General features: G+C 37.8%; 3 protein-coding genes and 1 pseudogene across 4 annotated transcripts; 1 reads left to right on the top strand and 3 right to left on the bottom strand.

Annotated features, from left to right (window-relative positions):
- Positions 1-26,246: 26,246 nt before the first annotated feature.
- Positions 26,247-39,427, bottom strand: LOC140950212 (cystathionine beta-synthase-like protein). Of its 2 annotated transcripts, XM_073399414.1 has the most exons (17): positions 39,183-39,423; positions 38,997-39,103; positions 38,701-38,835; positions 38,156-38,235; positions 37,794-37,863; positions 35,218-35,282; positions 35,042-35,111; positions 31,096-31,187; positions 30,832-30,909; positions 30,440-30,572; positions 30,234-30,339; positions 30,006-30,086; positions 28,778-28,873; positions 28,037-28,075; positions 27,838-27,946; positions 27,603-27,687; positions 26,248-26,719 (listed from the first exon to the last, which is right to left on the bottom strand). In XM_073399414.1, the coding sequence occupies exons 1-17, from the start codon at positions 39,323-39,325 to the stop codon at positions 26,598-26,600; spliced, it is 1,611 nt and encodes a 536-aa protein (XP_073255515.1). In that variant the 5' UTR covers positions 39,326-39,423; the 3' UTR covers positions 26,248-26,597. The 2 variants fall into 2 exon arrangements, with proteins under 2 accessions (XP_073255516.1, XP_073255515.1); XM_073399415.1 differs by lacking the exon at positions 27,603-27,687 and having other exon boundaries at positions 26,247-26,719; positions 39,183-39,427.
- Positions 39,428-42,117: 2,690 nt separating this feature from the next.
- On the top strand, positions 42,118-46,055 carry LOC140950004 (U6 snRNA-associated Sm-like protein LSm3). Its single transcript, XM_073399160.1, has 3 exons — positions 42,118-42,276; positions 44,415-44,510; positions 45,646-46,055. Exons 1-3 carry the CDS (start codon positions 42,154-42,156, stop codon positions 45,727-45,729), a joined length of 303 nt encoding a protein of 100 aa, XP_073255261.1. The 5' UTR covers positions 42,118-42,153; the 3' UTR covers positions 45,730-46,055.
- Positions 46,056-46,297: 242 nt separating this feature from the next.
- On the bottom strand, positions 46,298-58,890 carry LOC140950003 (vacuolar protein sorting-associated protein 26C-like). Its single transcript, XM_073399159.1, has 11 exons — positions 58,813-58,890; positions 58,252-58,445; positions 53,992-54,091; positions 53,605-53,685; positions 52,556-52,630; positions 50,944-51,024; positions 50,426-50,495; positions 49,989-50,015; positions 49,464-49,486; positions 47,239-47,341; positions 46,298-47,005 (listed from the first exon to the last, which is right to left on the bottom strand). Exons 1-11 carry the CDS (start codon positions 58,864-58,866, stop codon positions 46,923-46,925), a joined length of 891 nt encoding a protein of 296 aa, XP_073255260.1. The 5' UTR covers positions 58,867-58,890; the 3' UTR covers positions 46,298-46,922.
- Positions 58,891-68,090: 9,200 nt separating this feature from the next.
- Positions 68,091-69,243, bottom strand: part of LOC140949665 (uncharacterized) — a 6,441-nt pseudogene continuing 5,288 nt past the window's right edge.

Here is a 69,243-nt window from a genome sequence, read left to right as displayed (position 1 = left end):
TCTCTGATATAATTCATCTTGAAACTCTTTCTTTTGTTTATCAGTGGTACCATAAACTAAGCCCTTCTTGTTTTGTTAATTATTTTAAACCAGTATCTTCAATTCATTCATATAATACACGTCAATCACAGATTGATAATCTGTTTGTTAAATCTGTTCATACCACTCAATACGGCATTCGTTCTCTCAGTTACACTGGTCCAAAACTTTGGAATTCCTTATCTATTGATGTTAAGAAAATCAAGCCGTTTTCCAGTTTTCGTCAACATATCAAAAATTCTTTGATTGATGGTTATAATACTATTATTGATTCCTAATCAGTTTTACGATTATATTATCTTAACTACTATTTAATTAATGAAGTAATACTTTTTATCTAAAACAACTATTTTGCATCTATATTCCTTCTACTCATATTCTTGTTTGGGTCACCTACTTGGTTAGTTCCACGAACTATTTAGGTGTCCCAAACTCTGCACAATGAACCTACAATTGAAATTTTCTTTGCCTTCACAATCTCTCGATTTTATATTTTAAAGCACTAATTTGTATTAATTATAATTAGTATATACACACTCAGTGATCTTGGTGATTTAAGCAATCTGATTGGTTCGCTATCTCGGACTATTCAACAATATTCACCTCCTAGCGAGTGGATAATGTGTGAGCTCAGTGTTTTTCCCATTTTTTAGAGAACGATCTTTTAAAAGTCGACAGAATCCTAGGGCTGACATTTTTTAAGGCAAGAAAAGACTTGGAAGGATTCAATACGGCGTTTTTCAATTTACTGTAGCAGGAGTTTTGTGCTCGATGGATTGTTTACAACTGCCGTGTATTCGCGTAGAAGAAGCCGTTGCGTGAACTCAGCGTTTTCTAAGAAGAAAATTTTGGCTCAAAAATCGAAGCTTATTTATGACAAAAAAATTTTAGAAGGAAATGTTTTCAGAAATTCTACGTTTCAAGTAAACAGGAAAAAGAATGATACAGAAAGACGACGTCTTACCTCGAGCAACTGAGCCGCCATTTTTGTCAGCACTTCATGCGAAGAACGACACAACAAACCCTTTTGGCTAAAAACTTGGCGAGTAAACAGAAAACAACACAGCTCTACTTTTCTTCTCAGGTAAGGAAACAGTTCAAACTTTTAGCGGTTCCATTTAAGCCATTACGCTGTTGTTTGCGAAATGATAAACTTGTGAATTGCCATGTTTGACATTTCTGCAAAGATCTATTTTTAAACTTACGCGTGATTTGATCTGTCAATCAAATCGTACTTTTGAATGGTTTCCTCTCTGATTTTGTTGAGATCACTTCGTGTGTATATACTAAAACAATTATTCTTTTCAATCTCGGTGAATAGTGGCTTTGGGAATATTTACCTCGCCGCTTTCGCGTCTCGGTAAATATTTTGCCACTATTCACCTCGATTTCAAAGAATAATTGTTAATTATTCTGTGTGAGTTAAATAAAAATTGACTTGACTTGACTTGGTTAGTAGAACCTCGTTTATGATCCTCCTTCACTATTCATTGAATTATTCTGTGTAAATCAATCTATATTTTGGTTTATTTGTTATTACAAGGCAAAAGAAGTCGAACTTGCTTTGATGCGTGTACTTTTTATCCGCATATAACGTTTTCCTAAAAAACATATTTCGACGAGAATTGACCTTATTCTCATTCAAATGTAGCAATGTTTTAGGCTAAACTGTGAAAGATCAATTTCCTAAACTCCTTTTTTATTAATGGCAAAGACTTTTCGTTGCGCGCGGTACGTACAGACACCTTATTGACCCTCTTTTACCATTCATCAAATTATTAAGTTTTTACCATTCATTGTATTATTCTTTAGAACTTTACTTTTCAGCTTATTTGCTGCTATAACGGAAGAGATGTGTTGTGCATGCGTGACGTTGACATCAGCTGAAAACCGTGGTAAAAGGGTCCACACTCTATCCAACATCAATAGTACAGCATAGAGGGAAATCAAAGTGTCTCCGTTAAGTTGAGGACAAGCAATATTGTACGCCGCTTCGACTAAAACGGGATCCAACCTAGAGAGTACTAGTGAGGAATTAAAGCATGTCGCTGTTTGAAAGTATAAAAAGATGATGCCTTTAAAAATGCTGCCGGTTTTCTGGAAAGAATTTCTTTTTTCAACATGACCGAGTATTTTAAAGTCAATGATTAAGAAAATTAACATTTTGGAAATTAACCTATTTACCACCAGTTTTTAGCTTTCTGTAATTTAGCTTTCTTTAATCTTTAACAGAAAGACTGTTGATTGCATGGATGAGAATAAACATTAAGAATTCTTAATACACAAAGGCGGTTTCCTTCGGAGAAGAATACGAACGGTTAAAGATCATGACTACTGGTAAAATAGAACAGTCAATTGAATGTTGTTTTTCTATTCTACTCAAACTGTTTCAACAAGTCAAACGACTGAGCTCCTCCATTTTCTCAAAAACCGTGTTACGAGAAGCATTTCTCCTTTGTTTACGTTTGGTGAATTCTTAGCGAAATCTTTGAAAATAACCCATTTACATTTGTTAATGATAACGGAAAAGGCTTTTTAATGGACGTGGTTAGTAGAACTTCGTTTATGATCGTCCTTCACCATTCATTGAATTATTCTGTGTAAATCAATCCATATTTTAGTCTATTTGTTATTACAAGGTAAAAGAAGTTTGAACTTGCTTTGATGCGAGTACTTTTTATCTGCATATATTAGTTGTAGAAAAGAATAGTCTCTTGAAGCTTCTTGACCGCTGTGCTTACTCTGACAATAACGAGTCAAACGTTAGAGCTCCTCAGTTACAAATCTTTCTTTTCGATTTTCCTAAAAACCATGTTTCCACTACCAGATATGAATTTATATACATCTACTGTAAATATAGCAACATCTTTAGTTAAACCTTGTAAAATCATTTTCTTTAAACTACTTAACAATTATTCGCCAAAGGCGAAGTTAATATTGTTGAATAATCCCCGAGACGAAGTCGAGGGGATTATTCAACAATATTAACTGAGCCTGAGGTGAATAATTGTTTTAGTATATTCACACGAAGTGATCTCAACAGAATCAGAAAGGAAACCATTAAAAAACGATTAGTTGAATGACGGGTGAATTCATGCGTGAACACGAAGACGTAAACAGTGGATGCGCAAAAGTTAGATCTTTACAGTATCTTCAAACATGGCAAATGATAGTTTTCATCCTTTTGTATCGAGTTTTGTAAGCTTTAGCATCAACGGTTTAAAAGAAAACGCCGAAAATTTAAATTACTACCCAATTCTGAGAAGAAAAGTATCTAGAGCTTTATTTGTTTCTGTCAACTCACCGTGAATGAGAAAGTTTTCTTCGTCGCTTCGAAAATATTTGTCTTCCTCTCTTCTCCATAAATTAACTTCTATTTATAGGCAAAATTGGTCTTGCGAGAAAATCCCGAAATCATAAAACAGTGACAAAGCGACCTCGTTTTCCTCTGTAGTGGTAAACATAGCTTCGAGCGTACAAAAAGTCAGCTAAAGTAAACCACTTCACAATAAATCACGCTGGTTAAACACCATGAAGTCTTTTCTTGCCTTCAAAGTCATCAGCACTTGGATATTCGAGTATTTTCAAAAAGGTTTTACTTTGAAACTTTGGCAAAACACCCAGTTCACGACAGCGATTTTGTTCGGCTTTATAGTCACCGCCTAGCGCGGTGAATATTTAAGCAATAGACCACACTTTCTATGGGTTTACCGGCGTGATAACCCACGCGGGATGTTGGGAGAACACGAGAAAAGCTTGTAAATCACGAGCCGAAGGCGAGTGATTTACAAGCTTTTCGAGTGTTCTCCCAACATCCCAAGTGGGTTATCACGCCGGTAAACCCATAGAAAGTGTGGTCTATTGCTTTTATAAAATAACTTTTAATAAAATGGAGTCTTTTAGGTAAAAAATATGATTTTAGTACCGTGATCAAGTCATGTCTTCTCTCTAAAGTCATCATAAGCCAATCACGACTCACGATTTAATAGCGCTAAACTTTCTCAAAACTCAGTTCAGTCAAACAACAAACAGCAGCACTTCAAAACACGAGTTTTTGCACTCATTACATGATAACTTATGAAAGCTGTTTTACAGGAAAAGTCAACACATATTCATGCGAACGTACAATGAAAGAATACGTTCATGGTTTGTTTACTACAGAAGTAGACATTGATTGAACATCAGACTGTACGCAGCTGTATTTTGTTGAGTCGATCCGTAAGAATTTCGTGCTTACAGAGGAAACTGGCAGCTATTGTAATGGAGGACTTCATTCACTTTTTACAAGCCGCAGTGGTTTAAGATCTGTTTCCTGGACTTTATTATGATCAAGAAATGCTGCGGTAACGACGTGGCTGCATTTGCGAAGTTGTCGCATGTAACTTTATATGCACGTACAGCGACCGATGGAAATATGTCAGTGGTGGAGAAAGGTTTCTTTGCCGTAGCCACATATTGGCATTAATATTTGTCGATTTGTGAAGTCAGGTGGTGTGAGGTAGGTCATGGCATCGATATCATCGAATAATTTGTGCAAATGTTGGAAAAAACTAGCCCGAAACTCTGACATCTTTCATCATCGTTGGCAGCTTGTTTACAACCTCCAGCGGCCGATTTTGTACCATATCTTGATCAGAGATCTCTTTTTGAAACAATTTCTTTGATTAAGGAATTTAATTTTGAAATAAAATAAATCAAGAATGCTAAAACTATCCGTTTTGTTGCTGGTTGGCACATTGTTAAGTTTTCCTAGAGACTTTGTACACCAGAAATTCACACAGTTGTTGTCTTTCTCTGCGATTTGGCATCGTCGTGAAATGTAAACTGTTTTCCAGCTTTGTACTTTATAACTTCTAAAGCTATGGTAGTAGCGAATTGTGACGCTCAGTAATAAAATGTGAAAACCAATGCTTTTAATATTAAGAAGGGATGGGTAAGTAACTTGTTCTGTTTTTTAGCCTTTCTAAAATCGTTGTTTACAGATCAATAGCCGGTTTTGTTTATGGCTCGTGGTCCGGATGCCTTTTTCTATGGGTTTACCGGTATAATAAACCATAGGTTTTTGACCAATCAGATCACGCGTACTATCTCAGTTATTTTATAAAACGTCATAGTCCGAGATAGCTAACCAATCAGATTGCTTGAATTACCAAGATCACTGAGTGTGTATATACTAATTCCTAATAATGGGAGAGGCTTTTCATTTCGCGTGGTTAGTAGAATCTCGTTATTGACTCTCTTTTACCATTTATTCTTTATATTTTTCTTTAAAAGTTCATAGTTCGAATAATTTGTTGCTTTGGGGTATTTTATTCTTATCCCCATATAACGACGAAGTATCAAAAAAATAAGATCGGTGCCGAAGATGATAACTAGTTCTAAAAAAGAACAGTCACTTGAATGTTGTTCGAGTTCCTTACTAGACAACAACAAGTCAAACGTCTCACCTCCATTTTCTTAAATTCGTGTTTCGACTAGTTCTTCTTTGTTTATAAACCTTTGGTGAATTCTTGACGAAAACTAAACGAAAATAATCCTTTTAAGTTTGTTCCTAACAACAGAAAAGGCGTTTTTACAGGTGTGGTTAGTGGAATATCGTTTTTGACTTTCACTCACCTTTTATTGAATCATTTGTTATTGCAAGGTAAAATAATCTTAAACTTGTTTTGTGCATGTACTTCTTATCCGCACATAACGGTGACGTGGGTGTGTCGACATTCTTTCCAGGATAAAAAACTGTAAAAAGAAGTCTACTGATAAAAAGAAAACCTAACGATTTCGACACCCAATCACCACCGATGTTTACCTTTCTGTAAGCTTGAAGTAGATTTAAATTGAAACTTCATACACCAAGAAGGGTTGCTTCGGGAAAGAATAAGGCCCTAAGATGATACTCGGTGGTAGAAAAGAATAGTGACTGTCTGTTGAACGTTGTGGTTCCTTTGAAAACAACGAGTTAAACGTTAGAGCTGCTTACAAGGCTATCTTCTCGATTTTCCTAAAAAACATATTTCGACGAGAATTAACCTTATTCAAATTCAAATGTAGCAATTTTTTAGGCTAAACTGTGAAAGATCAATTTGCTAAACTCTTTTTTTATTAATGGGAAAGGCTTTTCATTGCACGCGGTACGTAGAGGCACCTTTTTGACCCTCTTTTACCATTCATTGTATTATTCTTTAGAACTTTACTTTTCAGCTTATTTGTTGCTATAACACTAGAGATGTCTTGTGCATGCGTGACCTTGGCATAAGCTGAAAACCGTTGAAAAAGGGTCCACACTCTATCCAACATCAATAGCACAGCATAAAGGGAAATCAAAGTGTCTCTGTTAAGTTGAGGACAAGCAATATTGTACGCCGCTGTGACTAAACCGGGATCCAACCAAGAGAGTACTAGCGATGAATTATAGCATGTCGCAGTTTGAAAGTATAAAAAAAATGATGCCTTTAAAAATAATGTTCTCTGGAAAGAATTTCTGTTTTCGACACGACCCACCATTTTGAAGTCAATGATTAAGAAATAAAACATTACCACCAGTTTTTAGCGTTTTGTAATCTTTGACGGGAAAGACTGTTGATTGCATGGATAAGAATAAACATTAAAAATTCTTAATACACAAAGACGGTTTCCTTCGGAGAAGAATACGAACGGTCAAAGATGATAACTAGTGGTAAAATAGAACAGTCAGTTGAATGCTGTTTTTCTATATTCTACTCAAACTGTTTCAACGAGTCAAACGTTTGGACTCCTCCATTTTCTGAAAAACCGTGTTACGAGAAGCATTTCTCTTTTGTTTACGTTTGGTGAATTCTTAGCGAAATCTTTGAAAATAACCCATTTACATTTGTTACTAATAACGGAAAAGACTTTTCAATGGACGTGGTTAGTAGAACTTCGTTTATGATCCTCCTTCACCATTATTGAATTATTCTGTGTAAATCAATCCATATTTTAGTTTATTTGTTATTACAAGGCAAAAGAAGTTGAACTTGCTTTGATGCGTGTTCTTTTTATTCCCATATAACGGTGACGTGGGTGTGTCGACATTCTTTTCACAATAAAAAATTGTGAAAAGAAATCTGCTGATAAAAAGAAAAACTAACGATTTCGACACCTAATCATCACCGATGTTTACCTTTCTGTAAGCTTGAAGTAAATTTAAATAAAAACTTCATACACCAAGAAGGGTGGCTTCGGGAAAGAATATGGCCCGAAGATGATACTCGGTGGTAGAAAAGAATAGTGACTGTCTGTTGAACGTTGTGCTTCCTTTGACAACAACGAGTCAAACGTTAGAGCTGCTTACAAGGCTATCTTCCCGATTTTCCTAAAAAACATATTTCGACGAGAATTAACCTTATGTAGCAATGTTTTAGGTTTAACTGTGAAAGATCAATTTGCTAAACCTCTTTTTTAATAATGGGAAAGGCTTTCCGTTGCGTGCGGTACGTAGAGGCACTTTTTTGACCGTCTTTTACCATTCATTCAATTATTCTCAAGTTTTTACCATTTATTGTATCATTCTTTAGAACTTTACTTTTCAGCTTATTTGTTGCTACAACAGAAGAGATGTCTTGTGCATGCGTGACCTTGGCATAAGCTGAAAACCGTTGAAAAAGGGTCCACACTCTATCCAACATCAATAGCACAGCATAAAGGGAAATCAAAGTGTCTCAGTTAAGTTGAGGACAAGCAATATTGTACGCCGCTATGACTAAAGCGGGATCCAACCTAGAGAGTACTAGCGACGAATTATAGCATGTCGCAGTTTGAAAGTATCAAAATGATGCCTTTAAAAATGGTCTTCTCTGGAAAGAATTTGTTTTTTCGACATGACCCACTATTTTGAAGTCAATGATTAAGAAAATTAACATTACCACCAATTTTAAGCGTTTTGTAATCTTTAACGAAAAGACTGTTGATTGCATGGATGAGAATAAACATTAAAAATTCTTAATACACAAAGACGGTTTCCTTCGGAGAAGAATACGAACGCTCAAAGATGATAACTAGTGGTAAAAAAGAACAGTCAATTGAATGCTGTTTTTTTTTTTATATTCTACACAAACTGTTTCAACGAGTGAAACGTCTGAACTCCTTTATTTTCTTTAAAATTGTGTTACGAGAAGCGTTTCTCTTTTGTATACGTTTGGTGAACTTTTAGCGAAATCTTTGAAAACAACCCATTTTATATTTGTTACTAATAACGGAAAAGACCTTTCAATGGACGTGGTTAGTAGAACCTCGTTTATGATCGTCCTTCACCATTCATTGAACTATTCTGTGTAAATCAATCCATATTTTAGTTTATTTGTTTTTTCAAGGTAAAAGAAGTTGAATTTGCTTTGATGCGTGTACTTTTTATCCGGATATAACGTTGAGGTAGGAGTGTGAACATTCTTTCCAGGATTGGAAAAAAAAATGGTGTTTTCTTTTTTGAACATGACCGAGTATTTTAAAGACATTGATTAAGAAAATTAACATTTTGGAAAGTAACCTATTTACCACGAGTTTTTAGCTTTCTGTAATCTTTAACAGAAAGGTTATTGCGGATTGCATGGATGAGAATAAACATTAAAAATTCTTAATAGACAAAGGCGGTTTCCTTCGGAGAAGAATACGAACGGTTAAAGATCATGACTACTGGTAAGATAGAACAGTCAGTTCTATTCTACTCAAATTGTTTCAACAAGTCAAACGTCTGAGCTCCTCCATTTTCTCAAAAACCGTGTTACGAGAAGCATTTCTCTTTTGTTTACGTTTGGTGTATTCTTAACGAAATCTTTGAAAATAACACATTACATTTGTTAATGATAACGGAAAAGGCTTTTTAATGGACGTGGTTAGTCGAACCTCGTTTATGATCGTCCTTCACCATTCATTGAATTATTCTGTGTAAATCAATCCATGTTTTAGTCTATTTGTTATTACAAGGTAAAAGAAGTTTGAACTTGCTTTAATGAGAGTACTTTTTATCCGCATATATTGGTGGTAGAAAAGAATAGTCTCTTGACCGCTGTGCTCACTCTGACAATAACGAGTCAAACGTTAGAGCTCCTCAGTTACAAATCTTTCTTTTCGATTTTCCTAAAAATCATGTTTCCACTGCCAGATATGAATTTATATACATCTACTGTATATATAGCAACATCTTTAGTTAAACCTTGTAAAATCATTTTCTTTAAACTACTTCCTAATAATGGGAGAGGCTTTTCATTTCGCGTGGTTAGTAGAATCTCGTTATTGACTCTCTTTTACCATTTATTCTTTATATTTTTCTTTAAAAGTTCATAGTTCGAACAATTTGTTGCTTTGGGGTATTTTATTCTTATCCCCATATAACGACGAAGTATCAAAAAAATAAGATCGGTGCCGAAGATGATAACTAGTTCTAAAAAAGAACAGTCACTTGAATGTTGTTCGAGTTCCTTACTAGACAACAACAAGTCAAACGTCTCACCTCCATTTTCTTAAATTCGTGTTTCGACTAGTTCTTCTTTGTTTATAAACCTTTGGTGAATTCTTGACGAAAACTAAACGAAAATAATCCTTTTAAGTTTGTTCCTAATAACGGAAAAGGCGTTTTTACAGATGTGGTTAGTGGAATATCGTTTTTGACTTTCACTCACCTTTTATTGAATCATTTGTTATTGCAAGGTAAAATAATCTTAAACTTGTTTTGTGCATGTACTTTTTATCCGCATATAACGTTGACGTGAGTGTGTCGACATTCTTTCCAGGATAAGAAACTGTGAAAAGAAATCTACTGATAAAAAGAAAAACTAACGATTTCGACACCTAATCACCACCGATGTTTACCTTTCTGTAAGCTTGAAGTAGATTAAAATTAAAACTTCATACACCAAGAAGGGCGGCTTCGGGAAAGAATAAGGCCCGAAGATGATACTCGGTGGTAGAAAAGAATAGTGACTGTCTGTTGAACGTTGTGCTTCCTTTGACAACGAGTCAAACGTTAGAGCTGCTTACAAAGCTATTTTCTCGATTTTCCTAAAAAACATATTTGGACGAGAATTGACCTTATTTACATTCAAATGTAGTAATTTTTTTTATTTGGCACTTAAACCTCTCGTAGATAACATCACCAATCAAAGATTTACATAACATGTCCACGGCATGTTGAGAACCTTTAACAGTGCCTTAGGGAACTCCACGAGTTCAAGAATTATGCCGTATAATTTTTGAACTCGTTCCCTACAAGGCACTGTAGGGCCTTGCCTTACTGAAACGAGCTACCATCTAGAATGATCGAAAACTAACTCCAATGAATTGACAACAGCTATGAACTTCTTAGCCGCTTACAAGTAAGTCTCCTAAGTGTACCAAACCTGTTTAAAGGACAAGAATCTTTGATGGAGTCAGAAGATCACATAAAAAGCATGTATAGTGAAATATGTTTCGAAAGTGTCCATTCTTTACCACTGGGCGTATTTTACGTGTACCCATTCATTTTTTCGACCCTTTTAACAAATGTTTTAAGATGATTGTGTGAAGAGAATTTACCCTAGGTAAATGTGTGACATTATTGTTACCAAACCTTATTACACTTGTTACATTATTACATTTGCTGACCAAACTTTATTAAACTTGTCTCTTCATTACATTTGTACCCTATACTGCTACTGCAATGAACTCATCAGTTACCTTGAAGGCCAGCTTTTACTTACCATAAGCCATTGCATACCTTCACGGACAACCCGGAAAAAGCTTTTAATTTGGTTAAGCAATCATTGCATGTTCGTGTTAGTAATGAAAAGCCGATAAACGGTGACCCGTGACTTTTTACCAGCTGGCGTGGACGGAAAAAGGTACATAGACAGCTCATAACGGACCAGCTCGACTGCGATGCCTCAACTTCTTCATGAAGTTATTCAACATGGAAAAGTCTTTCAGGTAAACAGTAGAACCAGGTAATCAATGAAACCTGGAAGAGTAATTCTAAAGAATACTTGTTGTGGTGAAATATGTAATAAAAAAGATCACTTTTGTTATGGCAGCAGAGCACTTCAGGCAGAGGTGTAAACTTGAAAATTGTCCGCTATAAGGTGTCTAAGACCCTTTGAATAATTCAATAGATCTCGCTGGGACTTGGCTTCCCAAAACCAAGTTTGTTTAGTTGCCATTAAGTAGCATCAGCAATTAAGGAATTAAACAGCAACCCACAACTTTCATGTCCACAAAATGGAACTTAAAACCTTTTAAGGAATAGTAGCTTACAACAATGACATTATCGCAGGAAAAGGTTCTTACTCGGGGCCACTGGCCAACTCATGGTTACCGCTTACTGAACTGAGCAGCCGTTTTAATAGGTTGAGGGAAATCGCCAATAAAGGGCCGTCGCTGTGACCATTCGAATGTGTATGGTGAAATGTGTCGATTGAAAACTGTCCAGTTGCCAGTGACGGTGTCCACATATAAGTTTCTTGGTTTCCATACAGGTTTACGGTAAGGAGTCTTACCCTGTAAGCGGCTTACTTTGTCATCAACATATACAGCTATTTATTGTTAAAAAAACGTGGAATAAATCGTGAACTCATGGGTATAACTCTCAGGTACAAGCCGAACAGAAAAGTGGCAAAGCTTACGTTTCTAATGACAGACAGAAACAGAAAATCATCGTTTAATCATTTTCGCTTTGCTGCGCAACGCCAATAAGAATTTATTGTCCTCTTCGGTTAGGCCATCACTAATACAGTCCTAGTTTAACTTTCCGCAAATCGCCGGGTTTTTAATCCTGAACCGAATGGTTTGCTCATAACATAGTTATTTATATTTATTACGTGTTTTAGATACAGGATGTTGAAGAAAAACTTCGGCAAAAAAGTAACAATCAGTGTACATCTCCTTTCATTTCTTTATTTATGGTGAAATAAGCAAATTAACCTTGAACAGTTCCATGGTGAAAATAAATCGATTTTACGCTAAAAATAACCATTTACTTAAAACATTATTTTCAAGCTTCGCTTAAATGCATAATTGCGTTCAAACGTCGGCGATAAACGACTAAGACATTTAAGTATTTTCAAGACTGTTTATAGTGTAAAGAAATATGGGAATCTTGACATGGTTATATCGTACGCATTTGTGACACCCTATAGCCATGGTTATATCGTACGCATTTGTGACACCCTATAGCCAAAACTCACCGTGGTAGCCTACCCTATTTTTGACCCGTTTCTTTTCTGCATTTTTAGACTACAACAAAAATCCTTACCATTTATCTATTGCGTTGAAGTTTTTCTTTATGGAAAAAATAACTTTTAAGGCATTTATAATACCTAGGAGCACTTTGTGGTATCCCACAAAGCTCCGCGTTAGGGCCTCCTCTTTTTTTATTGTATATCAAATCATTAAAATAACTCTTCAAATAAACTACATTTTTACCTTTTTGCGATGATACAAGCTTAATCTAAGGAAAAGTGACCTTGAAAGAATCTCAATAAATCGACTTAAAAGGTTGAAAAATCTATTTACATAATTTTTTTCCGCTTCAAACATTCTTTCAGTCATTTTATCCTAATGCAGCCTAACGTGAAACTAAGACGTACCCCAAACTTTTCATGAGACGAATCAAACGTAGTGAGTTAAGTTCATGAAAAGTTCTGAACGAGTTTGAATCGTTCAACACCTTCAGAAGGATAGAACGTCTGAAGATCGTCTCCGGGACAAACGACGATCTTACGACGAACTAAACTAATAAGGTAAATATTTGTATGATAATGTATAATTATCATAATTATGCCTCGTTCGGGAGAAAATTTTTTACTGGCCGGCTGAAGTTGCCTTTTGGTCTAATTCAGTTGATTGGTTCAATGCGTCCTAAATATGACGTCTGACCCAACAGATGATCTTAACTTAATTTACTATTAAAATCGATCCTACAAAACAGTTTTGACATCAGGGGCACCCAACGGGAATATAGTTCAAAACCACTTAAACATAGCATTATTAAACGTATTTTAGTATTTAAACAGTAGATATAGGCATATTTTTATCCCCTAAAAATTTTTCATCTGTTCGGATTTCCTAGCTGAAAGTCTAGTGATCCGAAAATTATAGGGATCCGAACTTACCTTTTCGAAAATTTCAGCCAGAAAAAGGCTTCCGAAAATTCTAGGTGACCTTTTAAGGGTAAAAATCCGTTAAAAATGGGCAATTATAGTGGTTTTTAGCTGTTTGAACATCGTAGGAGAGGCAGGCAAGCAAGAAATTTTACAACAAATGTTCCGAAAATTCTAGATCTCAAATCGTCTTCAGAACAGATATTTTCCGAAAGTTGTCGTTGGGTGCCCCTGTGACATTCTCACTCTATCTGAAACATGAGCAGACGTAACTGTCAGCGACACGATTCTCGAAAATCCTGGTTACCAGCTGTTTAGGCTTTTTAGCCTGAACGCCCTCGAAGCTCATGACCTTGCCGTTAAAAACACAAGTTTGATATTGATCCTTCTTGTTCACTGGTAGAGTCCACGATTGATCTATTTTCAGGGGGTTTTCAGTTTCGACCAGTGACGAATAAGGATGTTGAGCGTGTTATGAAAGTGCTCCCGTCAAATAAAGCGCCAGGATATGACAAAGTCTGTGCTTGCCAGTTTTTCTTCCGCTTATCACAGTATTATGAATACTTCTTTCTATCATAGAGCCTTTGCAAGGGCATGGAAAATCGCTGAGGTGACTCCGGTTCTTAAGTCGGGCGATTGGGAAAATCCGTCAAATAACCGTCCTTTTTCCCTATACTGTCAAAGGTTTATGAGCGTCTCGTGCATGGACAGTTTACTAAGTAAGAAGTTGGCTGCCACTCCAAGAGGTAATCGGAAGCTCCATTATACCAGAAACTCATAAGGGGTTGTTCAACCCCTTTGAGTTTCTGATTATACCGATACGGCCCTTCTCCACGTCACGGATGATATTTTGCAAGGCAGTCGATATGTCAAAGGCTCAAAGGCCTTTGGTAGTCTGAGACATGACATTCTATTAGGGACGGACCATTAGAAAACTTATGGGGGGGGGGGGGGGGGGGCGGGCGAAAAACAAAAAAAATATTCGCGCAAGGCAAAATTAAATGAAAAAAAATTCGTGCACGCCAATTAACCCTAAAAAAATATTCATGCTACGGGCTAAAAAAAATTCATACAAGGAATATGATAACGAAAAAAAATTCCTGCGGCTCAAAAATTCCCCTCCCCCCCCATAACTTTTCTAATGGTCCGTCCCTTAAACAAATAACAAGCCTTGGGTGTGTCCTCCAAAAGTCTCGAATGGTTCCATAGCTACCTGGTGGGCGTCAATATTGGGTCTAGTCCAGAGTCAGGAGCTGGTCTAGTCTTATTTACTATCTATTTGAATGACCTGTTATCTGTCCCAAAATACTGTAAATCGATCTGTTATCTAGATCATTCTAAACTGTATCTTTCGCTTCCCTCATCTATTGTATCTAAAGTAATCAACAATCTAAATATGGACCTGGAAAACGTCACGTTTTGTAAGTTAAGTAATGTATGTATGCACTTGTCAGTCACCACAGTCGTCATAACACTGCAACAGTCGTCACGTCCTCGGGGACCCGGGGACAGATAGTGTTCTTCGCGCCATTTTTTACCGCCCGTTTAGACTTTCCCTTGTCCCCACTATCTACCCCTGGGGCTCCGAGGATGCCGTCGTCATAGTCTCAAACTCCTCAGAATCATACCACTCGTCAGGCTCAAAACACTCGTCACAGTCAGAGAATACTCCTCAGAACCACAACACTCGTCCGATTTACAGCAATCAGCACAGTCACAAAACTCGTCAGCGTCACAACACTCCTCACAGTGACAACACTCGTCAAAGTCACAACACTCATCAGAGTCACAACACTCGTTAGGGTTACAACACTCGTCAGAGCTAGTACACTCGTCGGAATCACAACACACGTCAGAGTCAACGCATTCCTCGGAGTCGCAAGGTCAAGGTCACCACACTCATCAGTCACAACACTCGTTAGAGTAAGAACACTCGTCAGGGTCAGAACGCTCATAAGAGTCACCACACTTGTCAGTCGTAACTCTCCTCATACTCACAACACTTGTCAGAGTCAGAAAACTCGTCAAAGTCGTAACACTTGTCACAGCCACAACACTCGTCAGAGTCACAACACATCTCAGAGTCCCAATACTCGTCATAGTCACAATACTGGTCGAAGTCACCAAACTCGTCAGAGTCTCAACACTCGTCAGCACTCCTCAGAGTCACAACACTTGTCAGGGGCAAAACACTCATTAGGTTCTCAACACTTAGCCTGCGTGGCAGGCGCAAAAAGGGAAGGCGAGGGGGAGGAAGAAAAGCGCGAAAGAGGGGAAAAGGGAAGGGAGCGCCTGCTTTGAGAGCCGGTGTTTTTGTATTCCGCCCAACTTTTTTTCTCAGCCACTCCGATAACGTCAATCGTCAATACGTGACAAATCACAAGTAGGGGGCGCTTCCAGGGAGTCTATCTTTTTGTCGAGGGTCGAGGGTTCCATGACGAGGGCGAGGGTACCATGTCGAGGGTCGAGGGTAACATTTTTTTTTCCAATTTTTTTTTTTTTTTGGAAAAGGTAATATTCGATGCAATCAATGTCATTAAAACAAATAAGAAGAATTTGAAAAACAAATGGCGCGTGAACATCTTCTAGTTGTTGGGTGGGGGGCTGGAATAGAGGAAAGCTCCAGGACATCCCAATTTGTTTTCGAAGAATTACATTTATAACACCCCGGAAACCCATACCACGAACAGAACACGTTACTTGAGTGCGTTGAATTATGAATTTCTAGTTCTGAAGGTGTTCAAGTTCCTGTTTTAGTTGGCCCTGAGAAAAGCTGGTACAAGTCTACGAGGTGCAACAGTGGTGCTATATTTTCATCAATCTCTGAATGAACACCGTCCCAATTATCGTTGGAGTACCTCAGGGTAATGCTTAAGAACCTCGTCAGTTGTGTCGAGACCCTTCACCGCTGACATGTTTGGTGGGGTGGTTGGGCAATCTTGAAATTCTCTTTTTTTACGGCTAATAGGCTTGTTTGCTGAGATGGTTCGTGTTGGTTCGTTGTTGTGGTTAGGTGTTCTTTTACAACTGTAGGGGTTTACGAGCAAATCGCTCTCTGAGAGTAGAGATACCAGGTATCTGAGTTTACATCTTGGTGTTCTTTAATCTTTACAGCAGCTCATATGTCTTGTTTACAGCATCACTTAACGAATTCTCCTAGACATTTAACTGTAACTAATTTCAACCACTCTCTCCCTTGTGCTAAACACTGGCAACTTATATAAGTAAAACGTAGGTACGTTTAGGCTTACTGACCATGAGAGTTGCAAACGCTTTTCCGAGTGACTTAAACGAATAACCCAAGTGGAATAAACAAAACCGTAAGAAAACCAATAAAAGAGTGACAGCTAAACCCACGAGGCTCTACCTTAAACCAAAACAGGAACTCTGATGTAGGTATCAATCAAGGTCAGCGACGGTTCCAAAACGTGCCCACTTCAAGGACTGACAATCAAATTTAATGAATGACATTCATGTTGGAAAACTACTTTAAGAGGTAATAGAATTTGAAAATCTGTCGACACAAATACGGATTAACCTTGACCTATAAACTGATCATAACAAGACTCTAGTCACGAGTGAGACGTCAAGCACAAACACGAAATAAACTTAAAATAACCTTCAAAATACTTCACCACACAACCATAAATGGCACTGAGATCTTGTTCTTTGGGTTTTGAAGAATTGTGCGGCTAAAAATTAAGTATTTGGTCAAAGGGGAGCAGTAGTTACAGAGAGACAGAAGAACTGAATCCTGCCTACTAACACCTAAATTGCCCGAATCGAATCTGAGAAAAACATGTCAGTCAGGACCTTGCCCAGCAAGGGTGCTTGTCCGAAGGACTGCCTTAAGACTCGCGAACAACTATTGGCAGAGCGCATCCAAAAAGCATCCAACCTGCCCCAACAGGAAAGACGCGAATAGTAATCGACAACCTTGATAAGCAGAACCAGTTCTGGGCCTACTGTTATAGTACAAGTGGGATTAGTATTTTCCTGCGTTTGGCTTGGTAATTAGCAGGAAAATATGCTCTCATCGGTATCTTATGTTTGTTTAGGCGTGTGCGCTAGTATGTGGGTAATTAGTAGGGGTATATATTTGAGCATGCTGGTTTTGTCTTTCATCCCGGTCTCATGTTCCAGCGTTTGGGTCATTTTTGTTTGTTTGTGACTTTTTAGTGTGTGTGTGTTCTTTTTGCTTTTATTTTGTAGATGTTTTCAGTTCTACTATGTGGTCGGATCTTCGGGCTGCGGTTCCCCAGGGATCCAGTGTTTTACAGTCCCTTGCAAGTTCTCTTCCGGATGTTGCGTTGGCTAGCAGAGCACCCAGTACTTCCTCCAAGTATTTTTCCTCTTACAACAGATGAAGGTCTTGGGCACGAGAACATGGCTTGACAGTTTTTCCCGCTTCTCCGTTTCACTTTGCTATATATTTGCGTCATTTAATGACTGAGGCGAAGACAGCATCTTCCCAGGAGTCAGCAGTTCACAGCATTGCCTGGTTTCACCAGCTGGGTGGCGAGGCGTCTCCTTCTGATCATCCGTTGGTGAAGAGTACTCTTGCCGGGCAGTTAGTTGCCTCCAAGGCGATCTCAATCGCCTCTCTGTATAATATTCGTTCGGTTGTTATTTGCTTACTAGCTTTTGCTGCCTTTCTCAGATTTGATGAGCTTGCTAAGCTTGTTCGATCCGATGTTAAGATCGAAAATGACATGTTAAAGTTATTTATTCAATCTAGTAAAACTGATCAGTATAGGGATGGAGCTTGGATTGTTGTAGCTTCTTCTAGGAAAGCAACTTGTCCGGTTGCTATGATGAACCGTTATTTAGATAGAGCTGGGCTTTCCTGTGATAGCCCTTTGTTTTGCCAGCTTTCCAAAACTAAATGTAGTTATAGGCTTAGATCTAAAGGTTTAAGCTATTCACGGTTAAGAGAGTTGATTCTTGAGGCCTTTAGAGATATTGTACCTAATATTTCTGCCATTGGTACGCATAGCCTTAGGAGTGGCGGGCTACTGCTGCCGCAAATGCTCGCGTACCAGACAGTCTTTTTAAGCGTCATGGCCGCTGGGCTAGTGAATCGGCTAAGGACGGGTATGTCCAAGATTCTTAATCTTCTCTTTTGTCGGTTTCTAAGGCTTTAGGTATTTAGTTTTCCCGTTCGTACCGCTTTTAATTGATTCTAGTTTCTATTTAGTTGGTCTTGCCCGGGGGACCGTTTTTTTTATGGGGTACAGCTGGCCTGGGGTTTTCCTCCTAGGTGCAAGCGGACGTACGGGGAGGTTTTTCACCCAGCTGTTGTTCCAGACCCCATTTCAATTAGCTTGTGATCTAGTTCTTTGGAGCTGTATGTTACTTGGATTGTATATTACGTTTCTATATGTCATGTACCTTTTAGTCTTTTCGTGAATAAACCGAGCGCTTGGTTTGAAGCGAGCCGCACCCAAGGTTTGTGAGTTTTCTTGTTGTGACAAACTGAGATTTAAAGGAGAGTTGTACTGGTGTTCATGATCATTGACGCCGCAGTTGTCAACATCCCAATTCCCAATTCTGTCCTTCATAGAAGAGTTTTATCTAACGCAAAAAAGGGCCTGCTAAAACTTTGGCTTCAACATTAGCCTGAAGAAGACTTAGATCACGCATCAAGATGTCAGTGAAATCTCCAACACAATTGGTGGCTGTATAGCTGAGACCAATCGTCCTTTATAACTGTCACTCGACAAGGAGCTGCTTTTGTTATATCCAAGAGTTCCAAAACATGGAAAAACAGCCACAACCACGACCGGAACGTTGTTTAGGATATGTATTCTAAGCACTCTCCTTTATTGGAGCGAACTAAGATAGACAACATACATGGACACGCAATTAACCTGAACTTGTTTGTTGTTTGTAAGTGCCAGGAGCTACCCCTGTGTGGGGGACTGGAACTAGTGGAATTAAAAGTTTTGTGAGCGCTTGGAAATGACTGCAGTGTTTTTGATGTTGAACGGGGCTTTTAATAGAATTTCTCGCGCCTACGAATATCTAACATACCGTACATGGCACCTGCTTTGGTCAGAATCTGGGCTGCCAGCATCTTCACCCTCCTAACCCAGCGTTGGTTACACTGCGTTTGACACCTGGAACCAGATCTACACGATGGTTCTTTATAGAGTCAGTGACTTGAGTCTTCGGTACAGTCCACGCTACACAACAACACACCTCTCACACAACAAGCTTCCGGAGTTTATAAATGCAACCATCCACGCTGTCTCACCCGTCCTTTTCTCCAGGAAGGTTAAAAAAATTACATTTTTACCGCAACTAATGAACAAAGAAAAATCATTGACCACTTATCCTGCAAATCTAAAAATCTTCTCTACTTAATTCAATGCAACAAATGTAAATGCCAGTACATTTTAGAGACCAAACGCCAACTAAATGAACGATTTGGAGAACACTGTCGATCCACCTTGAACCACCAACAACTCAGCGATCCCACTCCTGTCTCCTTACATTTTAATCAAGCTGGACATTCAATAAACGACGTCACCCTAATCCCACTTGAACTCATACGCAGCAACCGTGACGCAGTGAGAAAGGCTCGGGAGGCTCATCTAATACACAAAGGGAACACATCATCTCCTCTAGGAATAAGTAGACGTGACGAAGCTCACTGATATAAGATACCTAGTCTCTTATACCAATAACAATCCATTGTTTTTGTTGTCACATTCTCAAATTCTTATTTGTAACGAACTTATAGTTTTACTAAATGAAATGGGTTTTTTTATAGAATGATTTCAAATGCAGAAAGAATTTACAAGCCTTTTTGAAGAAATGTCCCTGCAACAGCTAGAGAAATGCTTTTATGTTTATCGGCAAGAGAACGTGACGGCGACAAAATTGTAATCGTTGGCAACAATTAATGAGTAGAAAATGATCAATTTTGGCTCAATTATCTCACCGTTTGGTCTCACTTGCGTAAGCAGCGAGACTCATAATCTAAAATGCGTTTTTCTTCGTATTTAGGACACAAAAGGGGGCATTGTGCCAGGCGTTCCTTGCGGAGACCGTGGAAACTGGGAATAGGAATCGTTGCGTAATCGAAGCCACGCATGTTTTGCGAAGAAAGCTTAGGAAAGATTAAATTTAGAGCTTTTCCGAAACGTGTTGGTCCACGAATTCCATTGCTTCAAAGCATTGATTACTTTGGAACTTGTGAACACTACTGAGTGGTCGAAAAAACAAAAGAATCTTAATTAGCAAATCTGCGATGGTCGGGTGTTGTAAACTTTCAATGTATGCAAATGGGTCTTGTGATGAGGATGCGGTTTATTTTCGGCGATGATTGAAATGACTTGCCACGTAAATCACTTCTTTGATCTCTGGCAATGATGTTATTTCTCTCGCCAACACGCCTACTAAATCAATTCAGAAACAAGTAAAAAGTATCGACGACGATAAAGTAGGAAGTAAAAAAACTTTAAGCGAGTAAATCCTGTTTCGTGTAGAATTAATACCTCCTCATTTCTCGATCCAATCTCCAAGCAAGCGAGACTGGACGCCGCTCTAAGAGCGTTCTTGTTTAGTTTATTCTAAAAAATTACAGTTGACTCCCGATAATTCGAACCTTCAAGGGAAATAGAAAAAAGTTCGAGTTATCGGGAGGTTCGAGTTATAGAGGGTTCGAGTTACTGGGATTCGACTGTATTCATTTAAGTGTCGGTGGTTAGTGGTGAATATTTGTTATATATCCCAAACTAGACATTTTTGGTATATTTAATGCTGGTAGCTCAAATCAAAATTGAGTTATCCATATTTAGAAACTTCCCTCCCCGGAACAAAGAGTTTAAACTAAGTGACAAAGACTGTACAATGAAGTAGCAATGTTGGAGAAGGGCGCGACAAACGCTTTATTAGTTTTTAAAACAAGAACAGTAGTTTATTCCAAGGAGAGTGATAGATGGGGAACATCATTCAAGCCGACCCGACAGATATTTGTTAGGACGCCAACACTACCCTCAGATTTTGGAACTTACAAATGGACTAAAACCTAAAATTTACAAACCAGAAATGTAAATTGAAGTTCTCAGATTTCAAAAAAAAGTACGTCTTGCATTTTAGGAACTCCGTAACGATATTTAATCATTATTAACAAAGAAACAAAGAAAGAGGGAATAGACATGGATTCCCGGGGGAGGGGGGACTTCGCATATGAGAGGGGTGGGGATGCTCGTCGTCTCGCTTAGGGGTGTAAATTTCGGATTTGGGTCTCACTTAGGGTGTTCTGGGCAAATTTTTAGCCATGAAGGTCTCGTTTAGGGTTGCACGCGAAAAAATATAAAATATATATCTGATATGTATATTTTTAATTCGTTTTATTTACTCATTCATATAATCCAATTTTTCCCATTTGTCTGTGTTTTAACATGGTCTCTTTTAGGGGTCAAAAAAAGCTTGGGCCACGCCCAGATCGGTCTCCTTTAGGGGTTTAATTCAAAATTTCCGACGAACATTCCCACCCCTTTGATATGCGGAGTCCCCCCCCCGGGCATGATTATAACGCCCATGAAAAACTTAGGCTAATTATCTCAAGATGCGGACAGTGGCGTGACGTGGCTCCTTTAAGAGCTAAGAGCCTTTGCAGAACTTGATTCGTTCGGTGCCTCAGAGGATTCTCATAGCTAACAATTCCTAATTTTGAAATCTTAAATGCCAAGAATCATACAAAATATCCGCGGAAAAAATATAGATTGGACCTGCCGTCAACTAAGATACTATATTTATCTAAACCTAAATTCTTTGCGCGTTTTCTAACGAGGTGTCAAGAACAAATTTATAATGCTTCGTACACCTCTTGACCATACAATAATTATTAAGCGATCTTTTTTTCAGTCGAGACAGTGACATATTGGTTGGTTCACACTGTGCAACAGAAAAGGGCTTAATCCTTATTTAAAGAAAAAAATAAGCCTTGCACACTCAGCCGCCTTGACCTCATGTCTGTGTTCAGTTATCCATATGACTAATAAACATTCAAGAGTATTCTAAATGCTCTACGCATACACTGACTCTGTTCCGTTTCAAAAAGAAATAAATTAATGTGCTTTCACACACGAGTGCCAATAAATTATAAGACATAAATAGCGCAAACGCAGTAAGATGCCTATTTCCATTGAGGCAAGGCAAAAAAATTTTGGCTGAGCTGTAGTCACATCAGTCTCAATATTTCAATTATCAGAACAACAAGTGCTTGAGTCATTTGCTCTTCACTGCTGTAAAAGTCTATTTTCTTGGGAATTCATATTTTTACAAAGTTTTTAAAAAACTTTACTAGTACTAGTAAAAAAAAAAATTTTCAAAATTCTTTAACAGTGAAAAATATTTTTCATTGATTTTCTTAATATTACTGTATACTAATAAATGGAAAAATGGGCACAAAAGATATGACTTTTCGCGAAATTCATTTCATGGTATATAAGTAAATTATACTAGTAAATTGTGGAATGGGCGAAAACGGCTTGACTTGTTGGCGAGATTTTCATTTACTAGTATCTTGACACTATTTACTAGTAAATTGTTGAACTGGCCAAAAAGTCGTGACTTTTTAGCGAGATTCTCGTTTACTAGTATCTTGACACAAATTAATAGTAAATTGTGGAATGGGCGAAAAAGAATTGACCTTTCAGCGAGATTTTCATTTTACTAGTAAATGGTGGAACGAGCGAAAAAGGCTTGACTTGTTAGCGAGATTTTCATTTACTAGTATCTTGATACTATTTACTAGTAAATTGTGGAATGGGCGAAAAAGTCGTGACTTTTTAGCGAGATTCTCGTTTACTAGTATCTTGACACTATTTACTAGTAAATGGTGGAACGGGCCAAAAAGGCTTGACCTTTTAGCGAGATTTTCATTTACTAGTATCTTGACACTATTTACTAGTAAATTGTGGAACGGGCCAAAAAGGCTTGACTTGTTAGCGAGATTTTCATTTACTAGTATCTTGACACTATTTACTAGTAAATTGTGGAACGGTCCAAAAAGGCTTGACCTTTTAGCGAGATTTTCATTTACTAGTATCTTGACACTATTTACTAGTAAATTGTGGAACGGGCCAAAAAGGCTTGACCTTTTAGCGAGATTTTCATTTACTAGTATCTTGACACTATTTACTAGTAAATTGTGGAACGGTCCAAAAAGGCTTGACCTTTTAGCGAGATTCTCGTTTACTAGTATCTTGACACTATTTACTAGTAAATTGTGGAACGGTCCAAAAAGGCTTGACCTTTTAGCGAGATTCTCGTTTACTAGTATCTTGACACTATTTACTAGTAAATTGTGGAACGGTCCAAAAAGGCTTGACCTTTTAGCGAGATTTTCATTTACTAGTATCTTGACACTATTTACTAGTAAATTGTGGAACGGGCCAAAAAGGCTTGACCTTTTAGCGAGATTTTCATTTACTAGTATCTTGACACTATTTACTAGTAAATTGTGGAACGGTCCAAAAAGGCTTGACCTTTTAGTGAGATTCTCGTTTACTAGTATCTTGACGCTATTTACTAGTAAATGGTGAAACGGGCCAAAATGGTTTGACCTTTTAGCGAGATTTTCATTTACTAGTATCTTGACACTATTTACTAGTAAATGGTGGAACGGGCCAAAAAGGCTTGACCTTTTAGCGAGATTTTCATTTACTAGTATCTTAACACTATTTTATAGTAAATGGTGGAACGGGCGAAAAGTGCATGAGTCCCCCTTCCCCCCCTCCTAACCCGGTCGCAGGAAACAAGAAATGCCCAGTCTGAACAGGGTTAATATTGTTTTGAGTATATATTCTTTTTAAGTTTTTGGTTTTTCATTTATTTACTTAATATTTATTCAGTAGAGAGCCATACTTTGCTTATATAACAACAAACTTTTATAAGGAACCAAGGTAGAATTTGAAACAAAACTCATCTACCAAAGCAGAATCAAGCCAATAGAATGGAAACGTTGCATCGATGACGTTTTCTTCCTATGGAATAAAAGCAAGCAAGACATCAATTTGTTCATTGAACAAGTTAACCAGTTCCACCCTTCAATCAAATTTACAGCTGAAATTTCAAAGAACGAAATTACTTTCCTTGACGCAATAATATACAAAGGGGATAGATTTCAAACTGACTCTATCCTCGACATCAAGACCCACTACAAGCCGACAGAAACCTTCCAATACACGTATTTCACCTCCTGCCACCCTCCGGGTGTAAAACGAGGTTTTATCGAAGGCGAAGCGACGAGACTCCTAAGAACAAACTCTTCACAAACTACTTTTGAAGAGTGCCTCGCAAACTTCAAACTGCGCCTCAAAGCGCGCGAATATCCTAATAACTTCATCGAGAGGTCCCTAACAGGAGTCCGCTTCGAGGACAGAAGGTTGGCTCTCCAACAAAGAAAAAAGACTCAAACGAAAATTTAGCCATTTGTCACGACATATCACCCGGCAGTAGGTGGCCTAAAAGAAATTTTAATGAATAACTGGGTTGTAATACAAAACCAGCCGTTGCTGAAAAGCATCTGTACTAAACCTCCGATTATATCATATAAGAGAGGCAAATCTCTAAAAGACACGCTCGTTGAAAATATAATTGAAGGCTAAAATGCATCGCTATCGCAACTCACGAGGGGAGTCCGTGTAGGCCTGTCACAGTCTTTTGTTTTCACCGGCAAAAACCTGTGTGACTTCTGAACGCTAGCGAGATTTATGAACTCTAAATGGAACAAGGCGACTACGTTTATTCCCTCGCCCAGAAAAGACAATGGAATTGCGAAACGTTCTACAATTTATCAGATATAGACTCTAATAAAAAAGCGTTACTCGATGTCTCTAGCAGACCCCGGGAGACAATTGATTACATTTATGGACCAGCAAAGTAAGCTTCACGTTTACCCAAACAACAGTAACAGCTTTGTTCCTGGTCGCAATCGTTGTCTCGTTATATTTAAAAGTTCTTAATGATTACATGGGTGCAGGGTATTTGCCTTATAATTGTTCTGATCTCTTGTTGTTCATATCTAGTCAGTGTTGTTGGTTGTGGATTTCGCAACGGAAGATTGGGGATGAGCGCATTTTGTAAAGCCTATATTTAACCTCATTCATAGCCATTCAAAGTTGTCTGGTGTTTCCAAAAGGTGGGTGTTGTTACAGGGTAACGTTTATGGGAAATAACGCAATTTTAAAAGAGGTCAATTAACGTCTCTTTACATTTCTTTCAACCCCGTTGTCTAATGCACCAGAAAAAAAGCCTCCTTTTTTATTTCCTAACTGCACAGAAATGGGCTGGGCCGGGAAGGTGAAAATGTGGAAGCGAACAGCGTGACTGAGAAAAAACACAGCTTTTCTTCTGGGTAGACTAGAGATCCCGCCCACCGAAATAGCAACAACAACAACAACAACCAACCAACCAACCTTTCTATTTTGCCAACTTAAAACTTACAAGAACAGCTTAAATTAAAAGAGATCAGGCAAAAAACTACTCAGAATAGCAAAAAGAGCTAAACGAGCTGAGTAGTTACAATAACTAAATTACCTTGTATAGGGTTGCAACAGATGACAGATAGAGAGGGAAAAAATTATAAATTTAGGAGGAAGTAAAGGGTACGTGGAGCCAAAACCGGGGTTTCACAATCACAGAGGGAAAACAAATTACCAATTGAAACTTCCACTAAGTATCTACTGTTAAGTGAGACAAAAGAACAGTAGAAAGTAGCTTTCTTTCTCTCCTGCTTTCGAACTGTTTTGTCCGTTCCTTTTCTGTCTAAAATGCCTTTTTTCTTTCATTATTATACATTATTTAAATACTAATAAATACATTTTCTCGCTAAAAAGTCATTTTTTTTCCTGTTTTTCCATTTATTAGTATATGTTATTTAAATACTAATAAACGATTTTCTCGCTAAAAAGTCATTTCTTTTTTGCCCGTTTTTCCATTTATTAGTATATATTTTTTAAAATACTAATAAATGCATTTTCTAGCTAAAAAGTCATTTCTTTTTTGCCCGTTTTTCCATTTATTAGTATACATTATGTAATTTAATAAATTTGCTTGTTTAACTTTCACTGTTAAAGTTTTTTGCTAAAAATATTTTTACTAGTACTAGTAAAGTTTTTTAAATACTTTGCAAACATCTGATGACCCTATTTTCTTAGTTCTTCAAAGCTACAATAAAGGAATGCTCCATTTCCAGGGTGATTTAAAGTAATTCACGTAAACATGAGGATGAAACGTGAAATTGGACTGTCTTTCCATCAACAGACTGCTGAAAGTCGTAGAATGTCAATCATGCAAGTTAAAGGAACAAACGGGCTACGACCATGTAACAGAGTGGAAACTTTGGAAACTAGGGAGAAGCAGTGGGTTCGTTCATTCCTATCTCGCTCAACAAAGTGAAAAGCAATAGCCAGCATTCTTGTCTTGTTCCTCTTAGAAACAGCAGGTTGGAAATTCAGATTACACTTCTCCATTTGAAGTCGCCTCTCCTTGTTGACCCAAAGTGATGAAGTTTAACAGATCAATGCGGGTGACAATTCCAAATATCATTTCTTTCTGGTCCAGTTTTCCTTTATCGTTATCTAACAAGCCAAAACGATCACAGTAAGTATGTATCTGAGAACAATCGTACTCCACAGTAACTACCTATGGCTGTCGGACTTCAGTGAAATAAGTTGTTAATTAAGTCTTGGCATTTCATACCTTTACTACATTCAATGTGAAATTATGAATCATATCCTTGCATTTGATGGGCTCTCTGCGGAGTAACTTATACAGAGTCATGAGGTGACTCGCTCGTCGCATCTGTTCAAAACCGCTCCTTTTTTGCATACAAAATGAGACAAAAAAGAGTTTCCGGTTCCGCTTATTTATAAACCGGCTGGTGCTAGATCAATAGAATATTGTTATTGTCTAACATCCAATGTTGGCGTGATTTTACAATGGAAGTAATCACTTAAGTCATAATTGAACTTCGTGTAGTTCAATTTTGGTGTGAAATCACACTTCTGCTTTCAAATGGTACTCACGCTGCGCGCTTCTTTGATTTTGAAATAGACTGTTCACAGTCCCCTATTTTTTCGTAAGATCGTTTAGATATACTGCGTCTTACCGTCACGGGTATCTTGATTTTAAAATGTACCGAGGGGCCGGGCGTCGGAGATTATAGCTCCGATTATGACTCGAGTATTCCCCCGTTCCCTAAGTAGTTTTGACACTCATGCAAGATGGCAGCCCGTAACGCAAAGCGCTCGATCTGGATGATCTTACGGAAAAACTGAGGACTGAACAGTCTAATTATGAAATCACCAGCATAATTTCAGACCAAACAGTTCAGTTCAGTTATTGTTGTCAATTATTGTTGTTTTTACTCTTGACTTACAGGCTTAGAAAGTTGATCAGTTGAAGCTGACTGTTTCTAAAACAAGTTTACTTAGTTTATGAATGCATGCATGTCATACTTACAGAGCCGCTGACTATGGACTACAACAGCATAATGATCAAGATCAAGAATACATGACAATTTACCAAGACTGGAGTCTAGTGTAACCTGAAAAATAAACACGACTTTGCCTTATAAGCCATCCAAAACGGATATTATTAGACTAGCACGCTGGTTGTTAGTTATATGGAATATGGCTTCCACAGCAGGTGCTCGAATAGAAAATAAACAATAATCTCAGGAATGTCTCTATTTCACCTTTTTAAAGTTCTTGTAGATGCATTTAACTATTGGGCTCTCAGGAGTGACTCTTCCACTTAAAATCTGCGACATGATGTTACCAAGAGTAACCATTCCCATTACAGCTCTGATTCAAAGGAAAGAACAGCAGTGAATTAAACCAGCCAAACAAAGCACAGCTCAAAATAAAAATCCGTATTTCTTTATCCACCCTTACCCAGCATCGTTGACTACTGGAACTTGATCAAAACATTCCCTGCAAAATAAAGAAATTGACAAATAAATGAATAAACGAATTCAAGAATTTCGCTGACGAAATTAGTCTTAGGTAGAGGATGAAAACAATTGCTTTAGCGAATATATATATATTTGTCGTAGGGTAAGACGTTCTTGACAAGTAGTTTCAGCAATTTATCTGGGAAATTCTTGAGAGGATAGCAGTAATTCAGACAAGGAAAGAATACATCTATTAAAAGTTACTCTTTTTCTTAAAACTACGGGCTCTGTAACCAGTGTCGAAACATTCAATGGAGATAGCGCCAAAATAAAATACCACCCTGGTTCTGTCTTGCCCGCTGTCTTTACAATCTATGAAGTGCGTGACAGACTATCCAAATATCATTTAAACAAATATTAATGCAGCCAGCGTTTGGTACAGCTAAATAATCTTCCTAAGGAATCTACCTTTAAATAGTGAAAGAAATACTAAATGTCGCCGTAAAATTATTCAAATGGCAGATCTCCTGTAAATACTTTTTTTACACAGATTTAAAAGTTCTGATTAAGTTGTGTTCTTTATAGTAATGACACTAAGAAATTCTTATTTTGTTAACAAATTAAGACACTAGCTGTGGAATAAATAAGCCAAAGAAATAAATGCGTGCATGCTTGGTGCAATTCAGTTGCTGTAAAGATAGACACCCCACTAGGACTTTAATTATACTGCTAAGAAACATACTTGTCCATTATGTCAATAGACTGCTGACAGGTAACAGTTGGCAGTACTGTTAGTGGAGTGTGTAAGTTAAGGGACGAAACTTTCTTTGTCCACCACCTGGAAAATAATAATAAAATCAAGTAGAAGTTTTAAAGTACTGAAATTATTGTTGGATGGAAGTAGAAATTCGACTAATACATCACCACATCAGTCGGGTAAGGATATGCATGGTTGCCACAGCCAGAGGTTTCTGAAATTCCCTGACTTTTTTCCTGACAAATGTAAAATTTCCCTGACCAACTGAATAAACAATTGCACAAATTAGTCCTGATAACGGACTCAGCCCTCTTCTTAGAGCCATCCTCTTCACTCATTTATTCATGCTTTCAGCAAGTCACGTGCAGTGTACATGAATTGATACTTCCTTAACATAACGTGCAAAAGGGATTGACATTCTTGAAAACCCAGCATATCAGCATTTTGTTCAATTTCATGAACAATATTTTACCAATACCACCAGTAATAACCAAAGGTTATGCTGTCCTTTGCATAGGTTTCACGTAACAGATGGTCAAAATACGCGTGATCAAATTATGAGGGGGTAGAGGGTCGAAAGGCGCGTGTTCAAATTGCTTTCTGTGTATTTCCATTCATTCTTAGTGGAAGTCCAAACGAATGCTGGCTACATATGATGCATGCCCAATAACAACTTGGACATTAGGATTGCGGGTTCCTCTTGTCGCCCGCAACAAGATTCATGTCGGTAAAAAGCACAAAAGAATTTTAAATGTTAGAAAACAATTAAAGAAGAGGGAAGAGAATAAATATGTACTCGTTAAATTTCACTTTTCACTGACTTCTTTCAAAGACTTAAATTTTCCCTTATTAGAAGTGAGATTTCCTATGTACTTTCCCCTGCCCTGATAATTTCCTGACCTGTGTCAACCATGATATGATTACTCCTATCTTGGAAACATAATTACTATCTCAAAAAAAGAAAAGTATAAGTCACTGACAACATCTCTGCTTTAAAATAAACCATGCCATGGTTCATTCCAAAGCAGAGATATTGTCAATAAATATATGTAAACAAAATATTTTTCCATTTAGAAATAACATTCAATTTTATCCTTGGTAAACGTTTTATTTTTTTGTCAATTTAATAGTTAAGTATGGTAATGAGTTTAAGTGAAAGAGGGACAATACACATTAAACCTTGAATAAAATTGAACAACAATATATTCCATACCAAAACTTGTTGTTATCTTCTTTTCTCTCTTTTTCAAGGAATCCTTTGTCTTCCATCCAATCATCACTCAAGTATTTGGACCTAAAAATTAAAAAAAAATTAAAATACATTAACATTAAACTCATGATTCTTAAGGAATCACATGCTTTAAAAGTACATGAAATTGTACCCAGAGACATTCCTAAGCAATATTATTTTTATTACAAGGTGGAGAATACTTTGCCTTACATGTAGTTGCGGACAGAGTCCGGCAGCAGGACAACACACCTCTGTCCCTCCCCCAGAGTCTGTGCTGCTTGCACAGCAGCAGCCATAGCACTTCCACATGAGCCACCTAATATAACAACAAAACACAAATTAGTTGATAATAATATCCACCAAAAAGCCTGACAGCAAAAACATTCCCCTAATTGAGTCTGACTTAACATATTTACCACAAAGCAGTCCTTCCTCTCTAATAAGTCGTCTGGCAAAAGTGAATGCTTCCTTGTCACCAACTTTATACCATTTGTCAACAACGCTGCGGTCCAAAACAGTAGGTACAAAGTCATAGCCAATACCTTCTACCTACGAGAAAACAGATAAAATGTAGTATTTTACCATCTCTTTCTTTTCACTGTTTTTTTTTTTGTGCAATAGAAAATGCTTAATAGGCACACCTAGGGTTTAGGAAGCATACATGTACCACACTAACTTAAGTACTGTTCGGTTATATTAAGTGGGATCTGATCTTATAAATGTTATGGACACTTAGCAAAAAATAAAGAAATCTTAACTTGGTCTGTAGTTCTTAAAGTTCAATTAAAGTTTTTAGCTTGGAACTTACATGATAGATTGGGTTGTCACAATCATTGAGTTCCTCCGGTTGAGCCAGGATTGACCCATGAGGATCAACACCAATCACCTGAAAAGTACCATATCACATTAATATTCTTAAATATCCCCTGCAAGCTATATACTGTGTGTACTGGACTTTCAAACATGGCAAATCATACAGTGTAGTTTCAATCCTCTACAAACTACAGCATTAGCAGCATTAGCATCAACTACGGGCATATTATTTACAAAACTATTTCAAAATATTGATCACCTTCACATTTGGACATTTTTCCTTGAGTTTTCTTGCCACACCAGTTATAGTGCCACCAGTACCAGCACCAAGAACAACCATGTCAACTTTACCTAAAATGACAGGCGTATTACCTATGTTATTTTTTTAGGTCTGAAGTAGAAGGAAGTTCCTGTAAAGTAGATCACATCCAAAATAATGATCCTTCATTCTAGGACAGTCTGAGGATATGCTTCTCCAGTGAACTTTTGAACATTGAATACTCGGAAATGCTTTAAATTCACAGGCACTTAGGGTCTGAAAACTTTGATATTAGATAAAGATGACTTAAACCAGAATTAAATCGCCAAAATACACTGTAATATTCCTTTGAAATTAAGACATTATCATTTTCTGAATGGCAGATAGGCTCACAAACAACCCTTATATTTTAGCTAATCTAGCTAATGCGATAAAGTCACATCTCTCTTTAGCTACCACACCCTTATAGTAAAGGAAAAAGAGGTTGCTCTATGGGTGATGGTGTCTAAAAAATGAAGAGAGCCTAAGCCCTGAAGTAACTTACAATGGACATGCAAAAGAACACACTAAATTCCTTTGAAAGAAACATTCAGTATATACTATAGAGAAAACACCCACACAAAAGAATGGTGATTTTCTGTTTTGCCCTGATGCATTTCGTACATGTATAGGACACATAGTGGGAAATACTGAATCTACTGAAAATTATAATAAGTGAATGATTGAGACCGACAGGTCTAATTATGACATTAATTAACAAGCAGCAGCTAAGGTATTAGTATGTGTAAATAAATGTTGACGAGTGAAATTAGGGAATAATTTCACGCGCGTTTTGTTTAAAGGCTCGGGAAATTATTAGGATTTGGACAAAACGCAAGTGAAATTATTTCCTTATTTCACGAGTATACCATTTGATTACCTATTAATATCATGGGTGACGAATTACATTAGCAATCTTGGATTTTTGACGTGTTTATCCTGGATCATATTGATCGAGAGCTCCTTTCTCTCAAATGTTTAGACCTTAAATTTGGCTTAAAAAGTTCAGAATTTTTCAGAATATTTCGGCAAAATACCTGTTAGAATCCTTCTTGATGTTCTCTTGTGTGTTCAGGTTTTCTAAAGCGTCTTTTTGTGCCCTGACATCTTCATTCACGGCATTTTAAAACTTCGTCGCCATCTTGACACTGAGGCCCCATTCACACTTAGGGGCTAGATTGATCTCAGATTGATCTGGCCTTTATACGAGCTGAATGTGAACGTTCGCACTTTTTTGAGATCGATCTGGGATCAATCCAATCTGGATCGCTTCAGGAGGTGGTCTGAGATTGGTCCGAGATCGATCCACGCTATTCCGTGCTGAGTGAGAACGCAAACGTGTCCTGAAAGCGATCTAGCTTTGTAGCCTTTTCTCATTGAGCAAGCCAATTGCGCTGAGGACTTTTATTTTTCAAGCTGCAAAAAATGCCTGTGAAAACATAAAAAAAGAGAGAGAGAACGGTGGAGACAGGCCAGAGCTCTTATCGTTGCTTACGGTAACTGTCGGATTCAAGATAAAATAGACAAAAGTCACCGAAACGCAGACGTTTATACGGACATCGCAAAAGCTGTAAAGAAACAGGGGTTTTCTTGAACGTGACTGGAAGCAGTGCTGAAAAAAGTCCGGCCGAAACATCTAAAAGCTGTGTCTATGAAACTCGGATTTACATCTCTTTTTCTCAATCAAGTGTCCAAAAATCGACGGTAGTGCTGAAGAATTTCCTCGATTTTTTGGAATTGAGCTTCTAGCCACTCAAACCAACAGCAAAAGCAGTGAAAATGTTTCGAAAATAATAGAGTCTGAGTCGCTGAAAAGTCTGAAGAGTTTGCTGTTATCCAATTTCTATAAAGTGCCCTCCGTTTTTAACATTTTTTTTTTATTTTGAAAACAAGTTAATTATAAAGTAATAGCGAAAAATCATGCACTTTTTTTATAACCGAACAACCCGGCTGAGGTAGGAAAATTTCTCTTGCAATAACAAGACAAATTACACAAGAAGACATAAGCTTAAATTTATTAGTAACAAAAACACTGAACAGCTGCATGGTTCCCTCAAGAAGCCTTAGACCAGGCAGTACATGTAAGACTTCTTCCATTGTTCGTAATAAAATTAATATAAGCTTAATGAAGGATGACAGTCGTCTTCCCTATTAAAAGAGACTAATTTTCTGGATTTCGCCTAAACATCTTTTTAACGAATCCAAACCATACTCCACGTCTTCTTACGAATAAACGTTAACGAATAAATAAGCACATTTTCACTGTCAGTTTTTAAAAAAAAATTTCTTTCAAACTAGACTATTGTGGCTTGTTTGTAACCAGCCAATAGAGGCGTTTGTTTGTCTGTGCTGCGCGTTACGAGAATTTTGCAGTTAATCAATAAGAAAGCGATTTTCTCGGCTATGTGGTGCACTTGGGAAGTCTTGAGAGCAGTCAATAAGCTATAGTTGCTTCTTTCGAGTTCTCCAAACTGCCCGCCTGCATTCCATAATGCGATATACGCTCCCTAAGCATAAATCAACTCTTATTATTGAAAAAAAAAAAAAAAGATTCCCGTGAGAAGTCAGGAAACGCCCGAAAAGGAAAGCCGGGCAGTTTCACGTAACTTATCTCATGTGAAGCCAGAGGGTAAACAAACTGCTTAGACCTCCCAAGTTAGGAATTATTTGTCTAATTAGAAGGCGTCAGTGTGAACAGGTCCTCATGTGATTTCGAACCGATCTCAGTACCAATCTTAAATCTCAGTTCGATCTCATTTAAGCGATCTCAGTATGAACGGGGCCTGAGACGTACGGAAGGTTGCCATGGCAATTTTGTAATTTCACATGTAAAATGACAAATTAACACTGAAATTTCGCGTCAAAATTAAGGAGTAATTCGTCACCTATGATATTAGTGAATTAACACTAGTGGCATGTAACACTGAAAAGGAGGTTATCTCTTATTGACTCTAATAGCCAATAACAACCATGCAATAATGAATAACCACTCTTAGTGATAATTAAAATGAAAGAGTGCCAATAATTTTTGAAATAGTGTTATTATTAATCTAATAATTATAATAACAAATGTGAAAAAATCTATTGAATCTGACTGGCTGAGAGCACTGCAGTTTTTAGTAAACACAGTGCAAAAACAAGGAAACATAATGCAAAAATAAGGAAATAAAATGCGTATTTCTTAAAGAAAGAAAACTGTGATTGACTAATAAACAACAGAAGTATATAAGAACCAATCAAGTGCCACAATCTGCTTGCAGGAAGCTGGGCAGTGCCTTAAAGTTTGCAAGCGGACAAACTGCCAGTGTGCAAAGCTGCATGATATTAAAGTTCATATTGCATGAGCCTGTACATGTACTTTTTGAAAAACACACTTGTGTATATAAATTCCAAACTGAACTCAAAGTCGTAATTGATGACCTGAATTCAAGTGAAAAATGAATGAATTAAATCTAATGGCTGTATTACTGCCCCAGTGTTGTTTACATTAAATCAGGTTTGTTCATGAGCCTCCTTTATTTGAGAAGCTGAATTGGTGCTGCCATTCGATCCATTCCATGTTATCCATCCTAGACTGTCCACCTCATACTATTCACCATCCCATCATTTCCACCCATTCTGTTCATACCTTTTTTATTACATAATATTTTGTGTAGTGACTGCCATCCATTTCAATAATTCCCAAAAATCCAGTTCATTTATCCATTTACCCAAACAGGATAGTTTCTAAAGAAATTGTGGGGTGTTGCATCAGTGAGGGAGAGAAATGAAAAACTTTGGTTTTATCAACTAAGTTGATAAGATCAACTTTCCACATTAAAAAGACTTAAAAAATTATATGACAAGTGTAGATTGACTAGGTTGATAAAACCCCTTTTTGCGTAGAAATTTTTATAATCACACATACCATCACATTGGTCAAGTATTTCCTGTCCAGTAGTATCATAATGTGCTAGTGGATTGCCTGCGTTGCGATACTAAAGAAAGGAATATAATGTTTTATGAAACAACACATTGAGTGTAATTGGAGAATTGATCTAAAATAATCTACTCTGTTATAGATATAGAATTTGAAAAACGTACCTGATCAAGGATGACAGAATTTGGTATTTCACCATTCAGTCTCTGTGCAACACCAATGTGCGATTCTACGAAATAAAATAACAAGCAACATAAAAATATCAGTAAACACGATACATTTTATGTGCAAATGCAATATGTGGTTCCAGAAAGTATCCATACCCCCACCACAGAGGGGATTGGAAATTCCGAGGGGGTGTGGGTGGGGGGGGGGGAATACAGAGGCCTAGGAAATTCAAGAGTGGAGCAGGGTTGGACGATAAAAATCGCTTTCCACGGGGTTAAATTCGAACTCAGTACGAAAATTGCTACTTACTGATCTGGTAGATCATTTTGGAAGACATATAAAAGTTTAACTATATCATTTATGATTGTTTTTTCATCTAAACCAGGTTTTCTTTCTTCCAAAAGCGTTATGCATGCGAATCCAAAGGAATTAGCCTCCTCTGTTAGGCCAACAAAAACTCAACTTGTCATGTGCATAATATTGACCGCCATTACTTGTTACCTTAGAGACCTAAACATGTGACATGTGTAGTTACATAGTTCGGGTACGATAAGCTACATTTCTTGGGTTGGATCGTGGTGTCACGTCAGTCGATCGAAAAACAGTACAACACTGAAAGTTTCGCTTCAAGAAGCAGAAGGTATATGATGTAATGATCTCAGTAGGTTATGAGTAGTCCCCATTTTTCTTAGGGATAGTAGAGCGAGCAAAATGCGAGCGCGCATGAAATCACCCCACACAAGAAAAGCAAGATGAGGCCTGTGCGTCCCCACCGCGTCTCGCTTTTCTCACGCTGGGTGATTTTCATGCTCGCTCATGTTTCGCTTGCTCTACTATTCCTGAGGAAAAATGGGGACTACTTGTAGTCTATGATTTCAGAATCTAGAGTTTTTATTCTCGTTTTTGTTTTCCCTTAATTTTGTTTTTGAAAGTTTGATGTGCTCGCGATCGTACATTCATGTTGAAATGGCATTAATTCCATCAACATTAGGGAGTTTACAGAACGACGGCAACAAGAATAGCAAAAAAGTAATTGGTTTAGACAACCAATTAAAACAACAACTTTGTACGTGCATCAGGCTTTTTTGTACATTGCTCTGCAGTTGTTGCATGACTGCAACATAAAACTGCCTAATTTCATGTTTTGTCGAGGACGGGAACAAAAGACAACAACTTTCTTTTTCTTTTCCTGGACTTTGATGCAGTCCTTTAGAATTCAACTCCAGAAAAGTTTGAATAAGGGCTATTAAGTTTAAGGCAGTGCAAATTCACTTTTTAAGTGACGTTTCCGTAGCCGTCGCCGTCGTTGTTGCATAAACTCCCTATTACAGCCGTGGAGACGGCTACCTGCCATTTTGGAAAAAACTCGTAAGCTTGCTTATCAAGGTAAACTGACAGATACAACTTTAGGGGATAAAGGGATAAGCAATATTTTGTAGTTTAGGTTGCTTTGTAGGTAGTTTACTGTGTTCTAATTTGAGACCTCTCAATAAAATTAAATGAAAACCATTGCATAGCAGCAAACGGCGCTGTTCTTAATACTTTGATAACCTTTTTTCGTGAAAATAAACTTTTCCAGAGGGGTGGGGGGGGGGGGTCTTTGTCTTACTTTGTGAAAAAAAAAGGGGGGGTCATCAGTCCCTTACAAATATGGAAAATCCAGGGAGGTGGGAGGGGGGGGGGGGTCCTAAGTGAAATTCCCTCCATGGTGGGATATGGATATTTTCTGCAACCACACAATTATTAATCCAGGCCTCTAACTGACATACCACATGTGAGACTGATAAACACATTATTTTGAAGACTACATGTGTATGTTGTGGTTCAGTTTTATCCTTAGTTGAATATTGCTATTTTTCCTTTGTTTTTGGGGATGGTAATGTATGATAATGAGTTTAGAAGCCAAGGACAAAATGGAACCAGAACATATACATAGTTGTCAAAAAAAGGCCTATTAAACAACTTTTCTTTAAAAATAGCAGGCCTGAAGGAACTGCAAATTCAAATAAGCACCAGGTCCAAAAGACCAAGTTTGAATTAAATGCCGGGAGCATTTAACTGAGAAAAATGTTATTAGCAGCTGTTGTTAGCTGCTTGCTCCAACAGCCTGGGGCTAGTGGATTTTGATATATCGGACTAGTAAATTCCGTTCTTAAAGTTTTTTTGGAAAATTCAAATTACAGAAGAAAAGTAATCAATCCTCCTCATCAAAAAACTATTTGGGGCTAGTTGTGATTATTTTAGGCTGGTATATGCTATACATATAGCTACAGCTTGCCTGAATGATAGGCTGTAAATTAAACTGGCTCTCATTGCACCCTGTTTCGTTTCAGTTGTAGGTAGTATATACTGTTCTATATAGAGTATATCCCAACTGGAGGACTGGACAAAACCAGTTATTGAAAGAAACCACTTATTAATTTTTTTAACCCTCAAAATGCAAACCATCTAGACACAGAGCCTTAAAATAAACTATTATTTACTCTACAGATGGGAATGGTAAAATAATTCAAACAAATTTTAAATCTGCATTTTACATTCACAAGCCCAGCATCACAGTTTTATCACTTACCTGGGGAATCAAATTTGGCTTCTGTTGGGGTACGGACAATTTCTGCTCCAAGAGCCCGCAAAACATCCACCTGAAAGAAGATTAAATTTACAAACTTTAAGTTACCATGCTCTTACATTATCCCACAATAAAAGGAAGGGGACTGTGGAAAAAAAAGCCTAAACTGCCCTTCACTGATTATTTATAAATTTCCTTGTTTTTTCTTGCAAGAGTCACATAATTTATCCCAAATTATTCACAGCCCTCATTTCATGTACAGAAAAATTTATTGCCGGACCATGCAAATAAGACTCTGACTTATAACTGTTCATAAACTTAGTGACTTTAACCGTGTGGGACTGGAAACAGTAATGACAAGTCACCTTCTCTTTGCTCATCTTCTCTGGCATAACAATAATGCAACGGTAGCCCTTGACAGCTGCTGCTAAAGCCAAGCCAATGCCTGTTAACAGTAAATCACACATTTAGCATAGCACCTCTCAGGGATTTTTGGCATCATGGTACAGTGTATATGCACTGACCATCAAAGACACATAAAATGAGTTTCCAATTAATAAATGCTCAACATATTAACATACAGATGGGTGAATTTTATCTTCACGGAAGTGCCCTCAGACACACCTCCGCACACACCTACAAAGAGTATACATTTTCCCACTTCATTTTACTTTTACACTTACTTTTCAAATTATTAAAAAACGGTATATCTTAGCGTTGATAATTATTATATAAAGTAAGACAGCTGAATAAAAGCAAGTCTTTACTATACAGATCTTGCAGATGAATATAAAATTCAGAAACTTCCGCTGACAACAGGTTTGATTCACTCAAGTCTTGCGGTCGTTGTTTGGGAACAAAAACAATTGAGTCTCACTTCAGCAAAAGAAAGCAGTTCGTAAAAACTAACCAGTATTCCCTGACGTTGGTTCAATCAGTGTATCCCCTGGTTTAATTCTGCCTTCTCGCTCAGCGTCCTCGATCATCCTTAGGCCAATTCTGTCCTTTACTGAGCCTCCGGCGTTGAAAAACTCGCACTTCGCCACTTAAAGAAAGAAACATATGATCTTTTTTTCATTCACTTGTCGGCCAGCAAACGAAAAGAGTAAATAAGTAAGCACCCTGGTATACAGGGAACGAAGATTTCAACAACAGGTTGTAAATTTCAAAAATATTGCCCGGTAGACCATGAATTAAAGTACTCACACAACTCGCATTTCAAGCCACAACTCTTTCCTATGTTGTTTATCCTGACTAATGGCGTCTTTCCAATACGATAAAGAATGTTCGGGAGGATCTTCTCTTGCGAATCCCTAGTCAAGAAAACAAGTTGTGAAATTTAACAAATAATTGACCTGAGACATGACGACAACGTTGCTTGAGTTCACTCACTTTGTCGACGTCTTGTTGTGTTGATGAGGCGACTCGGAAATATCTATACCCAAGTGCCACGTACATTTTGACGGTAAATCAGGGCGAATCCATTGCCTTTTATCTCCAACAGAAGTTGATCGTTTTAATGGTTCGTGAGACATTTCAATCGCGCAGTAACCGAGTCGTAGAGTGTTAACAGCGATCACAGCGATCCCGGTCGCGAAATGGCGCACCTGAATTTTTCAGTGACGTAACGATGTTTGATTGGTTGCGACATCCTCGGAAAGAAGATGAAGTGATGAACGAGGAATTAACAAAACGGACACAAAAGAGACGTGCAATTTTGAATTTATAAGTAAAATATTGTGAAATCTATTGGAAAATAAAACAATGTACTAAAAGGCCTTACACAGGACCAAAATATAAACAATCTCGCTCTCCAGGACAATTTCAACCCTTTAACGACCCATACAACAGAAAAATATTAGAGGCACTAGATCCATCCATTAGGGAAGAATATAAAATCACTGAGCTGATTGTTCGGTAGAGGCCAATATAAACGACGTTACAGTAACAACCAAAAATTTATGTGAATGTCAAAAAGTACTTGCTAGTCTGCAGGTAGCCATTACCACGCTAATAGAGGCGGGCTCAGGACAGGAAGACTAAGAAAATTATTTGAAAAGAAAATAACCTATAACTCCTGAAAGTATTTAAAATATATTGAAAATCCCAAACAATCTTTTAAAATCTTTGATGAGGATAAAAGCTAAAACAAAACCAAACAAAAAACCCAGGCCCGTTAGGAAAACTATTTATGATGAGTGGTTGTAGTCAAGGTAGCCATATTTTTGAGGTTGTCTTTATCCGTGACCGAAGACAGCCTACATTCACCATCGTCGCTGACGTAAACGGCTCTTTCTTTTTGTTTTCTCAGTGCCCCTGTCACTGCTATTCCTTTGCATGCGATGAACTGTCCCAAGTTGGCGACGCCTTCAGTAGGAGGCGTTCTTGGCCAATAGCATTCTACGAACCGCCAGAGAACGTAGAAAAAGGAAAAATGCAGCCTTCGCTGCAGGCGCCTCCTCTCCCCTTCGCCTGCTCCCCTCGGCCCTCGCGCTAGTCTGCTGTGTGGCAGACTACCCGCGCAGCCTTAAAAAAAATGCGGCGCCTGCTACACAGGCTACCTTGATAGCAAATGGCGCGTCTTTCTATTATCCATGGTCTCACATGACCCAAAAGCGCGGGAAAATTCGTCACGCAATGCTTCGCGTGACTGAGGAAACTCAGAAAAAAAATTAAGACAGTTATCTGGTCATCCTGCTCTCGATTGGGTTATCTTCGCACTCGTTCCTTATGTATCAAAAAGGGGAAATAAGATGTGTTCTTAAAACCGCAAAGCGGTAATAATAAATAACAATCTATTTATGAATAACTGCTATTTAGCACGTCTTTCCGTGGTCTCTACTGTTATATCCCCCACTCAGTTTTTTTTTAAAAAGCCAAAACCACGTCTTTCGTTTTGTTTAGTGTTTGCTCATTTTTTATTGTTGATCTTCTTGAAATCACGCGGAGTTTTACTACCGAGTTTAACTTTTATTCACTGAAGCACTATTAAAAAGAATAATGGGCAAAGCGTTTCTATGTTTAAAAAGACGGTGCTACTGTTCAATTTTTTTTTTTCAAGAAAATTGTAGGGCCTTCCTAACTATCCCCTCCACACCACCAAAACTAGCTCTGTCGATATATATTATTTTGCTTTATATTTTTGATTTTATTCCAACACAAAGAATACTTAGGGGAAAAGATTTAAATTTCAAAAGATTGAGGCATTCCATCACGTAATCCTAGATCAACAAAGGAAGCGTGCGTTCGACCGTTAACCCGAACCCAGTATAGCTTATTATTAGAAAATTAACGATGCACTTTAAAATTGCGTTAATTTAGTTCCTCTATCAAAGCCTCAGAGTCAGTATCTGACAGTTCTTCTTTAAGAATTGAGTTCAAAATAGCTCAAAATGTCTTCCAGGACTGGTCTTCGTGTTGATCCGTTTCCCCGAGGGGATAGCTAACTTCTTCAGTCTTTTTTCTTAAAATTTCCTGGCCCGTTCATCCTCCCTGCTGCCTTTTTTGCTTATTTGAGATATGTATGTTGAGAAGCTTGTATTGAAGCGAATTCGCGTAAAATGAAGTTAGGCGCACATTGTTTTCGAAAATTACGCGTTCAGTTGATGTATGTAAACCTAGCCTGCGTGCAGACGATAACTAAACTCTGATTAGTACCGTCTGCGAAGCAGGGCAGAGATCCTTGTTCTGGACCCCCAACCGACTCAACGAATTACCGGAAGTGCGTTTCGAATTTCCCTTCATCCTGTTTGGCTATTATCAGTCTTGCGAGAAACAAAACAAAGGTCTTTTTTAACTGGCCAATCGTGGTGCGTACTCAAATCTGGGTACACAGCTGGAAGTCCAGAACAAGGATTTCGGCGCTGTTTCGCAGACGGAGTTAACCAGAGTTTAATTTCGTCTGCGCGCAGGCTAATGTAAACCTTACTTTTGGAAAATTCGCGTTAATTTTGGTTAACGTAAATTTTCTTCGCGTTGTGAACATGCATCGTTCATTTGCTATAAAATAGTTCAAAAAAGCGACGAAAAGGCAAAGTCGGCACGCCAGTAATAAATTTCGAGGTATGCGTTCTGTGAACAGGCCTTTGGTCGAGCGGGGTACTAGGGAGAGGGAAAAGCGAAAAGGCCTGTTCCCCCCTAAGTTCCCCCCCCCCCTCCCCGTTCCCTTCCCTTTCCTTACTATTTTTTTCCCAGAGAGCCTGTTCACACAGGCTAGCGTTTTTTGAGGTCTGCGGTTTGTGTTTTCTAGAAACCCGCCAATCTCGAGTCTTTCTATTATCCATGAAGGGAGTCCTTTGTTTGCCGCCATTCCCATGAATCACTGAACGTCGGTTCCCCTTTCGGCCGAGTTCCCCTCGTGAAAATGGCGGAAGAAGAGGTAGTGGCGAATACAGTGGAAGAACCACTAGATCTTATTCGTCTCAGCTTGGATGAAAGGATTTATGTCAAGTTAAGAAATGACAGAGAACTTAGGGGGAAACTACATGTACGTAATTCTTTACTTCTTTTCTTCTCTACCGTCTTAAACTTAGTACAGCGCGCTGCAGTCTGCAATTAGCTTAAATGTAAGTTTATTAAGCAAGAGCTTAACTGAAAAAGTACAAATCAGAGCTGAATTGTACATTTATTAAACGGAAAAATTAAGAACGAGGTAAGTGATATTCTTTGTAAAGTAAATCTCGATGAAAGCCCATATCTTGAAAGCGGTTAAAACCGTTATTGCCATTGATCCTGGTGCCTTAGTGGAGTAAAGGTACTTATTCTTCGGTTAGACAGTCACAGTATTTCCACAGCACTTGTTGTGACTCAATGTTTTAACTGTCTGACACCTCAAAACATATTGTAAGAGGTTGTGAAGACTTCAAATTAGCTTAAATTTTTGTCACAACATTGTCATTGGACATTAGGCTGTGAAAACAGCTGCCATTTCATGACACCACCACTGGTTTCCTCATGAAATATCGTCTATAAGGCAAGAGCGCAGAAATTCCATACTGATGATGTATCACTACCCAGATCTGGGTAGTGCTTCTGATTGGTCATTGCATACTGAAGCATCAGATGTCATTTTGCCGGAAACGAGTGTTGATGTCACAAAATGTCAACTGTTTTCTCAGGCTTTTTTGTCATTATCATATATGTTTGTTTATGTTCAAACTGTTTTCGCTGTTTGACCCAGATCATAACCAACATTATAAAAAATAAGTGCACATTGGCATAACAGACTCCCGGGTTTGGAGTCACAGGAGATGAATATTAACAAGAATCCACTCAATTAAGATAACAGCATTCATTGGCCACATGATAGACCCTGGTGGTAAAATTCGAGACCGAAACTCGAGCACTTTTATACCCCAAGACTTCACCTGGAAAAAAATTTTAGCCATAGACTTAAAGTGCTGAAAATTTCAAGTTTATATTACCCATTAAAAAACCTAGAAATTTGTGTCTCGCAAAATTAAACCTCCTGAATCTCTGAGTTAAGCCCTGATGGGCAGAGGTTTCAGTCTTGCAAATTAAAAAATTGATTGATTACCAATATTATTACCCATAGTGGATATATATAGCCTGTGTCGCAGCCCGCCCATGTTTGATCTAGACCATTTGTCCAGCAGAGTCACAAGGATATATGTGAGAGTTTCTGATAGGCAAGTTCTTATGGGTTTCTTATGTGCCTCACAATTGGCCCAATTCTTACTTGTGCTGGACATGTCAGAATTCACAGAAGCAGTGTTTACAGTAAATTATAAAAGAGCAGTTTGCACTTGAAAGCCTTCTTCTGAACAAAAAAGAATACTTTGAGGGAATTCCTTCTAATGCCAAAATTGGTTTGTAAATATGCTGACTGGTTTTCCAGCATCTCCCAATTGCTGCAGATGCAATGCCGCATATTTTGAAATCTAGCTGACAGTTCTAGGGTCAAAACAAATCAGGAAATCATGATGTTAAAAAAAAAATCATGTAGCTGTTCAGGTCCACGCATTTGGGAGAAAACCAAAGAACCTTAAGGTTATTTAGTGGTAATAAAAAGCTTAAGGCTTTAACCGAGGTAAAAGAAAACCATTTAATGTTATTAACTGTATCTGTGATAAAATCCTGTCCGAAAACATCTGCAGAAAAAAAAACCACAGGAACTAATTACTCAATATGAAAGGGAAAAGACCAGCTCAAAGCGGCAAAAATAAGGTTTTCTCTGTTAGAGGTTAGAATACTCCACACACTGCATAATCTACACTATCAGAGAGGAAGCAAGAAAAACCTCTGTTGTTTAAGCTGACTCTCAGGTCATGTTTCACACCATCATGAGCTCATTCTCTCTTATCACAAGCTATGAGTCTTGTTTAGCCTGTGAACACTTTATTTCAAATCAGACTAATTACAAACTGCCAAACTAGCCAATCAGAAATGCCGACATTTGTCTTTGCAACTCTGAGGGATTCAACCTTGATATTGTGCACTAATTTGCTGTCGCTTTATACCATAGGTTTAGAGTGCCTGCGATACAGGCTAGGAATTTAAGGCTTTTACCGTTTTTCATAAGTTGCAAGTGCTTATTAGTTATTTTGTTAATGAAATTTTTTTTTTCACTTGTAATATTATTATTAAATGTGATTTTTTATACAGGCTTATGATCAGCACCTTAACATGATCCTGAGTGATGTAGAGGAAACTATAACAACTGTTGAAATCGATGAAGAAACATATGAAGAACTTTTCAAGGTAAATTTATCTACAATAGAATCAAATAATTATAAAAGAAATTATATAATCTAATTCTGTTCCAATTACCTAGTCCAATTGAATTTAAAGTTTTTTGCTTTCCAACTTGTTGGTTCTTCTGCCTCATCCAGTGTTGAGGTTAATCTCCAAATAACCCAGTGTTGGACACTATAGGGGGACACTATAGTTGTTTTGTCTTAGGCAACAGTAAAAAAAGAATGACTACACGAGTGTCATTTGTGTAAAAAAATGCAGGTGTTTGGGTATCAAAATCATGGTGATGCGTTTGTCTGTGTTACAGGAAAGTGAACTGCTTGTAAACTTCAAACCTAATGCCTTGTCCTAGCTCCCTACAACACCAAGAATATATATGGTGTTCAATACATCAGCTTTCACAGCAGAGTCTCCATTGTAGCCAATCTGTGTTTATTTTGCTAGAATTTCCCTGAGACTGAATAAAAAGCAGGATGTGTAAAAATAATAACCATGAATCCACAACAAATAACTCAGGCTGCAGAGGAATTATTTGTGTCTTAATTCCAGTTAAATTTTACATACTTTGATAGTGTAAATCACCTTTGTTCAAAATTAACTATCATGCGATTGTGTCACAAATCTGGCAAAATATTATCCAATTCTCTGAAAAACTATTGAAGGCAATGAGTGCGGACAAATTACAGTGACTTACAAATAGTAAAGAGACTCCTTTTCTTCTTGGCACTTTGTGCCTTGCCTCCGCATCTATGGGCCTTACTTGTTTGGTCAGGAAAGCTTTGCTTTCTTATGCATTGCCCAAAGGGCTACACATTCATTCATTTCCACTGAGCATAGAGTAATCTTTTGGTTAATAATGTAATATTTGATTCTACAGTAAAAGGTCAAGGCTTTTTGCGCTATCAACTGTAAAATTTAACTGAAATCAAGGTCAAATTACTCCTCTGCACCCTGTGCAAATAATAAGAAACCTAGGCCTATACAGTAGTTTATGTTTCAAACAATGGAAACAACCCTCCCACCATTAATTTGTAATTATCACCATTCATCAATAGTAAAGTTGAATGAAAACTTTGATGCCCCATTTGTAATGGAAGAAGAGATTTACCTGTCAGATAACTGTGGACTTTGTTTTCAACAGACAACAAAAAGGAATATACCGATGCTATTTGTGAGAGGTGATGGTGTCATTTTAGTTTCTCCACCATTACGTGTGGGATTATAAAGACTGAAAGAAGTTGGCAGTCTAGGAAACCTACCAAGCAGTCAAGGAGCAGTTCCTTCCAAAAATATTTATTTTATTGTTTTTTGATGCTCTTCAGTGTTTTCTCTACAGACATACAATGTAATTTAGTGAAAGATGAAGTTTGGAAAAAAGTGCTGATTAAAATAATGTTATCTAGGGAAATTGAGTATCATTCAGCGTACTTAGTCCTTGTTATTAAAACTTCCTAGTACTTCTTCCATGTACTTGTAGACAAACTACAGCTTTATTTCTTGCACTCTGTTGTCTCAGGAATTTAATCATATAAATAAAGCTCTGTTAAAATTAAGTTAAGTGCTGTAGAGTTTTCAATTAAAACTGCTATTAGCACTGGGCCCAGTTGTTCCAAAGGTGGCTAACCCTATCCAGTAAATAAATCTCTATGCAGTGGATAATGCATTTTTGGTTTCCCTAATACTTATCCACTGGATATTGATTTATTCAATGGATAATGCTGTCTGATGTTTGAACAACCGGGGCCTGATATATGTACCTTGTAAAGGTGTGCTGAGAGTACTGCATGATGAGGCAAGGTAATGATGAAAATTTTATTTGAATGACTTATACAAAAGGTGGTTTCAATGTATATAGAACCATTCCAAAAAAGTCTAGCCATCTCAGATAATATGATCTATAATCATTTTAGTCATAGATAGATTGTATTATCCAAAATTTAATTCATGATGCTTTTTTTCTATGGTTGTTACAATTAATGGTCAATTATATTGTTTGAGTATATGTTGTGGTAAAATTTTATCCCTAATTTTCCTTATTTCAACTGTTGTTATAAACTTAAACTGAGGATAATAATAATAAAACACAACATGCATGCAAAAAATAACTCAAGATTAAGTTGATATCTTTTAACCACCTCAAGAAAATACATGCATAAATTTTGTGTGCCTACTAAAATTCACATGATGCTATGTCATTATTACTAAGAATCCGAGTTTCATTTTTTTTGTTGTATTCTTGATAACCACTGATCATACTACAAACCACCATAAGGGCCAACACTTAAAACAGTATGGTCAGCATAGCTTTGTTTCAGTCACTAACTGGTATCACTTCTTCACACAATACAAATAGATTTCAATTATAATATAATTATCCAATAATTATTGATTGGCAAATAATTTGCTCCTTTTACTGTGCTAGCACCTAATAACTTTGATGGGAAAGTTTTCTGTGATAAGATGATCATCTTGAAGAACAATCACCACATTCACCTCAAACTCTGAAATACAAAAATAGTAAGACAACATAGCTTCGCCTCCCAGCAACCATAGTGCCTTGCCTAGTCCCTAGGCCTCATTATTCCTTGCAGTCAATGTGCATTCGCCTTGGATACGTCACCAAAATGCATTGACCAAGAAAGTCAGGGAAAATGTCATACAGGGATTAGGCAACATTGTGCCCACATATTGACACTTGACATACAATGACTCTGTTCATGAAAGTTATACTCACCAATTTTAAAGTTTGCAGTGGCTAAGGTAGGACAAGTGAATAAGCGGGGAAATATCATGTAGATTGGTATCTTTATACCACGACAAACATCTCCTTCTGCTATCTAAAAAAGAAATACAGAAAGACTGCACATGTTGTAAACCTAGGGACTAAAATGATTGTTACAGCATTGTTAAAGACCTTTAAGGTGGTCCGAACCTATTTATTTACGCGTTGGTTATGTTTTTGAATTGGGTTTTTCAGCAGGAATGATTTAACCGATTTCTATGATTTTTAGCGTCCTTAAAAAAGAATGGTCGAACTTTAAGAAAATGCTATTTATTTTCTGATAGGTGTAAAAACGTTTGAGATATCGGCATATGTTTAAAACCGCATTTTTGCAAAAAATGTCAATAATTTCAAAACCCTAAGACAGATTTTTCTCTAACTTCGGCAAATAAGCCTCAGAGCTCTCTAGTTTTATATTTGCAAGTTTGAAGTCAATTGTGACCGTAGAACTAGCTGCACAAATAGCTTGTCAAATTTAACCTTAAAATGCAACGCTAACACATTTGTGAAAGTTAACACACAAAGAGGACAGCTGCCGACGGACCATCTCCTGTCTGCAAGGGTATTCTTGCCAAAGCTTAAGTTGCAAAAAAATGAGTAATCAGAAATCTACGGTGAATACAGTTCACAATACATAAGAAGAACAACTTAATCCTGAAAATTATGCAGGGAAAGGTTAAATAACTTCTATTTTCCAAGTTACTGTGTATTTTCCCTTCTCTTTTCGCAAAAAAATCTCTACAAAGCACGATATAACAGCTACGGAAATCTCCTACCAGTTTTTAGCACTGAAGGTTCCCGTCTTGAGGAAAAATAAAGCCACCAACTCCAGTAATTCAACCGATCCATTTTCAGCTGCCACAAAAACCCTTGTATTAGGTAATTTATTCAAGTTTGAAAGATTTGCTGTCACATTCGCACAGGCATTTTGCCATTGGGGATAATGAAAAGAATAAGACGATTGTCATATTTTCTTCATCTTTATCCCTAAGTGGCAAACTTCCCTCGTGAATCAAGTCTTAAAACCTTGAATAAATTACCAAGTACAAGGGCTTTTAGTGCGACTGAAAACTGGACGGTTAGAAGTACTGGAGTTGGTGGCTTTATTTCTCCTGAAAACAGAAACCTACAAAACTAAAAACTCTTGAGAGTTTTTCATAGATAATACAATTTGCTCTGTTAAGATAGGTTTCGAAAAGAGAGGGACAAATACAAAGTAAGTTTCATAAATAGAAATTCTTTTGTCTTGCCCCTCACTCAGCATAAAGTTGTCCTTCTTGTATTGTGAACTGTATTCACCGTATGTTTCTGATTACTCAGTTTCTTGCAACTGAAGCTTTGGGCAAGAGTACCCTTTCAGATAGGAGATAGTCGGCCGGTAGTTTCCCTCCATTCATCCGTCAGCTTTCACAAATATGAACAGTTCGTTAGCGTTGCATTTTAAGTTTAAATTTGACCAGCTATTTGTGCGGCAAGTTCTACGGTCACGATTGATTTCAATCTTGCAGTTATAAAACATGAGGGTTCTGAAGCTTATTTGCCGAAGTTAGAAAAAAATCTGTCTTAGGGTTTCGAAATTATTGACATTTTTTGTAAAAATGCGGTTTTAAATATATGCCGATATCTCAGACGTTTTTACACCTACAAGAGAATAACATACATTTTCTTAAAATTCGACCATTCTTTATTAAGGCTGCCAAAAATTATGGAAATCGGTTTAACCATTCCTGCCAAAAAACATGATTCAAAAACATAACTAACGCGCATATAAATATTTTCGGGCCACCTCAAGTTTCATCAACACAGACAAAAGCTTTAATAACTGCCTGAGTTCATCTTTTGTCTCATGGAACTAAGAAGTCTCCTTTGCAGCAGTTATTAGGGTCATCATATGTAACACTCCTCTGCCACTAATCTAATAATGGCTGCAAAGGAGACTGGGAACCTAGTAATCTTTGATAAGACTGAAGTGCTGTTTTAAACCTTGGAGCAAGTTGCTGACACAATGAATCAACTTGGAATTTTTTTAACTTAACTTTGTGGCTTTTTATCCAATTCCCAGTTAACTTTTCCCACTTCAAATGAAAGCAGTTACAAGTTTATTGTTACAATTACAAGTTTTATGCTTGCAATCCTGCCTTTTCGGATCCATCAAGTTCTAATGTATATTTTCATACCTGAATATTTTGAATCTCAGTAGCTGAGGATACAAACACAGTTAACATCAGTAATAATATTAACTATCATTTATGTCTTCCATCACCATTATTGAACTGGCTGGATGCAAGAATGGACTGGCCTGGTCAAATAAGTCACTTAATTCCCTTCTTTATATCAAGAGGGCTAGCATACACAATCAATTTGCAACCATGTCATAAGATACAAGTATGTACAAAGGGACATAAACGAGATCCTTTGATGCAAAAAATATCTGAGTTTCATAGCACTTAAGTCATTTTCTTAAAATTTAATCCTTGGTTCAAATGTTATTTTCCTTTGTTCTTGGTATGGTGATCCATAATGAGTTTGAAACAAATTTAGGCACAAAAATTCAAACCAGGGAAAATAGAGGCACAGCATTGTGCAAGTTGTTTTTAGGTAATACTTCTATTGAGCTCTACAAAGTATCCAGTCGTAGCTAGACAATATTATTATTATTTCTTTCCAACAGGGTAAATATTTTGCCAAGAACGTTAACTAACCATCCTTTGAATATCCTTCAGCACAACCTAAAAAGAGATCACAGAGGAGATGACTAGTGTACATGTGAGACAGTTTTTGTGTTTTTCTTTGTTTTTTGTTTTTTGTTATAGTTGTTGTTGTTATTGTCCCAAAATAATAGGAACAAATGATAAACTTATCAAAAATCAGTGTCAGTATTTTAGAAGAAAATAAACCAACTGAAGACACATAATAAATATACTTTCAGAAAAAATTGGCTTGTTTTCAAAATACATCATGAAATTCTAATTCAGCCATTTTGAACTTAGTAACCTTTCAGTAAATGCATACTGTAGTTTGTAACAGTTTTTTACTTGAAGCATAAGCACTATATAGCGATGCCTTCATTTATTTGGCTATGTGCACAGTTGTTGTTCTAAGGATTGTTTGCTTGCTTCAAATAATGTCACTTTCTCACCACAGGTTTCAACTCTCACAAGCTGCAGCTCAATGGACTTGATTGGTTTGTCTGAGTGTACAACTTCCAACTGCAGCAGAAGTCAAGTAAAAAATCATTATGACATGATAATATCATGATTGCTAGATCAACTGTAGCAATAAGTAGACACAGCTATCAACGATCATTATGACAACCATCTAAGACATTCTATTTGAGACTGGTATGATATAGCCTAATTTTTCAATACATTTGACTACCATTTAAATATCAGTTTGCAATAAAACCACTCTTAGACAGTGCTGAAGGCTGATTGTAAAATAGCTATTGGTCTATCATGGCCAGGGCCAGGTTTGTTATTTGGAAAAAAGGCAAATAACAGGGTAAGTACAAAGTAAGAGGTGTACCCCTTCCCCTGTTCCCCACTCAGCTCACTACACTCACAGTGTTTTTATGTTTTTCCCACCAAGGATCCTAGTCCTAGGCTATTATTGGTTTGACTAAAATTTCAGAAAATTATGTACAAGTGTGAGTGTTACCTCTCCTGTGAAGGGTTTAGTAATGCTGCACTGAGCACAGTCAAGACTGCCTTTCACTAAGAACTTTGGAATCTTTGCTCTCTGCAAAATCAACGAGTTTTACAACAGTACTTAATTCACTCCTTGGCAGAGGCCTTTTTGCTAGAGCACCTACTATTGTTTACTTAATACCTTTAATTGAATACGCAGTGAGAGCCTCTGTGGAGGAGAGAGATTACTTAACAATCAATGAGTATCGTATGAAGAATTATGGAGATCGAGGAGGGTGTTCTCTGTCAAGGCCATAGGCTGAGGCGGATAAAACCCTCCAAGATCTCCATAATTCTTCATATGATACGATTCAATAATTCATATGACAAAAGATTCAATAATTGTTTTATTATTCATTCAAAATAATTTCTAGTTTAAAAACATAGCTAAAACATGCTTTCCTCCATCAATGCTATAAGTTCATCTTTGATAGTGCACGTCTAGGGTTGCTCAGCTCCGCAAATATTCTCCAAACAGCAGATGTCGCCCTTCAAGTTGTCTTCTTGCTGTTCTTGGCATGTTTTTAGCTATTATTTTGCTTAGTTCTTACACTTGAAACAAGTGAAATGTCTGCCATTTTTGTTTTTACCACCAAAACAACTCAACCTCGTCCCCAGGTCTTCTCGGTTAACGGTGCTATAACTTGCAAGGAAGCTTCAATTTTGACATCATCGGTCGATTAATTGCAAAATTTTTCCAAATTTGGTCATCAGTAACTGGTTATGATGAATTATGTGCGTGCTTTTAGCCAATCAGAATCAAGGAAATATTTTGAATGAATAATAAATATTATTCACATTAAAGACAGAGCAGAGCAAAATGACACTGAGTTTATCACAACTCGGATGTGAATGTTTGCATAAATGTAGGCTATGTATTTTTAAGGCAAGCAAATGCTCTAACACAGTGTAGTTGCCAATATTTCTTCTGAAAGTAGAGAAAGAGTTGGAATGATAAAAATGCTATTATTGGGCAAAGGGCTTTTAAAACCCCTGCCCCATTTGACTGGTGCACACGACCGGACCAAGTTCCAGTGCTAATGCACCCACTGAAAATGTCAGCTGAAACTAGTCCCTGTTCCTTGGTTAACAGAAAAACCAACCCTTTCTTGCACCTCCACTTCGAGGCACATTTTGTAAGGCAAAAATTCAAAACCTGTTTATGATATCATAGTCTCAAGTTTATAAATTATTAAAATGGCAAGTTAAGATATTAATTTAATGATTTGACAAAATAAATCTTATCAAAGTGAGTTTTACATACATGTTGTCTTATGTTCCAGGTACAATTATATAAAAAATATATATATATTGAAAGGGTATGTCTATTGAGGTCCTGATTACAATGACTCTTGATCTAATGTTTAATTTCCCTTTTGTTTCACAAGGAAACACAAGGCACATGAAAAGGAAAATCTGATGCTCTATCAGACAGTACTTGGGGCCTTTCTATTAGTTTTGAATATTTATGAATGTTGCATTGTGATTACTATATTTTAAAGAAAATTTAGGGTGTTTTAAAACCTGCATGGAAATCTAGACAGAAATGGGGTATGTAGCCTTGGAAATCAAGGTCAACTTACCTCTTTCACATTTTCGAGAGATTCTGGTGTAATAGAAAATTCAACTGGCTTTAAGGCCTCTTTCTTAGTTGCAGCCTATGGTAAATTATAAGAGCAAAGTTAGAGAAATATATTCATGAGTTTCTCCTGTCTTATAGATGTAGCAAGACGTAGTAAAAAAAATTGTATTTGTGCACATTGCTTTAACCTGGAGATAAGAGGATACATAACAAAGAATTTTGAAAAAAAAAAGAAAAATATCAGGATCTAGAGACAAGAGTGGTCTAAGACGTGTCTTATTTTAGAACAGCCCTTAACACCTGTTCTTAGATAAGACGCATCTTAGCTAAGACGAGAAAAACTTCGTATAAATGACCTTCGCGTCTTACATAAGACGCGAACCCATAGTACGCATGCGTTAATATTTGGCGCGCCACGTTGGATTGACGTTGCTACGGGCAACATTCACATGAAAACGAGTCAAGAACAGAAATAAGACGCCAACCATTTATACGAGCTGTTCTCGTCTTAGAATGATAAGACATTTTTTTTTTTTTTTTTTTTTTTTTATAATTCTTTATGGAAACAAATTGATATTAATACAGCAAATTAGTTACTTACCTACATAATTATAATGTTACAACTAATATTACTAATACTAATGATATAATACAAAAAAAAAAAAAACCAATATCACTAACAATAGACGGTAACCAAAAAAAACAAAAAAAAACAAAAAAAAATTCTAACAAACTAGAAATGTGGATGCTTATTAAAACCTTTCAATAGTTAAGCATTTACAAGAGGCGACACTATCCATTTAGCTTCAAAGAAATCCTTTCTCGTCTTAGATAAGACATGCTTGTGTAAATGGTACAGTTCGCGTCTTATGTAAGATGCGTATTATTTTTCCTCATATAAATGGCCCTAATAAGTAAATAATAATCATAATAATAAAGTAGTAATAACAACAACAATACTAATAAACCTTATTTTTAGACCTCAACAATGTTAAGCTGCAAAAACAAAACCAGGGTCAATAGTAAAACTAGTAAATAATAAAGTTTCACCTTATTCTCTACAATAAATTCAGCTTGACTCTGAAGATCCTTGTTTAGCAATGGCCTCTTCATCTCGGCCCTGAGATGATACTTAAACATAGTACCATGAAAACCCACAAAAATGATTATTAGAGATAGAAAACATAGTGTACAAAATTAAGAAAACCTACGAGAACTGAAAAAGGACTGTCAACACATGACCCATGACCCACTCTCAACCCATTACACACTCCCTGAGAATTTTTCAACAACCCCTTTTTCTCCCTATAGGAGTTTACAAAACAAACAGCTCCAACCAGTAAAATATAAGAAAGTATAGGTGGTGGAAAGGAGAACACCTTCTGTAACTGAGCTACGTGATCATTACTTTTAACTATTATTTATGGGCTAGATTACCTGAATGTTGACAAACACTCCATGGTACGTCTCATATAATGGCTTGCTTCCCTTCGGTTTCAGCGGAATCTCAAAAGGCAATTCAGTCTTGCCATTAGGTGTAAACATTACAGTCATTTAAATCTACATCAAATACAACTTTAGAAGCTTATTAATAAAATGTATGGCTTCCCAAGAGGGAACCGCACACACATGCTCTAAAACAATACAATACAACACAACACAACACAACACAACATAGCACAGCCCAAATACCGTGAGATATACGAAACAATACAACTTTTTTTAAAGAGAGAGATGTCATAACTTTTTACACTTTTCTGACTTGTGGCCCTCTTAAAAAAATAATCAGAGGGAAAATATTTGCACAATATATCCCAGTAAAACATACTACTTTATTAAAATACAGTAAATCTATGAAATTTTATATCATGTCATAGAGAATACAGCCAGTCAGAAAGCTGGAAACCCTTTGCATATTCTGCAGTAGTATTGTGTTGGCTGATAGTAGGCATCCATGCTTCAGGAATCTCAATTCCACTGTTCTTGTCGATGTTGTTGGGGTTAATTTTGCTCTGTAGTGGTAACCATTGCTTCGAGGATATCATAAGTCAGCTACAGTGAATCACTCCACAATAAATCACGCTGCTCAAACACCATGAACTGTTTTCTTACCTTCAGAATCATCAACACTAGGATACTCTTGTATTTTAAAAAAGGTTCTTACTCGGAAACTTTGGCAAAACACCCAGTTTACGACAGCGATTTTGATTTGCTTTATATTCACCAATTAATGTCATAGTCTGAGATAGCGAACCAATCAAATTGATTGAATCACTAAGAGCACTGAGTGTTTACATACTAAATCGTTGTATACATGTAGTTGAGAGACTTAAACAGTTTTCCAAAGGTCTGGTCGTAGAACATAGACTGTGCACAGTCCCCTACTTTTCTGTAAGATCGTCAAGATCTTACAGAAAAGACTTCGCGCTTATGAGCGATTATATTGGATAGTGCCAAATCTATTTGCGGGGGGGGGAGACAGAAAAATCTAGGGACTGTCCTCACATCACTGTAGTTCATGGGGAGTTTGACAGGAATTTCATGTCTTTTACCATTCCTTAATCAACAAACTTCTGCTTATGATGAAAAACGTGCCAGATACATTTGTGACCTCTCACGCGAAAACGTACACTAACGGCTTTCCGTTAAACGGGTGAAACGCACGGCTGTCGAACGGGTAAGAAACGGCCACGAAGCCGTTTGAAACGGATGAAACCGAACGGCTGAACGGCTGATAATTTATTCCGAACGGATTGGTATGACGGCTGAACGGCTAGCGAAAAATTTCGAACGGATGGTAATTACGTCTGAACGGCTAAAAAAATTTTCGAACGGTAGACCTGAACGGCTGAACGGCAGGAGTAAAATTTCGAACGGATGGTCCTGAACGGCTGAACGGCTCGTCAAAAACTTCGAACGGATGGTAATCACGGCTGAACGGCTTAAAACAAATTTCGAACGGTAGACCTGAACGGCTGAACGGCACGAGTAAAATTTCCGTCATTTGCCGCAGATTTACCTTTGGACAAGTTGCAGAAATTCTACAATAATTTTATTATGGCTGTTTCCAATTGAACGGGTCATGAAAGGGTGAGTTTTTTTCGCGAATATAAACAAACTTGTTCTAGACAAACAACAAAAAAAGAGCGATTAAACGCTTTGATGCTTTTAAATAAAAACTTGCTATGGCCATCACAAATGGAAAACGTGAATAGAAATAATGTTAAAAAGCTCAAATCACGATGAATAAATCGGCAGCGGTAAGAATTTTTGAATATCGAATTATGAATGAAAGTAAAGCTTGCATCATAGCAGACCGTTTTGAAACTAATTAATTGCGTAGCGTCACGTCGCCAGAGAATACTTCGAGATGTCACGCTTGTCGTGATTCTCACCCGTGCTGGCCAACGAGCAACAAACCGTCGCTTCATAGAACTATGCCATAGTTGTACACTGTTCTTTGCAAAAAAAAACTAAGGCCTTTTAAAAAATGACGAGAGTTTTGGTTCACGAAAAATAAATCATCAGATAGTTGACTGAGTAGATGTTGGTCACGTGCTAGGCAACGAGTTTTGCAAGTGACTCAAATTTCATTCGCGATCAGAAAGATCAGAAAGTGTTACTGGTAAACCCTTTTCTCTTCGTTTGGTTTCCCGTGATTCTGGCAGCGGGTCATTAAACGAGTTAAATCGCCACTTCCACCAATAGTTTCTTAGTAGTTTACCTGGGATCAGAGGAACACGTTTTCGACTCAACAATTGCGGTGAAACAGTTGTTTACACAAGACAGTATTAATTTTTGTCGCTCTGTCAGACTTTTTTCGGTCGGTTCTGAATTTCACGCTTGGTTCGAGATCAATGTTACGTTACGGCAAGAAAGCAACGAAGCACGGCTAGAACAAGATTTCGCAAACTACCATTTCGTGTCTTCGTTTCGCAAACGACCGGCCACAAGGCACTGCATAAGGCCATCTGAACAGCGTAAAAATTACTATTATGATCCAAGGCGTTTGAATGAATGGTTCCAACTGATTGAAGGTTTGAACGGGTGGATAATTTTTCTGAACGGATGACCAAGTCGTTCGAACGGATTCAAATTTTCCTGAACGGGTGCCACAGCCGTTTGAACGGATAGACAATTTTTGTGAACGGATGGCACAAGCCGTTCGAACGGATGGATGATTTTTGTGAACGGATGACCAAACCGCTCGAACGGATGCAAATTTTTCCGAACGGGTACACTAGCCGTTCGAACGGTTGGACAATTTTTGTGAACGGATAACACAGCCGTTCGAACGGCTTGACTTCCTTTTTAAACGGATCGCCCAAGCCGTTCGAACGGATGTAAATTTTTTCTGAACGGATGAGAAACGGCTTGTGAACGGATTTCCGTTCGAAAACGGGAAGCCGTTAGTGTACGTTTTCGCGTGAGAGGTCACATTTACCTTTGATTTCTCGTGTTCACAAAATTAATATCTCCTTTTGAAACAGTGATTACAATACAGTTACAAGGACATTTTCCCAAACAAAATCCGCAAACATGCACGCTTGAAACATTTCCCAGTCTAAACAGCAAGCATGATCACTTCATCACCAATGAAAAGCAATAAAAAATCCCCAGATGTCTGAAATCATAACAACATTTCCCCGGCCAGCTGCTTCAAAAGCATGATGGCTCACATGATTGATCTTCAAAATACCAAAAATCCTCCGTGTGTTTGCGCAAAATGTGCCTTGCAAATTCGCAGTAGCATATGGTTTTGAAAAAAATTGACTTGCAAGCAAACGGTTTTTGTCATCTCTTCTCCATGAAATGTCAAGTAGAGTCTACCCCACTACACACCCAGGGTTGTCAGAAAGGATCAGAAAGTTTTGAAGTAGAAGGCTGAGTTGTCAAAGTAAGAGGAAAGAACTGCCAAACAGAGTAGCTGGCTGATACTAAGCAAATGGGTGACAACCCTGGACACCAATCCGAAATAAATTAATTCCCTCTCCAAAATGATGAAGATTTAAATAACACAAAAGTCAAAGTTAGACATACAGTTATTGTGAAAATGTTTTATAGAAAACGAAGACTTGTCAACGACTTCTCAGTATTGGCAACTTTAACCCATTGTCAATGCAAATCAACATCTATAATATATAAATTTAGCCAGGGTTAAAAGTGAAGCTCTGAATAATAAAACTTATAAACAAAAAAATTAATTCGCGTAATGCTAAACGGAGACGACAATGAAAATGGCTTCAAGACTAATAGATCTAATTAGCAAAAAAACAAATTGCACGTGCAGCATACTTTTTCTTCTAATTAGCAAAAAGCAAATTTGTACACAGCATGCTTTTTTGTCTTTCCCTTGCTGTTGTTTTCACAACTACAACACTGTTTTGTGCCCGCATTGTTGAAACAACGCACTCCATGAATGCAAGCTGCAGTGATGTTAGGACAGTCCCTCTATTTTTCCTTGCCTCTGTCCCACCACCAATATAAACCCCGACAGCCCCCTCAGTACTCTTTTTATATATGATGGCCGCTGCCCACCTGAACTGGTAAACGCTCGATCCTGATGATATTATGAAAAAACGGGGGACAGTGAACAGTCTACTTAGAGCTTAAAGAAGTTGACTGACGGGCCACCAAGTATTAGGGTTAGTAAAAATTTTACTGTAAAAAGCTAAAACAAGTTAGTGTGAATGGTATAATTTGCCTGGTTTAGCTATCTCCAAAGAGTAGTTAACAAGCTGGATTGGCTTGAGTGAGTTGTAAAATGCTTCAAAGACTCCAACACTTTTAGCACTGAGCTGTAGATTTACTGCTCCTTCCATGGTAAGGGTGATTCCATTGTGTGCGAGCTCTCCACGACTCTGAACAACTATCACACCTTTAACAATATCCTAAATAATAATAATAATGATTAAAATCTTTATATAGGAAGTCGCCATCACCAGACCCATAGGTGGTTTTCAGACTAGACCTGTCATTAAATTAAAACTATACTAAACAATAAAAACGCTAAGTACGTAAACAAACTTCGTCAGTGATTGGTTACATTATACTTTCTCAGTAGAACCTCTTCACATCGACCAACTTTCAATACTAAACAGGAGAGAGGTAAATTGCGGTTGTAGTAGGGTCAATGTATACACACACACTGTGTGAGTGCGTAAACTGAATTATAAATATCGTTATTACAAAAATCCTTAGGACACTAATGAATGTTGCAAACTATCCTACACTTTACCAACAGTTGCTGATACTTACACCCTCATAATAAATCTTGTTTACTCTCTTCAGGCGGATCTCCATTGTCGCCATTATGACTTTATGACTTTATGCCAGCGGAGCTGTCATTGACTACAGCGCATATGATGTATTGTGCACGAAATGTGCCCTACGCTCCGCTACAGAATTGGCATGAACCAGGGCATGAACAGTGCATTTACAGCAGTTGTAAGGATGCAAAGTTCTAAACTAGATATGTGAAAGGGGTACCATTTACCCAAAATGGTACAGTGGGACCCAGCTAATATGGACAGTAAAGGGGAATGCCATCACATGAGGGGTGCAGCCAGCCAGCAAGCCACTTTTTCCTTTTCTGCCCGAGTCACATAGAAGTCCTTGTGAGGGGGGGGGGGGGGGAGGGGGGGGGGGGAGGGGGGGGGAAGAGTACATAAGTTCATAAAAGCAAGCCGTAAACACTGAACTATAAACAATTTTTTTGACAACACAACCGTTCTTTTTGGCCAAAAAAAAATGCTGCGTTAAGTGAGTAATTAGAAGTGTGTTATTAACTCAAAGGAAGGGCTCTTTTCATATTAAGCACTTTTGACTTGTAGAGAACTCTACTACACATGCAAGATATCTGCGTGTCTGGCTAGTCGTTCTGTCAGTATCGGAGCAGGGGCAGATCCAGGGGGAGGGTGCAGGGGGTGCGACACCCCCCCCCCCCCCGGAGATGACCTGCGGTTTTCTAATACAACTGGTATTCTGCAAAAAAAGAAAAACTATGTGGTTTATTGGTGTTGAAGTAGAGCAAGAGACGAGTGCACCCCCTCCTAAAAAAATCCTGGATCCTCCAATGCGGAGATCGCGTGTATCATGTTTTCACGGTTGTCCTAGAGCAAAATCATCTCTCTGGAGTCGCAGTGGTCACTTAAGTGGCGACGAGAAAAAAAAATGAGCACTGTGGAGACTTCCTCAGTTGTAAGGTCTTCACTGAGCTGTTTCCCTCAGTGTATCTCCGTAAGTTGTCAAAGAAGAACAAAACGATCGACGGCCGATTTGTATTCAGCAGGGTTCGGAGATTTTAAAGGCTTTGGTGGCACACCTCTACCCAAACGTCCCTTGAGTGCCTCCCTCCCCCGGGGAGGTGTCCCTTTAATAAAGGTAACAGATGCAGAGATAAAAATGTCAGCATTCATGGACCAAAATTTTTGTCCCCTGATGGAGGTGTCCCTTAAATAAAGGTGTCCCAAAGGAGAGGTTCCAATGAAATCTGTAACTTTGTACTGAGGCGTCATGAGTCATGTTTCTTGCGCAACGTCCACCAGCGATGGGAGAGAGGCAGCTGTCTCTGCATGCTGGTTTACGTACTTTTTTACATGCTGCGAGGGCTACTTACACCGTAGAGCAAGCGTCCATGTGCGCCTACGCGCAATTCAGTAAAATAAAAAGGGCCCCATCGCTCTTTTTTCCTGATCAATATGAAACAGGGTATACCTGCCAAGACCAACTTTTCGTATCGAGTAGTTTACCAAATTCTTTTTGCTCATGGTACTCCGATGAGCGACTGTAATAACCGCACGTGCAAGGTCATATTTGACACTTATCGTCCGCTGTTTTTTTGTTGAATGAACAATCCCATTTTTATTCTATGGGACAGTAACTGAATTTAATTCCCGAGCATAGAGACTTTATAATCTCGTCGCGCGCGCAGTCTGCTAACCGCGCGTGGTCTTAGCCAGCGGCAAAATTCGATGCGTTTTAAATAAATCTATCTTTTCATGAATATACCCTTGGTGTCCGCCAATGACGTCAAGGAGCAAGTGTGTTTCCAGACAACATAGACTTGACCGTCCGTTAAACAATGTTTACCATCGGCGAATCACGAACAATTTCCCATCGAAATGACACAGAACTGCAAGCACAGCAAGTGCCTGCAAATCCTCGCCGAGAAAGATTTTCCATTGAAACTCCTCTGGAGAACGCCGATTAAAATTCATCGGTGAGCGGATCGAAGAAGACAACCGCGAAACAGAGAACATCGCTTAGCACAGCGAAGGCAACGTCGTCAACACGGGAAACAAACACTCATGCAAGAGTGAATTTGTATGAAATTTATTATATGGGACACAGTCGTTGGAGGCCCCTGGTTATTGGCAGGACTGATGGAATGACTCATCTCAAAATGTGACTCTTTAAGTTCGCCATGGTTTGCGATATTTTTTGGGGGGGTGTGGGGGGGGCAAACATTGATTGTAAAACATAGAGCACAGATTGAGTTAACGCAAAATACGTAGCCTGCGTAGCAGACGCTTGGAAGAAGTGGGCGAAAGAGAGAACGAGCACCCGCGAGAGGTGAGGGAGCTCCCTCTCCCCTCGCGTGTCTCCTTCGCGCGCGCCCGTTTTTCATGTACCCACTACTTCCAAGCGCCTGCCACGCAGGCTACAAAATACATCACAATTGTCAGACCACATTATGCGTTAGCACAAACCTTGGTCCGAGTAAAGTGCACTTTTTTTTGGCAAGAATGACTTCTGACGCCGGTCAGGTAAATTGAGTGGACGCGATTTGTGAGCTAAGAACTGAAGAGTTAAACGCCGTATTTTGCAATAACCCGAAGAGTGGTATCGAAACATCACTATAGTTTGAAATGTCCTAAACTAAGACTTCTACAACAAGGGGCATCTTTTGAAACGCATCTGTTATTTCAAAATATGTCTTTATCTTTAAGAAAGCGGCAGTTCTTATTGGTCCGTGCAGTTGGTCGAACCGAAAAGGCAACCTCGTCCCCAGGGCTTTTCCCTTAAGAAATGGGTTGGGCGGGAAAAGGCCCTGGCATCGGCTGGTCACGTGTACAGCCTAAATATTCCTGAGAAGCTAATTTATATGCAACCCGCTGGCTTTGCGCTGACAGAAGTCGAACGGAGCAATAATGGAAAATAATAACATTGCGAACCATGTTAATATTTTCGTGTGTGTGCGCAGTTCAAAAGCTTAAGATCCATTTATTTGCTTATTATTCAAATGCTACAAAGCTCTACGGTATCAGGTACAAAATATGTCAAATACTTCAGAGTTGAGACAAGCTGTTATCGCGAGTGGTACTTCAGAAATTCATCGTTTTTTAGCAATGAAATTGACCTATTTACCAGGATATCCAGTAAATTCTCCTTTGAGATAAGATACCGATATGCCAAACTACTTAAGTCAGTCCAATAAGTTATCCTTTTTTGCATGGAACATCAATGGACTTTCTTCAAAATCATTAGGTAACAAATTACGGGATCCTGATTGTTTACGAATGATTAACAATTTTGATTTCATAATTCTCTCCGAGACATGGAAATCAATAAGTATTGACCTTGAAGGCTTCAACATTGTGAGTACAAGTACCTCAAAAAACAGAAAATGTGGTCGGAGCTCAGGTGGCCTAGCTTTGATTTTTAAATCAAACTTTAATGATTGGATTTCAGTGGAAAAAGAATCTCCGAATTTTCTATGGTTTAAGATTGCCAAAGAATATACAAAAACCGAAAAAGATATCTATGTATGTGGCACATATATCCCACCTCAAAATTCCATTTACTTTTATCCTGAACTATTTGAAGAACTTGAAAACGATATTGAGAAATTCTCGGCTTTTGGATCAATTCTTCTCATGGGTGATTTCAACTCTAGAACAGGCAAATACTCAGACAATGTCTGTCAAGAGGGCAACACCATTATAACAAACGATCAATCTGAATTCTCCTTGTGCGCCCTTCAGCGACACAGCTTTGATAACGAATTAAATAACCACGGTAAACGGCTTTTAGAAATATGTAGGAGTGCAGATCTAACGATTATGAATGGTAGATCCCGTGGCGATTCGCTGGGAAGGCCAACATTTCATGGTAAATTAGGAGTTAGTGTTGTTGACTATGCAATATGCGACCAAGACTTATTCCACTCTATCGCGAATTTTGTTGTCAAAGAGCCGTCGAGTTTATCAGATCACAGTCCAATAATGACATGGCTTAACATTACTAAGGTAAATACCCACTTAGCTACAGAAAATACCAATGATACATTAATTCGTTTACCCAAACAGTTTATATGGGAAAATGATTCATCACAAAAATTTAAAACAGCACTGCAAACAAGAGACATACAGAGAATGGTACATGATTTTCTTGTTGACAGTAGGCCAGACAAACACATTAACTCTTCTGTCGATGCAGTAGAAAGGATTCTTTTTACAACCGCAAAACATTGTTTGAAAATTAAGAACGTTAAAAGACGATATACTAGATTATCTTCTGTTTCGTCTAACAAAAAATGGTTTGATAAAGAATGTCGCCTAAAGAGACACGAATTGAGGAAACTTGCTAATCTAAAACACAGAGATCCTCTCAATATTACGCTTAGGGAAAACTATCACACTGTCTTAAAACAGTACAAAAACGTTCTGAAACAGAAGAGAAAAGAATACTATCATACTAAGATTTCGGAACTGGAAGACATGATAGATAACTCAAACAGCCGAAATTTTTGGAACTGCTTGAAATCTATGGATGATTCTATGAAGGAAACTAGTACCCCGCCAATCTCAGAAGAAAGTTGGTTGTCTCACTTCCAGTCACTACACTCAAAGAGCCTCTTAATTCACACCAAGAAGCCATTATCGACGAGTTAACAAGATTAGAAGACGCAACAACACAATCACATGCCTTGGACTACCTAATAACTGAACTCGAAATACGCACAGCGGCTAACAAACTAAAAAACAATAAATCTTCGTATTCAGATAGAATAAAAAATGAAATGATCAAATCCAGCTTAAATGAACTAATGCCTATTTACTTGAAGTTATTTAACGCTGTTCTGACGTCAGGCACTATGCCTCAAACATGGTGCGGTGGCCTTATAACACCAATTTTTAAAAGTGGGACTAAAAGTGATCCCTCAAATTATCGAGGAATTTGTATTTCTAGTTGTCTTGGGAAACTATTTTGCTCAATTCTCAATCATAGACTTCTCAAGCACATTCAGTCGCGTGACATACTTCTAAATCTCAAATAGGTTTCTTAGCAAATAATCGAACCGCTGACCATGTTCTTACACTACGAACATTAATTGACAAATACGTTAACTGTCACAAAACGAAAGTATACGCATGTTTTGTGGACTTTAGAAAAGCATTTGATTCGGTGTGGCACGATGGACTCTTATACAAGCTGTTACAAATAAATGTCCGAGGAAACTTCTATAAAGTCATAAAAAGTTTATACTCAAACTCTACCTGTTCTATTAGGATTGGAAATAACCAAACACAACCTTTTCAATACACTAGAGGTGTGCGTCAAGGCTGCATTTTAAGCCCTCTTCTCTTCAACCTATACGTTAATGATCTAGCTTTTTCATTCAACAATATTTTATCTGATCCGTTTGTGCTACCAAATGGCACCAAACTCAATTCTCTTTTTTATGCTGACGACCTTATTATATTATCACGATCGAAACTAGGATTACAAAATTGCCTAAACAAATTGTCTTCATATTGCAACTCCTGGATGCTTAAAATCAACCCCAAGAAAACCAAAATAATGATTTTCCAAAAAGGCGCAAAAAAATGTGATTATGTTTTTCACGTAGGAAATGAAATGATAGACATTGTAAAAGACTATACTTACTTAGGGACTCGCATCTCGTCTCCCGGAAATTTTACACTCTCACTTGAACATCTTCGGCAAAAAGCCCTTCATGCTCTATTTAGTCTAAGACGCCACACTGATTTTAGTAAACTGAAACCTTCCCTTGCAAATAAAATTTTTGACACAATGGTCTCACCGATTTTAACTTACAACAGTGAAGTTTGGGGTGCCTTTGTGAAATCAGATTTTAAGTCATGGGATAACTCCGGAATCGAAAAAACTCATTTGCACTTCTGTAAACGATATTTAGAAGTCCATAACAAGTCATCCAATGTTGCATGCAGATCTGAACTTGGCAGATTCCCTCTGATCATTGATATAAATAACAAGATACTTAATTACTTAAACTATCTCCAAGAAAAAGATGAAAATTCTATAGTTAAACAATCTTTAAAAATATCTGTTGACCTTTATCATAGTGGTCAAAATAGTTTTTACTCCAGTCTTAAGAAGATGACTGACTACTATGATTTCCCAGGCTTTAATTGTAATTTACTGAATAAATGTAAAATTAAGCAATATGTAGATCTTATGCAAAAGAAATATATCACTTACTGGAATCATACCCTTCAACATTCACAAAAACTTAACTTTTATTATAAAATCAAAACGAATTATAGCCCTTCTGTCTACCTAGATTTAACAAGAAAGAACCCTTCTAGGAAAACATTAGTGAAACTGAGAATAAGCAGTCACAAACTTAGGATTGAGACAGGTAGATACGACAATCTACCACGTGACGAAAGGTTATGTAATCTCTGCAATTGTAACAGAATTGAAGATGAAACTCACTTTTTATTAGATTGTCCAAGTTTTTCTTCCATAAGAGATATGTTCTTCTCTAAACTAGATCCTAAAATACCGTTTCTGCGACTACAATCACATGAGTCCTTATTATCACATCTGATGAATTCTCCTGACTATTTTATTAACATCCAATTAATTTCATTTATATCAACTTGCTTTGAATTGAGAGACAAACTTATCTCCGGAATAATTAATCCTACTGATGGTTAGAAATAAACAATGATTGATAAGTTTCAAATTATTTTAAATATTTAATTTACAAGGAATAAATAAGTAATTTCATGTAGCTTTTGCAATACTGTAATACTTTGTTATGGTCATGCAAATAAAGCTTATTGTTGTTGTTGTTGACTGTGGAATTACTGTACAATCAAGCGGAAAGTGATTTTGTCCATGTCAAACAAAAATGCGGGCCTTTGTCACCAGGATCTGCAGTGAATTTAACAAATTGAACCGTAATAGAAACAAAATTGTTCATCAAAATGCTTTATGGAGACTAAGGAGTCTGGTCTTCTCTACAACCCGACCATGAAACAAACAAATCTCCACACCGGATGCAAGTCAGCCCTCCAGCCAGGAACGATGACAGGTCGCCGATCTGAAACATTTGAAGACCTCTTATATATCTTTTCTCTTCCGAGGATAAGTACAAAGGATTTTCCTTATATCAAAGAGAAGATTGACCGATCGACTGGAATCAACTGCAGCTCTGTGAATTTTAAATGGACCCAAGTTTTTCTTTGTTGCCAGTCGTTTGATCGCAGAGGTCAATCCATTTTTTAAAAATACAGGTCATACAAGATAAGTCTAAACCAACGCGTGTCGCTATGATATGGCTGAGAGTTAAGGTAAATAGAACTAGACTGTGTACGGCGGTCCACTTCGCGAGAAATTAAATAAAATATCAGAAGAGTCGCGAAAACGAACTTTTCCAGTACAAACTTTATGCCTGTACGATAGCTTGTTTGTCATTTATATGTACTTATATCGCTCTATAAACGTTGTTATAAGTGTTACTCGCTGTCCCCTTCATAGAAATCGGAGGAAAGCAAAAAAATACCATAGCCAGTATCTGTGACGAAAAGGAAATCTTGTAAAACTTTTCGTTAATCGTCAAGAGATATAAAAGGTCGCCCAAGATCGCGCGCTGTTAGGTTACGCATAATTTTAGCTTTTCACATAGCGCTAATTTATTACACCCAGGATTTTAGGGTGTACGAGGAGACACGTGACCAGCCGATGCCAGGGCCTTTTCCCGCCCCACCCATTTTTTAAGGGAAAAGCCCTGGGGACGAGGTTGCCGAAAAGGGTGGTTATACCATGGGACGAGTACTTTCATTGAGTGTAGATGAGGTTGATCGGCAAATCTCCCTGTTTTAAATCACAGAAGGTTTAATTTGCACTGCGATGCCATTAATGTTCTAAAGTAAATAGCTAGGTAGATGAATGTCCTTTCAATCATAACTTGAAAGTCTCTACTTTTTTGGGCTAGTGTCATTCTCTGAATCCTGACTGCCAAACTGAAATTTTTGCTGGGTACATGCCGCTGGCCCTTCAGAACCCCTACCCCATTATTAAAAGTGTCTATTCTGCGGACCCTATAGAAGCCATCTTATCTACTTTTGACAAATATAATTTTCGCGATCACATATTCTATGCATCTACCTTATAAAGTCATCTTTTCTACCACGAATCTGTTGTTGAATTTCTTACTTAGCATTTTTTCACCTCAAAATCTCAAAAATGTGCGACATCCTTATTATGCAAAATTAAGGTAAAAAAAAAACACTGCAAAAACATTGTACGATCAGTCTTGCTCAACGTCGGATCGAAAAAGATCGTGATCGGTCAAAATAGATCAAATTGAAAACGTTACGGTCAAGAAAACTTTTGCAGGGACTGGTCAAACAACGTGAAATAGAGTTTAGTTGCGAAATTTCGACTGGCAAATACCAGTCTTCATCAGATTTATTGAGATATCACGAATTTACAAAAATATATATGAAGTAAAATAATGACCGGAAATTACATAATATAACGTGGTTTGGCGTGGCTACTTTAAAACGACAAGATAACAAAAAAAAGATATACTATATATAGTTACAGGTCATCAAGTTTATTAATACCCAGAGGCTCAATTGTCTTAGCTTTGCGGGTAAGGTGGGCTTCGTGTGCTTTCCTGAAAGAATCACGCCCATTTTTAAGTTTTTCAATAGGAATCAAAAGCATATGATTATCGGAATGATTACTGGTTAGAAAGTGTTCTGAAACTGCAGTATGGATGTGATTACCAGTAGGGTTGAGTGTAGGTCATCTGTGTTCATTAAAACGGTCTTTGAGTCGACGTCTAGTTTCTCCAGTATATCGTAGACTACACAGGCGACATTGGATCAAATAGATAACATTAAAAGTTTCACAAAAAGGTATGAAACTTGATGTGGTGAGTCTCACATGTAGAATGAAAAGTGTATTGATTACGGCCATGTTCAATATAGGGACAGGTGGTGCAATTCCTGTTGTTGGACCGAAAGGAACCGGGGGTGGGTCGGGAGTTACTGGTATCGGTACTGTTAGTTAACTGGGCTCTAACGAGGATGTCGCTAATATTTTGACAACGGCGATAAGCTACTAACGGAAGGTTTTTAAAAACATTTCTACAACGATCTGATGAGTACAGCTCGTTAGAATGCTTGTGAATGATATGCGCAAGGTTAGGTAATGCTTTATTGTAAGTAATGACAAAAGGGGTGGTTTCAGTCTGTGTCTTGGGTTTGTTTGTAAGTGCGAAGAATGTCGGAAGCTCGTTGTATTTGGATCTAGCTGCGATTAGCAAGGTAATCTACAAGTTCGTTAGTACGTAGTTTGTAATTGTCTGGGTCTGAGCAAATGCGACGGAGGCGAAGTGCAAGGCTAAACGGAATAGCGCGTTTGGTATCTTGAGGGTGACATGATGAAGCTAGTAAATATGGGTGTTTGTCAGTACGTTTAGTATAAAGATCTGTTTCTATGGAACCGTCCTTGACTGAAACCATCACATCAAGGAATGGTATGTTACTAGGTGAATGCGAACAAGTGAACTTGATGGTGGAGTGTAAGTTATAAAGATAATAAACAAATATTTTCAGTTTCTCTGGACCTGTAGTCCAGATCATGAAAATATCGTCGATAAATCTCAGCCACAAGTATGGTCGATGGGGTGAGTTAAGGAGAGCGTCGCGCTCAAATTTGCCAAGAAACAAATTAGCGTAGGAAGGAGCCATACGCGTGCCATTAGCCGTGCCGTGTTTTTGAAGGTAGTGTTTGGAATTAAATGCGAAGTTACTCATGGTAAGGATTATTCGAATGAGGTCGTAAATGGTTTCCGTAGGGTTTATGTTTATTAGTTCGTTTTTGAAGGAAAAAACAACAAGCATCAATTCCTTCGTTATGTGGGATGTTAGTATACAGTGACGTGACATCAAGCGTGACAAGCAAGGCATTATCAGGAAGATTGTCAATGGCGGTGAGTTTGTTAAGAAAATCAGTAGTATCTTTGACGTAGGACGGTATAGTGCAGACCAACGGTTTGAGATGAAAATCGACAAACTGTGAAATGCGTTCAATAGGGTGATTGTTGGAAGAGACTATGGGCCGACCGGGATTATTAGCCCGTACACAGACGTTGTTTTATTTTTCTTTTCGTTCTTTTCGAAAACATCGGCGTGCTCGGGAGCGAAGCGAGCGCGCGAGAAAGAAAAATAAAGAACTATTTTCTTTTCCCCCACCACTAAACCCTTGCGCTGGCGGTCAATAAATCCCCTACGGTTTACATTTTATCACCCACGCTCGACGGACTTTTGTATTGTATCGAACGACTAAACAGCTTAAATACTCTCACGGAACAGAACGAGTCAACAAGCACATGGTTCGGACTAACAGAACAACACGACAGGGGTCATGTGACCCCGAACAAGTTCCCAGGACCGTACA

Source organism: Porites lutea, chromosome 10, assembly GCF_958299795.1.
Source record: "Porites lutea chromosome 10, jaPorLute2.1, whole genome shotgun sequence".
Lineage (NCBI taxonomy): Eukaryota > Metazoa > Cnidaria > Anthozoa > Scleractinia > Poritidae > Porites > Porites lutea.
This window is presented reverse-complemented; position numbering and strand designations above follow the sequence as displayed.

What these genes read in the sequence shown, in the direction of transcription:
- LOC140950004 (XM_073399160.1), top strand. Translation starts at nt 42,154, where the DNA reads ATGGCGGAAGAAGAGGTAGTGGCGAATACAGTGGAAGAACCACTAGAT. An exon ending in AACTTAGGGGGAAACTACAT is followed by an intron (nt 42,277 to 44,414) that starts GTACGTAATTCT and finishes TTTTTTATACAG; the next exon opens with GCTTATGATCAGCACCTTAA. An exon ending in CATATGAAGAACTTTTCAAG is followed by an intron (nt 44,511 to 45,645) that starts GTAAATTTATCT and finishes TGTTTTCAACAG; the next exon opens with ACAACAAAAAGGAATATACC.
- LOC140950212 (XM_073399414.1), bottom strand. Translation starts at nt 39,325, where the DNA reads ATGTCTCACGAACCATTAAAACGATCAACTTCTGTTGGAGATAAAAGG. An exon ending in AATACTTGACCAATGTGATG is followed by an intron (nt 31,188 to 35,041) that starts GTATGTGTGATT and finishes CTGTCATTTTAG; the next exon opens with GTAAAGTTGACATGGTTGTT. An exon ending in GACTCTGTCCGCAACTACAT is followed by an intron (nt 30,087 to 30,233) that starts GTAAGGCAAAGT and finishes TTTAATTTTTAG; the next exon opens with GTCCAAATACTTGAGTGATG.
- LOC140950003 (XM_073399159.1), bottom strand. Translation starts at nt 58,866, where the DNA reads ATGGCGACAATGGAGATCCGCCTGAAGAGAGTAAACAAGATTTATTAT. An exon ending in CTGAGATTCAAAATATTCAG is followed by an intron (nt 47,342 to 49,463) that starts GTATGAAAATAT and finishes TTTCTTTTTTAG; the next exon opens with ATAGCAGAAGGAGATGTTTG. An exon ending in CACTGCAAACTTTAAAATTG is followed by an intron (nt 47,006 to 47,238) that starts GTGAGTATAACT and finishes TTTGTATTTCAG; the next exon opens with AGTTTGAGGTGAATGTGGTG.